This window comes from Hordeum vulgare, chromosome 3H (genome assembly GCF_904849725.1).
Source record: "Hordeum vulgare subsp. vulgare chromosome 3H, MorexV3_pseudomolecules_assembly, whole genome shotgun sequence".
Taxonomy (NCBI): domain Eukaryota; kingdom Viridiplantae; phylum Streptophyta; class Magnoliopsida; order Poales; family Poaceae; genus Hordeum; species Hordeum vulgare.
The window spans coordinates 488,442,285-488,514,373 of NC_058520.1; the positions used below are offsets into that span (position 1 = coordinate 488,442,285).

The 72,089-nt window shown below is 44.1% G+C and overlaps 2 protein-coding genes across 2 annotated transcripts; one reads left to right on the forward strand and one right to left on the reverse strand.

Moving 5' to 3' along the window:
* The first annotated feature begins 37,004 nt into the window (after positions 1 to 37,004).
* On the forward strand, positions 37,005 to 38,466 carry LOC123440257 (ethylene-responsive transcription factor ABR1-like). The gene has a single exon (XM_045116833.1). The coding sequence runs from the start codon at positions 37,348 to 37,350 to the stop codon at positions 38,149 to 38,151; it is 804 nt and encodes a 267-aa protein (XP_044972768.1). The 5' UTR covers positions 37,005 to 37,347; the 3' UTR covers positions 38,152 to 38,466.
* A 1,528-nt stretch (positions 38,467 to 39,994) lies between these two features.
* LOC123444425 (probable lipid-A-disaccharide synthase, mitochondrial) lies at positions 39,995 to 45,570 on the reverse strand. Its single transcript, XM_045121128.1, has 8 exons — positions 45,247 to 45,570; positions 44,522 to 44,621; positions 44,336 to 44,441; positions 43,979 to 44,229; positions 43,310 to 43,388; positions 41,875 to 42,113; positions 40,840 to 41,066; positions 39,995 to 40,645 (listed from the first exon to the last, which is right to left on the reverse strand). Exons 1-8 carry the CDS (start codon positions 45,471 to 45,473, stop codon positions 40,429 to 40,431), a joined length of 1,446 nt encoding a protein of 481 aa, XP_044977063.1. The 5' UTR covers positions 45,474 to 45,570; the 3' UTR covers positions 39,995 to 40,428.
* Positions 45,571 to 72,089: the final 26,519 nt, after the last annotated feature.

Below are 72,089 nucleotides of genomic sequence, written 5' to 3' on the forward strand. Positions count from 1 at the left end.
AATTTCTTCCATGCTACTCATGCTATAGGCGGTTCCCAAACAGAAAAGTAAAGTTTTAACTCCCCCACCACCAATCAATCACACTCCACGGCTAGCCGAATCCTCGGGTACCGTCCATACTAACATCAACCCGGGGGAGTCTTGTTTTACAGTTATGTTTTCAATTCAAGCGTGGAACTGGGCATTCCAATTACCGGCCCCTTTCTTGTGAATGACAGTCAATAAACACATGTCGAGGATAACACTCCTAGCATGGAAGATACCAATAGCCCCCTGTCACCACATGAGCGGTTCGGACATGCATAACAGATTATTTCTTGAAGGTTTAGAGAATGGCACATGGAAATTTACAAGGAACGGCAGGTAGATACCGCAAATAGGTAGGTATGGTGGACTCTCATGGAAAAACTTTTGGGTTTATGGAAGTGGATGCACAAGCAGTATTCCTCTTAGTAAAAGTGAAGGCTAGCAAAAGACTGGGAAGCGACCAACTAGAGAGCGCCAACAGTCATCAAGATGCAATGGGTTTGACTAACATTGAATGCAAGCATGAACAGGATATAGATCACCATGAACACGAACATCATAGAGGCTATGTTGATTTTGTTTCAACTACATGCATGAACATGCGCCAAGTCAAGCCACTTGAAACATTCAAAGGAGAATACCATCCTATCATACTACATCATAGTCATCTCAAAATCTATGTTGGCATTCAAGACAAACCATTATAAGCTCTCAACAAAATAAGCATGGCATCAGAAACTATGATCTCTAAGTTGTCATTGCAAACATGGTTCTCTCACAACAAAGCTAAATCTGGGTCGACAAGCTAGTCATATTTACAAAAACAAAATAGATAGAGTTCATACCAGCTTTTCAGTCTCAGTCACTTCATCATATATCATCATTGTTGCCTTTCAGTTGCACGATCGAACGATGTGAACAATAATAAGCGCATTGGACTAAGCTAAATCTGCAGGCAAACACAAAGGAGAAGACAAAGTAATATGGCTCTTTGAAAGCTAAACAGGTAAGCATGCAAGAACCAATAAACATTGTAACCAATATCTTCTACCTTGACACAAAGAAAAAGAAAGCTATTTACACGTAAAAACTCCCAACAAGCAAAAGAAGAAAGAAAATTCTTTTTGGGTTTTCTCAAAAGGACCTAAAACAAGAAAACAAGAAAACGAAAATAAACTAGCATGGATAATACAGTGGCAAAGTGTAAACACCAGCTAACAAAGTGAAAGCATAAGCATGAATGTAAAGTCGGTGAGAACACGTACTCCCCCAAGCTTCGATCCACCTACCTACGTCAATCACAACCCCACCATGTTCCCGATCAAAGAACTATCTTCGAAGGGGACAGTCACGGTTACGCACACAGTTGGCAAATATTATTAGCTTATGTTTAAGTTATCTAATACCGGATGTTAACGAAATATTCCAAGTTGCCACATAACCGCGGGCACGGCTTTCCGAAAGATTAAACCCTGCAGGGGTGCTCCAACTAGTCCATCACAAACGTACATGGGCCGCAAAGTAATCCTCTATCACGAATCTCGTGATCTCGTCGGATTCCTTAGAGGAAAACCTCAACTCTGGGGAGAACCAAAGCTTCACCGGGATTCCTATACGCAAGATATATCGCTAAGGTAAGACAAGACTAGCAGGACCTCCCGTCGTGTCGACGACATTGATAAGAGCCGCGTATCTCAGTCTCAGGACACGACGGATGGAACTAGCTACGAGTACCAAACCTCAAGTTTCCTTGTGGTGGCCCCGTAGGCAGACCAGTTTGGACCAACACTCATGAGGAGCACTGGCCTGGGTTGTTGATTAAAGATCCTCGGGGTGATCATTCCCTATGCAGATTATTATTAAGTGATTAGCAAATTAACACCAATGTTGGGTCCTGTCGGACAAGTGTTAACACTACGCGATTTATCGAGGGGGTCCCCATAACAACCCCGAACGTGTTAGGAGCGATCAATATGGAATCAAACACCGGTAGCCGGTAACTATGGCGGCAATAACGGAACAAAACACCCGGCAAAAGGCTAGGCCTTCCGCTATTTACCAAGTATATAGGTGCATTAATTAAATAACAGAATTAAGATAATGATACCAAGCTCATGTTATGACATGAGGCAAAGCACCTGCATCTAGCAACGCTAACATTAGTAGCTGAGCAAAGCCTACTTAGCCATTCAAGTTTGCTAGGAAGGGATAAGTGTCTGGGTTTCATGGAAATATCAGGAGGCAATTATTTCAGTGGTAGGCAGCGAGCATATGATGGAAGAAACGTAATCTAGCATAACAAGTCTAGAGATGGAATCAAGGTCATATCATCTTGCCTGTGGTATCCTCAGCTTGGAACGGTTCTTGATCGTCCTGCACGTACTCTCCCGAATCCACGAACTCGTTCTCCGATACCAGTGCTACCCAACATAAGAACAACATCCAACGAACAACAGCACCTCAAGATGCAACAAGCACATGATGCATGAGATGAATATGAGCATGCATCACTATTCTGCTCACTACCACACGCATGAGGAGTAAATACATGTTCCTGGACAGAACTTCATCCTAAGCTATTTTTACATGCATGAGAATGACATGATCAGATGCTTCTCGAGAAAACGATGCAAAACCATAGAAATAACATTACAATCGGAGCTACGGATCAACGGGAATCAATGAAACAAGATATGAAGCCCTACGTGTCAAATTCATCACACCACACTCAAATGGCACAACTCTGGTATTTCCAGGTTGCCAAGACATAAAAAAACCAACATGAATGGGGTGGAGCAAGGAAGAACACCACATCATCAACTAAGCACTCACAAACATCAAAATGACAAAACTACACAATCTGCCATAAACTGCATCATAACACTTTGTGAGCTACATGCAAAGCACCTACAGCCACCCAAATATGACAACTAATATATTTGCTTGTAGCTATCCAAGATTACTACAAGCACAAGCAATAATCACACACAAAGGAATTAAACACAGAAAGTTACAAGGCTGCAAACTTGCCCAAAAATATCAGATTTCAGGGACTTAGTGAAAATTCCAGATTCTCACTTTCTGTCTTTGCTCTGAAGCATTTTGACAGCAGCCAAAACAATATCTACAGGACTCCAAATGGAAGGTAATTTTACAGGGAGCTAGAGAAACATATCAGGTTCAACTTTCAATTTGAAAGCTAAGGCTAGATCACAATACATTGACCTGCAGAAGCTCATCTACAGGAGAAGAAAATATAAACAGATTCTCAGACTTAGTGAAAATCTCAGATTTTCACTAATCTGGAATTTCAGCCACATGTCTACTTTGAGTGGGCACAACTTGCACACATGGATTCCTAAACATGAAATGAAACCAACATGAGGTAGAGGGGGTCACCCTCTACTAGCACAACCAAGAAGCAAACCTTTGTCCTCAACAAATCACATGGAACCAAGCTCTAAACACGGAACAAAACTAAAATATGTCATCTCCAGAAAATGTTCCAATGGAAAAAAATGATTACACCAATGGTTTCCTGGGATCTTTGTACCCCAAAAGCATATTATATACCTATGCACTTGTGTTAGAGCATATATCTCCATATGTGGTTTTGGTAATTGATGACAATTCGTATGGACTAATGGTTCCCTTAAGTTACATTTATAGGATTTGTCCATAGGCACTTCTTGAAGTCCATCTGTTGGGTTCAAGGAGTTTATATGATGACCAAGATGGTATTCAAGGTATTATCCAAAGAATGGTCATAGAGACACATGGTTGATCAAGATCTCAGACAAAGAGTAAATCAAGATGATCAACACACAAAGCGTACAAGATGTACCGAGAGGGATCAAGTGATCCCATGGTATGGTAAGAATTGTCCATTACGTGTTTGTGTACTAACCCATGGTCTTCGTGAGAGTTCTATGTGGGGGTTAGGTGTGTTTCCATGGGCTTGCGTCAAAGGGAAGATCTCATACAACCCATGAAGTATGCCGTCAAGTTGTGATCGTCATCAAGATTGCGATGTGCAAGTTCAAGTGGATCAGCACGAAAATATCATGCTTGAAGCTTGCCGTCCATTGTGGTGGCAATGGACTTGTGAAGATATGCTGAAGAGTGGCTCACCCATAGTGAGTATCGGGGAGCAATCAACTAGTCTTCATCAAGCCAACGCAATCAAGAAAGGTGGTCCATCTTGAGGAAGCCAAGATCATCATCATCTAGCTCAAGAGGACGAGGTGCAAGGTATAGGTTTGCCCTTGATAGGTTTTCTGTTTAGGATAGATTGTTGTACTATCAAGGGGGGCTCTCAAGTGAGTAGCTTGATCGTATCGTTCGTTGAGAGCTCAAACCATTTGAATCCTTGCATCATCTTCTTGGTTCTTGTTTGGTGTTTCTCTTTGTGAGTTTTAGAGCTTATGGTCATCTTCGTGACAAGCTCGAGTTCATCGAAAACGGAGTCCATATGCATCTACTATGATGTTTTTGATGTTGGAGTTTTTGCCGGTTCTTCATTCATAGAGGACTCACATCTGTATATCATTGGCATTTTCATATCTGTATATCATTGGCATTTTCATATCTGCATGGTCACATATGTATATCACTGTTTGGATAGCTCTTGTCGTCCTGAATCCAACAAGCTTGGGTTTGCTCGATTCGGAGCTCGTATGCGAAAGTTATGGCTGTTTCAGTGGCGAGCGGTAGTACCGCTGGACCTAGCGGTAGTACCGCTAGAGTTGGTGGTAGTACCGTTGGCCCTAGCGGTAGTACCGCTAGAGCTGGCGGTAGTACTGATGTCCTAGCAGTAGTACCGCCCCTGGCCAGCGGTAGTACCGCTCCAAGTTTTTAGTACCGTCATCTTTGCGGTTGTACTGCGTCGGACATTTTTGCGAAGACTTTCTTGGCGGTGGTTGGCCCGGTAGTATCTTTGCGCTACCATGGGCTAAGCGGTAGTACCGCTGGAGGGTCTGCGGTAGTACCGTTGCAGCCAGCGGTAGTACCGCCGGAGGGTCAGCGGTAGTAACGCTGCGGCCAACGGTAGTACCGCTGGAGCCAGCGGTAGTACCGCTGGGCTCGGGCTGTAAGTGGGGGTAACGGTCTGATTCCTTCCCCCACTATATAAAGGGGGTCTTCTTTCCCCTTGGTCTTATTCATCCGTTGAGCTCTTGTTCTACCTCCATTGTTGACATTCTTAGAGCTTGCTTACTCTCAATCCCTCCAATGGCTCTTGCTTGTTCTTGAGGGAAAAGAGAGAGGAGATCTAGATCCACATCTCCACCAATCACTTTCTCCTCTATGTGAGGGGAACCCCTTGGATCTAGATCTTGGAGTTCTTTGTGAGCTCCTTGTTCTTCCTCTCATATTTCTCCATAGCTTTCGTTGTTGTGGAGGGATTTGAGTGCGAGGGACTTGACCACTTCGTGTGTTCTTGCCATTGCATTGGTTGCATCGGTTTGAGTTCTCCACGGTGATACGTGGAAGTGAAGTTTGAGAAGCTTATTACCTTTGGTACTTAGTACCCTAGATATTGTTCTTCGTGGATGCTTTGGCATCCTAGAAGCTTGGTGGTGTCTGGGAGCTCAATCATTGTGGTGTGAAGCTCCGGGCAAGCGTCGGGGTCTCCAATTAGGTTGTGGAGATTGCCCCGAGCAATTTGTACGGGTACCGGTAACCGCCCCCAAGGGTTGCCACGTGTACGGGTTCGTTGACCGCCCCCAAGGGTTGCCATTTGTACGGGTTCGGTGACCGCCCTCAAGGGTCCCTTAGTGGAATCACGGCATCTTGCATTGTGCGAGGGCGTGAGGAGATTACGGTGGCCTTAGTGGCATCTTGGGGAGCATTGTGCCTCCACACCGCTCCAACGGAGATTAGCATCCGTAAGGGTGTGAACTTCGGGATACATCATCGTCTCCGTGTGCCTCGGTTATCTCTTACCCGAACCCTTCACTTATGCACTTTACTTTGTGATAGCCATATTGTCTCTTGTCATATATCTTGCTATCACTTAGTTGTTTATCTTGCTTAGCATAAGTTGTTGGTGCACATAGGTGAGCCTAGTTGTTTGAGGTTTTGTGCTTGACATATTAAATGTTAGTTTTATTCCGCATTTGTTCAAGCCTAAACCTTAATTATTTTAAAGCGCCTATTCACCCCCCACCCCTAGGCGACATCCACGTCCTTTCAACTTGCTTGGAACAAAGGAGCTCAAACTAGGAAGGAAATTCCTATATAGTGAATAGTGCATCATCACATGTGCTATTCACTATATCAAATCTACATAAGCATGCACACATGATCACAATAGCATTGGGGGTACATGAGAGGTAGTCCTCATGTCTATGTGCCTTGGCACATCACCACCCCATCACAAACAACAAGCACACATAACAATACCTACACTATCAAGGGAGTATGCACACACTCACATATGGGCATGTGATGGTGCACACTCACACATGCACCACAAGCTCCACTTGGATGAGTGTCATCACACACACACCATCTACACATGCCCTCTTATCCACTAGAACACATACATCACAACCTACACATGCTACACTACCATAGGACAACTATACATGGTAATTCTACCATGCACTACTAGTGCAACCATGCACACACCAATATAACTATCTAAGCACACATTACACAAAGGTAGGTGGAGAGGGGGAATCCCATCCACACACCTACACACTCCACCCTCACATCAAAAACTAATACACAAGCTAGAATTCACACAATTAGAGTGGGTTCACACCTACACACTCACATGGGCATCAACACCCCAACTAACACAAACAACAAAACCCTGATTAAGACACACCAGATAAACCTGGTGAATAAATCTGCACACAACATATGCAGCACTACCTAGAGAAGAAGTACACAGCAAGAAAAAAAATAAGCAAGGAAGGAAAAAAAAATAGAGGACTGGGGGGGTCGAACCCAAGCCTCCCTGGCTAGATACAACACCTGCTTACCACTCTGCTAAGCTATTCTAGTCGACAGAAGAGGGAAAACAGAGCAGGTTAAGTCTGCCTGCTGATGCTACTACTATCAACCAAAGGAAAATATTGCAAAAGGGGGTGCGCCAAATGGGACTCGAACCCTGCACCGCATGGGAACAAACAGAGACAACAACCACTGCGCTACGAATCATCTACTGACAGAACAGGGGACTGAATCTAGGAATACCAACATAACACATGCCTTTGCTCTGCCCTGCGCCGGCGACAGAGAGCTCGCCAGAACTGCGAGGCTAAAGCTACTGCGCTATGAATAAAAATGCTAAGGCTTCGAGGAGGGGAACCTCTCTGCTACTGAGACTAGCAAGCACAACACGCCTACAAGAGATCTCTCTGCACCACGCACACCTCTGTTGCCCTCTGCTACGAACAGGGACGGCAAGATCGCCTCATGTGCTCTACCCGACGGGAAAAGGGGGAAGGAGAGGCCTGCTCACCTTGGGAAGGAAGGGAAGGAGTTGATCCGAAGGAGAGGGAGCCAGATCGGAGGGGAAGAAGCGGGTTGGAGACGCCCTGACGGTGATCCACAGCTTCCTGCTGCAGAACCGAGGAAGAGCTTGGAGTTCACCGGAGCCGCGGCGTGGACGAGCTCCTGGCCGTCGTTGAGGTCGCTCCTCGACCTCAGCGATGGCGGGAATGGAGCGCGGGGAGCATCCCCTCGCTCCTGGACATGGCGGATGGCGCGGGTCATCGACGAGTGTGGGGGTAGACGCCGGCGGGCTGATCTCTGCTCTCTGCTACCCTATCTACAAGGTCTTACCTTGGGGAAGAAACAAAGAGGAGGGAGATGGGGATGGAGCGGCGGAGAGAGGGAAACCCTAGGAGAGGGAGAGGGCACGGACGCCGAGATAAATAAGGGGTTGGCCTCGACGTTAGTGCCTCACGACAGCAGCGCGTTCTCTCTGGCCAGGCGGACGGAAAGGTGCGGAGGAGGGGGGTAGACGCCGTCTGCGGGAGGAGAAGGGAGGTCGCGCGTGCTGGGCTCCTATGCGCGAAGGAATGGGAGTGATGGGTCGGCCTTGCGGGAGGGAGCCCACAAGGTGGCGCCACTTAAAAGAAAAGAATACTCTCGTGCCTTTTCTATTTATAGGAAAAGCCTCAGGAGATATTAATACACAGGAAATCCCACTCGAGATAAAAATACAACAAAAATACCACTCACCAAGGAAAAATACAACCTATTTGAATAAAATAACAGAGATGTATTTGGGGCAACTAAATATTTACAAAACAGAATTATCATTGGCTGTTTTGTAACTAGTTGCACCTTTTAAACTTGTTTTAAAAAATAGCAAACATGCCCCTCCATATCCAACACAAAAACTGCTAACTCATAGGCATTTTTAAAACAGGAAAGGAAGAAGAGTATCTTGAGCTTGGAATAAAAGAGAGATGAAAGGTTTTAAATCCTAAGCAACCCAACATAGATGAACCTACTTGCACAAGTCATACTCCACACAAGATCATATCTCACATCACCACATAATATCACATGAAATCACTGTTGGGGAACGTCGCATGGGAAACAAAAAATTTCCTACGCGCACGAAGACCTATCATGGTGATGTCCATCTACGAGAGGGGATGTGTGATCTACGTACCCTTGTAGACCGTACAGCAGAAGCGTTAGTGAACGCGGTTGATGTAGTGGAACATCCTCACGTCCCTCGATCCGCCCCGCGAACCGTCCCGCGATCAGTCCCACGATCTAGTGCCGAACGGACGGCACCTCCGCATTCAGCACACGTACAGCTCGACAATGATCTCGGCCTTCTTGATCCAGCAAGAGAGACGGAGAGGTAGATGAGTTCTCCGGCAGCGTGACGGCGCTCCGGAGGTTGGTGGTGATCTTATCTCAGCAGGGCTCCGCCTGAGCTCCGCAGAAACGCGATCTAGAGGTAAAACCGTGGAGATATGTGGTCGGGCTGCCGTGGCAAAGTCGTCTCAAATCAGCCCTAAAACCTCCGTATATATAGGTGGGAGAGGGGGAGCCTTGCCTTGGGGCTCAAGGAGCCCCAAGGGGGTCGGCCGAGCCAAGGGGGGAAGGTCTCCCCCCCCAAACCGAGTCCTACTTGGTTTGGTGGGTGGAGTCCTCTTTCCTTTCCCACCTCCTCCTTTTTTTTCTTTTCTCTTTGATTTTCTTCCTATGGCGCATAGGGCCTTCTTGGGCTGTCCCACCAGCCCACTAAGGGCTGGTGTGCCACCCCCAAGGCCTATGGGCTTCCCCGGGGTGGGTTGCCCCCCCCCCCCCGGTGAACTCCCGGAACCCATTCATCATTCCCGGTGCATTCCCTGTAACTCCGAAAACCTTCCGGTAATCAAATGAGGTCCTACTCCAATCCTACTTGGAGTAGGATTCCACCTTCCCACTTGGAAACTCTTTCCACCTTGTGTTTTTTCCTTCTCAAACCTTATGGGCCTTAGTGGGAACTTATTCCAGCCCACTAGGGGCTGGTTTATCTCTTCCCATAGCCCATGAGACCCCTTGGGGCGTGACACCCCTCCCGATGGTCCCCGGCACCCCTCCCGGCACTCCCGGTACACTACCGATGAGCCCGAAACTTTTCCGGTAATGCACGAAAACCTTCCGGTAACCAAATGAGGTCATCCTGTATATCAATCTTCGTTTCCGGACCATTCCGGAAACCCTCGTGACGTCCGTGATCTCATCCGGGACTCCGAACAACATTCGGTAACCAACCATATAACTCAAATACGCATAAAACAACGTCGAACCTTAAGTGTGCAGACCCTGCGGGTTCGGGAACTATGTAGACATGACCCGAGAGACTCCTCGGTCAATATCCAATAGCGGGACCTGGATGCCCATATTGGATCCTACATATTCTACGAAGATCTTATCGTTTGAACCTCAGTGCCAAGGATTCATATAATCCCGTATGTCATTCCCTTTGTCCTTCGGTATGTTACTTGCCCGAGATTCGATCGTCAGTATCCGCATACCTATTTCAATCTCGTTTACCGGCAAGTCTCTTTACTCGTTCCGTAATACAAGATCCTGCAACTTACACTAAGTTACATTGCTTGCAAGGCTTGTGTGTGATGTTGTATTACCGAGTGGGCCCCGAGATACCTCTCCGTCACACGGAGTGACAAATCCCAGTCTTGATCCACACTAACTCAACGAACACCTTCGGAGATACCTGTAGAGCATCTTTATAGTCACCTAGTTACGTTGTGACGTTTGATACACACAAATTATTCCTCCGGTGTTAGTGAGTTATATGATCTCATGGTCATAGGAACAAATACTTGACACGCAGAAAAAACAGTAGCAACAAAATGACACGATCAACATGCTACGTCTATTAGTTTGGGTCTAGTCCATCACATGATTCTCCTAATGATGTGATCCCGTTATCAAGTAACAACACTTGCCTATGGCCAGGAAACCTTGGCCATCTTTGATCAACGAGCTAGTCAACTAGAGGCTTACTAGGGACAGTGTTTTGTCTATGTATCCACACAAGTATTGTGTTTCCAATCAATACAATTATAGCATGGATAATAAACGATTATCATGAACAAAGAAATATAATAATAACTAATTTATTATTTCCTCTAGGGCATATTTCCAACAATCACATGACTCAAAGCAACAACACCTGACACATGAAATGATATGATATGCATGCATGCAAAGGAAGAAGTGATAAGGAGACAACACATGAAATCATAATACAAATAACTCTCATAGCATTGACAAGGTGGACCCACATAGGAAGGTTCCAAATAGGGAAGGTTACACATTTGGGGCATTACAGCCGTTGCCGGGGAGGTGATTGCTTGAAGGTATATCTTTAGATCTTGTAATCAAATCTATTAGTTTCTTGTTTTTCACTAGTTTAGTTTTATAATAGAAAGCAGCAAAAAAATGGAATTGAGGTTGCCTCATATGCTTCATCTTTTCAATATCTTTCGTGAAAATGACGGAAGGGAAATTGTGCTCAAGTGTTAGAAGAAGAAGTTATTTAAATGTTTGGCACTAAATCTTTGAGTGATGAGCATGATAGCAATATTGTTAGTATGTATTCTGTGAATATTCATGATGCTAATGATATGAAAAGCCACAAGCTTGGGGATTCTATGCTTAATAAATATGATATTTTTAGTCCCCCATGTTTTGATGAGCAAAACTATTAGGATGATAGCATGCCTCCTATGTATGATGATTATTGCGATGCCATGTATGCTATAAAGAGTGATAGTAACCATGAAACTTGGTATCATGATTTTAATATTCAAAGTGGTTATGTCAATCAAGTACCTCGTGATAGTTATTTTGTTGAGTTTACTCCCACTATTAGTCATGAGATGAAATTTTCTTGTGTGGAGAGTAGTAAAATTTCTATGCTTGTGGATCATGAAAAGTATGCTTTATGTGATGGTTATATTGTGAAATTCCTTCATGATGCTCCTGAAAATTATTATGAGGGAGGAACATATGCTTGTAGGAATTGCAATAATAACAAGCTTCCTCTCTATATGTTCAAAGTTTTGAAGTTATGCTTGTTTTGCCTTCCTATGCTAGTTGATTCTTGCTCCCATAAATTGTTTGTTCACAAAATCCCTATGCACAGGAAGTGGGTTAGACTTAAATGTGCTTGTCATGAGATTCATGATGCTCTTTTGCATGTTATAATTTTTATTCCTATGTGGGCATCATTGAAATCATCATGCCTAGCTAAAAGGCTTTAAAGAAAAGCGCTTGTTGGGAGACAACCCAACACTTTTACTTTCTATATTTTGGTTTTAACATTATTAAGCTATTGTAGTAATCATTATTTATGCCTTTTATTTCAATAAAGTGGCAAGTAAAGCCTTTGGATAGTGTGGATGATAGTTGACTTGATTATGTGAAAAACGGAAACATTTGCTCTCAGTCTAGGAATTTTGTAAATTCACTGGAATGTGATTTTGATTTGAATTATGTGTTAGTTATAATCTTGTTTTTCAATAAAAATTTCCAAGAATTGCATTAGGATGCTTGTATTGCATGCTTTTATTGGTGCTGTGTAAAAACAGAAGTTGGTGTTGTAGTGTTTGAATTTTATATTTTACTAGAACGTGAAAAGTTTGTGAAATTTGTACACAAGGTTGTAATATAAGTTTTAGAGCATGTCCTAAGTTTTCATAATTTTGTGAGTTACAAAAGTACACTATTTTCATAAATTTCTACAAATTGTTCTGTTTGGACAGATTGTTGTCATAGTTTTGTTATCTACTTATCCTATAGTTTCCATAGCCTATATTAATATATATAAATTGTGGAAATGATAGTAAACAGTAGATGATGTTTGCAATTATTATGCAACTTGTCTTGGCAGTACAAAAAGAGTTTATTTATTATTATGTGCACTAACCTATCTTATGAGTTCTTTTCAAGTTATGTGTGGATAAAGTTTTTGAGAATAGGTGAAACCGGGATACGAGAGGATTGAAAAGATACAAAACCTCAAGCTTGGGGATGACCAAGGCACCCCAAGTAAATATTTGAATAACTCTCAAGCATCTAAGCTTGGGTATGCTACGCATCCCACCTCTCTTCATCAACTATCGGTTAGCCTATGTTGAGCCTAAATTTTTATTCATTCACATGATGCGTCCTATTCTTGGAGTGCTATTTTTCTTTTGTTTGTTGTTTAAATAAAATAATCACGTATGAAAATATTTTTTGAGGGATAAAGATTCCTCACATAGCTCCTTAATTGTTTGACTACTCATTGATCTTCACGTATATCTTTTGTGAGTAGCTTGTCATTTCATCTAATGCTTCACTTATACCTTTTTGAGGGATGAAATCTTTATTCTCTTGGGCTTCCTTTAAATTGGATTGAGCATGTTGAAAGGGAAATAGCAATATATGAGACTAGTCCCAAAGTAATAGGTAACCAAGAGGGATATAATAAAAACTTTCATGAAGATCATGGGACAAATTAAACTTTATTCTTAGTAATAGTTTTGAAACATGATGATAGTAATATGTGAGTCATGATAGTGAGTAATTATGATTTAAGTAGGAATATTGGTGTTAAGGTTTGTGATTCCATATGCATGCACGAAAGTCAATAGTTATGCAATGAACTTACATCCTACTGTGGTGCATTATTCGGTGTTAGTTATTACTCAATGCTCACTTATGTGAATTTTCGTTTCTCGGTTTGATTGCTTCCCAATCTATTTGCTAGCCTTCATTTGTACTAAGTATAAATACTACTTGTGCATCCAAAATCCTTAAACCAAGTTTTTCCTCATGAGTCCACCAACCTACCTATATGCGGTATTCCCATGTCGTTCCAAGCAAATTTGTATGTGCCATCTCTAAATTTTCAAAATAATTTTTCTCTTATGTGTGCCCGTGCCGCTCATGAAACGGTGGGGAGTATCCAATATTTTTACATGCTAGGTTGGTTATTCTCACGATATGTGTTGATTCACTATCATTCACGAGAAAGTGGCTGGTATTCGGCATGTCGAGTTCCATGCTCAAAAATCAAATCAAATATAATGAAACAAAACTCCCGCAGGAATGTTTTGGTATGGACGGTACCTATGGATTCGGATCACCGTGGAGTGTGATTGATTGGTGGAGGGGGAGTAAAAAAATTACCATTCTGTTTGGGAACCGCCTATAATATATCTAGCATGGAAAGTATTGTGAGCTACTTTGTCGTTTTCGTTGACAGGAAAAGCATGTTACTCAAAATAATGTTTCTCTATCAATTTAAACCTTGAGCTCTGGCACCTCTACAAATCCCTACTTCCCTCTGCGAAGGGCCTATATATTTACTTTATGCAATTTTTAATTTTTTCTTTGAGTCTCCATCTTCTCTTATAAGCACCAACTAGGGAACACTACGATCGTACTTGAGCATTGGGCATAACTAATATTGGAGCGTCTTTCATGAATGGATCAATGATTGAGCATGATGGGCTAGGGATAACTTTCTTTAGTGTCGATATTTTGAAATACATGGTTGCTTGTTGACATGCTTGAGTATTGAAGTCATTATGTTAAAACTAGACTATTGCTTTGAATCACTTACAAGTCCAAATGTCCATGATATACAAAGAAGAAAAGAATTTGATGAACATGTTATGCAGCATTCCACATCAAAAATTATGTTTTTATCATTTACCTACTCGAGTACGAGCAGGAATTAAGGTTGGGGATGCTGATACGTCTCCAACGTATCTATAATTTTTGCTTGTTCCATGTTGTTATATTATAATTCCTCGATGTTTTACAATCATTTTATTACAATTTTATATTATTTTTTGGGACTAACCTATTAATGGTTGCAAAAATATATAAGTTCTTGTTTCACACTTTGATTTGTAGGAATTAATTAGAAATTGTCGAAAAAACGCAAAAGGAGCCTTGTTGGAGAAGGTTCTAGAGGAGCCTGAGATCCATCGGAGGGCCATAGAGCATAACAGAGGCACATATAAGGAGAGAAAAACCCGAATTTTGGTAGAGCCACAAGGAGCCACGAATTTTTCTCTCCCTTGGCAGCCGCCAAGAAGGGGAGAGGCTCCTCCACTGCAGCAACAAGACCAAGGAACAAGGAGGGGCAAGGGGCTGCCGCCCGTAGCCACCGCCACCGCCTGTCGCTCGTGTCGTGGCCGCCATCGCCTCCATCTCTTCGGGGTTGCACCTCTCCATCAACAAATCTCTCTTCCTCACCATGATAATGTGTGAGTAATCCTCCTCGGGGCTGAGGGTATGTACTAGTAGCTATGTGTTCAATCTCTCTCTATCTCGTGTTCTTGAGATGGCACGATCTTGATGTATCACGAGCTTTATTAATATAGATGAATCATATGGAGTTTTCCCCTCTCTATATTATTGTGATGAATTGAGTTTTACCTTTGAATTTTTCTTATCGGGTTGAGTCTTTAAGGATTTGAGAACACTTCATGTATGTCTTGCGATGGGATATCTGTGGTGACAATGGGATGTTCTATTGATCCACTTGATGTATGTTTTGTTGATCCACTTGCGGGTTATGTGACCTTGGGAACCTATGCATAGGGGTTGGTACATGTTTTCGTCTTGAATTTCTAGTAGAAACTTTGGGTCACTCTTTGAAGTTCTTTGTGTTGGATTGAACGTGATGAATCTGAAATTATATGATGCATATCATATAATCATGCCCATGGGTACTTGTCGTGACATTGGAGTACCTAGGTGACATTAGGGTTTTGGTTGATGTGTATCTTAAGGTGTTATTTTAGTACGAACTCTAGGGTTGTTCGTGACACTTACAGGGATAGCTCATAAGATTGATTAGAAAAGATAACTTTGAGGTGGTTTCGTACCCTACAGTAATTTCTTCGTTTGTTCTCTGCTATTTGTGACTTTGGAGTGAACTCTTTGTCGCACGTGAGGGATTGACATATGATTCAACTATGTTAGTATTGTTGAGAGAACTGGCACTAGTGAAAGTATGGACCCTAGGCCTTATTTCCAAGCATTTATACAATGTTTTGCTCGTTGTTTACTATTTGTTACCTTGCTGTTTTTATATTTTCAGATTAGAAAAACCTATATCTACCATCCATATTATACTTGTATCACCATCTCTTTGTCAAACTAGTGCACCTATACAATTTACCATTGTATTGGGTGTGTTGGGGACACAAGAGACTCTTTGTTATTTGATTGCAGGGTTGCTTAAGAGAGACCATCTTCATCCTACACCTCCCATGGATTGAGAAACCTTAGGTCATCCACTTGAGGGAAACTTGCTATTGTCCTACAAAACAATGCGCTTGGAGGCCCAACACGAGTCTACAAGAAGAAGGTTGTGTAGTAGACATGAGTGGCTGAAATGATTTTTCATCGACTCCTCTAGGATTTTCTGAATATTTGGATATTTATAGAGCTCAGATGCGGTGGAGGAGGTGCCCGAGGACCTCACTAACACCAGGCCGCACCACGGGCTTCTGGCGGGCCCTGATGTCTAGTGGGCCCCCCTAGACCTCGTCCACTGCTCATTCTTGGCTCCAAAGTTTCCTTGTGGTCAAAAAAACTCCGTAAAGTTTTGTGACAATTGGACATCATGTGATATGGATTTGGTGCGAAGGAAAAAAAAGCAAAAAAACAACAACTAGCTCTAGGCACTATGTCAATATGTTAGTCCCAAAAAATGATATAAAGTTGCTATAAAATGATCATAAAACATCCAAGAATGATAATATAACATCAAGGAACAATAAAAAATTATAGATACATTGGAGACGTATCAACATTCAAAATCTTAATTCCTGCTCGTCCTCAAGTGGGTAAATGATAAAAACAAATTTTTGATGTGGAATGCCGCCTCACATGTTCATCATATTCATTTTCTTTCAGCATGGACATATGGACTTACACATGATGCAAAGAAATAGTCTATAATTTGACATAAAAATCTCAATACTCAAGCATATCAACAAGCAACAAAGTCTTTATAAATATCAACGCTAAAGAACGTTATCACTAGCCCATCATGATCTATAATTGATCTATTCATGCAACACACTCAAATATTAACTACATCCAATGCTCAAGTATGATAATGGTGTTTCTTAGTTGGTTCTTTATAAGAGAAGATGGAGACTCAAATTCAAAATTAAAATTTCATCAAGTAAATAGATAGGCCCTTCGCATAGGGAAGCAGGGATTTGTAGAAGTCTGAGAGCTCAAATTGAAAAACTTAGAGATAAAAAGTTTTTAGTGTGGCATGCTTTTCGTGTTAATGAGAACGACTAAGAGTTTCCAATATCCTCCAAGCTAAACAAATTATAGGCAGTTCCCAAATTGAGAATAAAGTTTATTCCTTTTTCCACTATTCTTTCACATTCCACGGCTAGCTATATCCACGGGTTCCGTCCATACCAACACTTCTTAAGGAATTTATTATTTGATAACATAAAATATATATTTTTCTTTTTGGTACTGGGCATCCCTATTACCGCCATACTCTTGTGCAATGATAAGAGAATAAACACTCATCTTAAGAATAACCTATTTAACATGGAAGATATCGGCCACCTCTCACCACTTCATGAGCGGTACGGGCACACAAAACAGAAATTTATTTTGAATATTAGAGTTGGCACTTGCAAATTTACTTGGAACAACGTTGAAATACCACATATAGGTAGGTATGGTGGACTCATTTGGCACAACTTTCAGTTTAGGATTTGGATGCACAAGCAGTATTCCCGCTTAGTACAAGTGAAGACTAGCAATAGATTGAGAAGTGCCCAACCAAGGAACAAAAATCATCATAAGTGAAAATGAAACATAACTAACACTGAATAATGCAAGACAAGTAGGATGTAATTTCATAGCATAATTATTGACTTCATGTGCATGCATAGGTAATCACATACCTTAACACTAATATTCTTACTAGAGCATAATTACTCATCAACATAACTCACATATTACTATCTTCATATCGCAAAACTATTGCAAAGAATCAAGCTTAATATCCAATGATCTTCATGAAAAAATTTATTATATCTTTCCTTGACATTCATAACTTTGGGAATAATTTTTTATTTAAAGCAAATTTCCAATGCAAATAACAAGCTCTAAAACAAATACAAGTGAGGAATGAGAGCACAAGTTTCTTTAAAATTTTCAACTCTCAATATTATATAAGTGAAGCAAGAGAGAACTTCTTCAAAATTTAAGCAACCCTCAAAATAATCTAAGTGAACCATGAGAGCAAATTTCTTCAAAATAACAACCCCACCGTGTGATGGGGAACGTCACATGGGAAACAAAAAATTTCGTACGCACACGCAAGACCTATCATGGTGATGATCATATACAAGAGGGGAGATAGGATCTACGTACCCTTGTAGATCTCTAAGCGGGAAGCGTTAAGAAACGTGGTTGATGTAGTCGGACGTCTTTGCGATCCGAATAGCAAGCGTCCCACAAACTCTGTCCCAATCTAGTACCAAACGGACGGCACCTCCGCGTTCAGCACACGTATAGCTCGATGACGATCTCCGCCTTCTTGATCCAGTAAGAGAGACGAAGAGGAAGCTGAATTCTACGGCAGCACGACGGCGTGCCGGTGATGGTGGTGGAGCTACTCTGGCAGGGCTTCACCGTGCCGTACCGAACTACCTACGGGGTGTCATGAAGTGGTGGAGGGAGATAGGGATGCACTATGGTTGGGTGCCAAAAGCCTCTCTCACCTCCACTATATATAGGTGTGAGGGAGGGGTGGCGCCCTAGGGAAAAACTCTAGGGTTGGCCGGCGCGCCAAGCAAGGAGGAGGAGTCCTCCTCCAATCCGATTGGGAGGAGGAGTCCCTTCCTGTTTTGGTTTGCCCTGCCTCTTCTATTCCTTTCTCCTCCTTCGGTCGAACCAGACCCACTTGGGTTGGCCACCAGCCCACTAAGGATTGGTGCACCACCCTTGGGCCTCTTTGTTCTTCTCCCAGGTGGGTGGCCCCTCCCGGTAGAACTCCATAACCCATTTGTCCCTCCCGGTACTTTACCGGTAATGACCGAAAGCCTTCCGGAAGCCAAATGGATACTTCATATATATCAATCTTCGTCTCCGGACCATTACGAAAACCTTCATGACATCCGGGACTCTGAACAACATTCGGTTACCAACATCAATAATTCAACTATACCGAAACGTCATTGAACCTTAAGTGTGCAGACCCTGCGGGTTCGAGAACTATGTAGACATGACTGAGAAACTCTCCGTTCAATATCCAATAGCAATACCTGGATGCCCATATTGGATCCTACATATTCTACAAAGATCTTATCGGTTGAACCTCTATGTCAAGGACTCAGTTAATCCCGTAAATCATTCCCTTTGTCCTTCGGTATGTTACTTGCCCGAGATTCGATTGTCGATATCTCCATACCTATTTCAATCTCGTTACTGGCAAGTCTCTTTACTCGTTCCATGATACAAGATCCCATGGCTAACTCTTCAGTAACATTGCTTGCAAGGCTTGTTTGTGATGTTGTATTACCGAGTGGGCCCCGAGATACCTCTCCGTCATAAGGAGTGACAAATCCCAGTCTCGATCCATGCTAACTCAACGGACACCTTCGGAGATACCTGTAGGGCACCTTTCTAGTCATCGAGTTATGTTGCAACGTTTGATACACACAAGGCATTCCTCCGGTGTTAGTGAGTTACATGATCTTATGGTGATAGGAACGTATACTTGACATGCAGAAAACAATAGCAACAAGATGACAGGATCACATGCTACAATTATAGTTTGGGTCTTGTCCATCACATCATTCTCCTAATGATGTGATCCCGTTATCAACTGACAACACTTGTCTATGGCTAGGAAACCTTAACCATCTTTGATCAACGAGCTAGTCAAAAAGAGGCTCACTAGGGACATTGTTTTGTCTATATATCCACACATGCACGTGTGTTTCCATTCAATACAATTATAGCATGGATAATAAACGATTATCTTGAAACAGGAAATATAATAATAACTATTTTATTATTGCCTCTAGGGCATATTTCCAACACCGTGCTAGAACATATATATAAGTGAAGTACTTGAGCAATTCCATGGCTCATTTTTTAAGTGAGGCATAGAGAGCTATTGTAACAAATCATTGCATAATTTCGCTCTCTCAAATGGGTGTGTCCAGAAAGAATTATTATGACAAACTAACCAGCAAATAAAGCAAAGACATAAATGATACAAGACGCTGCAAGCAAAACTCATGATATGTGATAAATAAAAATATAGCTCCAAGTAAAATTACCGATGGTTTTTAGAAGAAAGTGGGGATGCCTTCTGGGGCATCCCCAAGCTTAGCTACTTGCTACTCCTTATATATTACCTTGGGGTGCCATGGGGAGTACCCAAGCTTAGGCTTTTATCACTCGTTATTCCTTCATCCATCGTGATCTCACCCAAAACATGAAAACTTTAATCACATGAAATTCAACAAAATTTTCATGAGATCCGTTAGTATAAGAAAACCAAACTTTACTATAGGTATTGTTGAAAACCTATTCCAATTTTGTTTTTGCATTATACCTGTTGTATTCTAACTTTACCATGGCTTATGCCCCCTGATATAAACCATAGAATCATTAAAATAAGCACATAATGCAAAGGAAACAGAATCTATTAAAAATAGGACAGTATGTAAAGATTCGAAATTTACGTATACGTGTGTAACACCCAAAATCCTAAAAAGTTAGAAAACATAGGAAATTTGTATATTGATCTTTTGTAAAAAAAATCAGACAATTGTGACATTTCTGTGATCTTTAGGATTTTTCCTACTCGACGTAAAAGTTTCTGTTTTTCAACACGATTAAAGCAACTAACACCCCACATGATCCCAAAGGCTTTACTTGGCACAAACACTAAATAAAACACAAAATACACAATTATAACAATAGACTAATTGTGCAAACACTCAAGAACAGAAAGCAAAAGTGAAAAATAAATTGTATTCATTGGGTTGCCTCCCAATAAGCTCTTTCTTTATAGCCATTAAGGTAAGATTGAGATTTTATTGATGATCACATGAAAGATAGGAGTTGAAATACAAAGAGAGCATCATGTAGCATAAGAAAAACACATTTAAGTCTAACATACTTCCTATGCATAGGAATATCATAAGCAAACAAATTATCAAGACAAGAAATATCTAACATATGCGTGGACGAAGAAAGAAACAATAGCAATCTCAACATGAAGAGAGATAATTTACTAACATGAATATTTATATAACCATATTTCCCTCTCTTGTAATAATTACATGTAGTACCATATTCAAATTCAACAATATATTTATCACACAAAATATTCTCTTCATGATCCACATGCATAAAAGTCTTATAATCTTCCAAGGCAGTGGGATTAACATTAACCAAAGTCATGACCTCTCCAAACCCACTTTTGTCAAAAAATTCATGAGATATATAATTCTGCAAAATAGTGGGATCATTAATACCTAAAGTTGACACTCTTGCAATCCCACTTCTAATACTATTGCAAATATTATTATCAATATCATATTAGTCATGAGGATTAAATAAATTTTCAAGATCATAAGAAGCATCACCCTAATCATGATCATTACAATGGGTAGTGGACATGACAAACTTGCCATCCCCAAGCTTGTAGTTTTTCAAATTATTGGCACAACTGACATTAATAGAGTTCATAATAACATCATTTCAATCATGCTTTTCATTGAAGGAGATATCATGAATCACTTTATGAATTTCTTCTTTCAACACTTCATCACAATATTCAGATTCACGGTTTTCAAGCAAAACTTCACAAAAATAATCAAGAGCACTCAACTCACTAGCAATTGGTTCAACATAATTAGATATTATGAAAATATTACCAAGTGGATGAGGATCCATATGTATTTACTTTTCCTATTTATTTTTCTGTTTTCGAGTGTTGACATGAAGGCAATAGAAGCAAGCAAGCAAGAAAAAGGAAAATGGCAAGAAGGCAAATAAAAGGCAAATTTTTGTGAAGTGGGGGAGAGGAAAATGAGAGGCAAATGGAAAATAATGTAATTGCAAGGAGATGAGATTTGTGTGTAGGAACCTGATAGATCTTGACTTGATCTTCCCCGACAACGCCGCCAGAAATCTTGCTTAGTCTCGCTGATGCGTTGGTTTCCCTCCAAGCTTGAAGGGTGATGTAGCACAGCGACTGAAAGTATTTCCCTCAGTTAAGAAACCAAGGTATAAATCTAGTAGGAAGATCCACAAGACTATGTAAGTAGCACCTGTACAAAAATAGCAAATCTTCGCAACCCAACGCGTGGAGGGGTTGCCAATTCCTCGTCGGTAAAGTAAGGATAAATTGATAGATGCAAATAAGAGTGATATGAAATAGAATACAACAATGTATTTTTGTGATTTTTGATAATATAGATCTGAAAATAAAAGAGAAAATAAAGTAGAAACGCAAATAGCAAAGTAGAGATTGCAAAGAGATGATGTGAAGTAGACACGGGGGGCGTAGGTTTCACTAGTGGCTTCTCTCGAGAAATAGCAAATGGTGGGTAGACAAATTACTATTGGGCAATTGATAGAAGAGAAAATAATTATGAATATATTCAAGAAAATAATCATGTATATAGGCATCACGTCCAAGATAAGTAGACCGACTTTTGCGTGCATCTACTTATACTACTCCACACATCGACCGCTATCCAACATGCATCTAGTGTATTGAGTTCATGGAGAAACGGAGTAATGTTTTAAGCACGATGACATGATGTAGACAATATATATTCATGTAGGAATAGACACCATCGTTTTATACTTCATAGCAATGATACATGCGTGTCATGTCTCTTTCTGTCACTGAGATTGACCACCGCAAGATCGAACCCGCCACAAAGCACCTCTTCCCATTGCAAGAGAAAAGGTCAAGTTGGTCAAAAAAAACAAATATCAGAGAAGAAATGCGAGGCTATAATAATCAAGCATGAATATGTTTTCATAGATCTGATCATAAACTCACAATTCATCGGTTCCCAACAAACACATCGCAAAAGAAAGAGTTACATCATATGGATATCCAAGAGACCATTGTATTGAGAAACAAAACGAGGGAGAAAGCCATCTAGCTATTGCCTACGGACCCGTAGGTCTGATTTGAACTACTCACGCATGATCGGAGGAGCACCAATGAGGATGGTGAACCCCTCCAGGATCGTGTTCCTCTCCGGAACGGGCTCTAGATTTGATTTCGTGGCTCTGGAACTTGTGATGGCTGAAACGATTTTCCGTTGACTCCCCTAGGGTTTTCTGAATATTTGGGTATTTATAGAGATCACAGGCGGTGGAGGAGGTGCCCGAGGGCCTCACTAGACACCAGGCTGCGCAAGGGGCTTTTGGCACACCCTGATGTCTAGTGGACCCCCTAGGCCCCGTCTGCTGCTCATTCTTGGCTCCCAAGTTTCCTTATGGTCCAAAAAAATCTCCGTAAAGTTTCGTGACAATTGGACCTCATCTGATATGAATTTTCTACGGAGGAAAAAAGAGCAAAAAAACAGCAACTGACTCTAGGCACTATGTCAATAGGTCAGTCCCAAAAATGATATAAAGTTGCTATAAAATGATCATAAAACATCCAAGAATGATAATGTAATAACATGGAACAATAAAAAATTATAGATACGTTGGAGACGTATCACCATCCCTTGTCGGCCTTGGCCATGAGGCAAGTTGCATGGAATGTGCTCTCTTTCTAGAAATCAACCGTGTAAAGGTTTCCATCCAACTCCCCCACAAAGGAAACTTCAAGAGTATCTCTCTGAAAGACTTTCACATCCATTAGTCCAAAAACTGTATCATAGCCAAGAGAAGCCAATTGACAAACAGAAAGTAAGTGATATTTAAGGGATTGGACAAGCATGACATTTGCAAGTGACATGTCATTTGTGATAGCTACCTTTCCCAAACCAAGTACTTGTCCTTTAAGCCCACCACCAAATACAATGGTCATAAATGGTCAAATTTCTTCCATGAAGTCCATGAGCAATGTGCCATCTCCAGTCATATGATTGGTGCATACGCTATCAATCACCCATTTGACTCCACCAGAGAAGCCAACCTACACACATTTCAAGTCTTGGTTAGAGGCACCCATTTTACAATGGGACCTCTCATGTTAGTAACAAGAGTCTTAGGGACCCAAATTGCATAGAAATGAAAAGCATTTCGAGGCTCAACAAATTGAGCATAGACATCTCCATCTTTTGCCTTACAAAGCACATACGATGGAGGCATACATTCTTTTGGCTTGTTGGGAGAATGTTGGCCCCTTGTGGCATTCCCGCTCACAACCTTCCCAACATTTCCCAATCTGTTTTCCTTGTGCCCTTCTCGCACAAATATCTCCTCGAGGGGAGTTTCAGACTTATGTGTCATCATTCTATTCTAGATTATGCTTGGATCAAATACAAGCCCTTCCTTGGCCACTACCTCCTTGTGTTGACTCAACACTTCATTGAGGTTATTTTGTCCTTGGGCACATGACATGAGCCCTGTTTTAGTTTGAGCTTTAGCAACTGAGTCCCCTCAAGTACACTAGCTAGGTGTGACAGCCCGATGCCCACGTTCCAGAAGATTCCCCCTTCTTTCCGTTTTCGTCGTGTGTCTATTTTTCTTTTGACACATCATCATCGCATCATGCGCATCATCAGCATTGCATCGGCATCCCGTTGCCGCCAATTTTTCAAAAAAAATTGCACCCGTTGTTAGTTGCCGGTTCTCGTAGTTGTTCGTTCTAAGCCCGTTCACACACGCACGCGCCCGCGGCATTGTCGTAACCTGTTTTCAAAAGTGTGCGTTAAACTTTCTCTGATCGGGGTGAAACTTGGTATGCGGTCATAATTAGTGATAGCTAGGCCGCCTGTCGAATTTCGTCGCGATCGGAGTCCGTCTGGTACCCGAATGGTCGACCGTAGCGGCACCGTCTCCGGTTATTCGTCGGACGTTCGTCGGTGTTTTAAAACTCGTTGCCGCGCCGCCCGTTTTCCCTCTCATCTCCGCCTAGCCCCTGTGCACAGTGCATCGACCCTACGCGCAGCCTAGTCCAAAAACCTCCCGGAACCCGAACCCGGCGGTCGTGACCGTTGGATCCGGATCAACCCCGTTTTACCGCAAACAGTCATCGGTTTGTCCATTGCACTCCCGAACCTATTTATCCCAACCGTCCGATCGAATCGGAGGGTCCGGATCAGCCCTATCCAAACCCAGCTAACTATTCAAGCAGGCAAACCCTAGAACCTAGGACCTCTGTCCCATCCAATCCTCCTCGCGCCGCCACCCACCTCCTTTGTTTCCGTGCCCGACCAACCCCCGCGACCTCCTTTGTTTTCCCCCCTAGCATGAGCAGGCGATCTCCTCTGCCTGAGCCGGCGACCAACAGCAGCAGCTCCCACTGCACCCTGCTACCCCGGCCTCCAACGCAGCAACGAGGCCAGCCGTGACCGCGCCTTCTTCTTCCCCTCCATCTCTCGTCACCCTCTCTCATCTCTCTCTGTCTTGTTTCCTTCTGTTGCAGGAGCTCCCGCCTGAGCAGCCATGGATGTGCTCGAGCCTCCTCTGCCCGGATCGAGCTCCCGACGCCGGGAACGGGTCCGCCCTGGCCGGATCCATCCATTCTGGCGCAGATCCTGCCGGATTTGGCCTTCTCCACGCCTCCCACGTCCAGCCCGAGTTCATCCCTGCCATGGCCGTGTCTCTGGTACGGGGGAGTTCGAGCGCCTCGCTCCACCACCGGCCGGATGTGGTGCCCCGAGGAACGGATCCGCCCATCCCTACCGCGAGGAGCCGTGCCGTATCCGGCTGGAGAAAGCTCCCGGCGCCATGGCTGCCTCCTCTGTTCCCCGTTGTAAGCAGTTCCCAAACAATGTGAGATTCAGTTTTCTTATCTCAGATCCGTTCTGCTATGTTAACTTGTTATAGCGTAGCCACTGTTCTCTGCCACAATATGACTAGTAGCCGAGTTGGCAAGCATAGCCAACCTTATTGCAAGGGATCCTGGGTTCGAGTCCGAGGCAACCTAATTTTTGCGTGTGGTATTTTAAATTTTTTTCCTACACGCTACACTTTGCACGCGGCCACACTTTGGCCACGATATAGGATCTAGCCTGGTGGTCAGCGTCATGCTATGAGATTCGGGCGACCAGGGGATCGAATCCCACGGAGCCCAATTTTATTTTTCCCCTTGCGTAAGTTCATGTTTTCCCTTAAATCATGCATACATGGTCACTTGGGCCTAATCTAATCCTGGGCTGCTGCACTTTGGTGCAATTCGGCCCATACGTTTTTTTTATTTAACCTGCGATTTTATTTAATTTCAAAAAATGCATTGATTTTCAAAAGAACGTAGTTTCTAAACCGTGCATCGGATCGGAATGATTTATATATGTAAAATGTGTAGAATTTTATGTAGATTAATATTTTTCAACTCTCATGCATAATTAGAACTGTTTAGTGTGCTGTTTACCTCGTTTTGCGTGTCGACATGTTGAAACGGTTTAGGTCGTAACTATTTGTTCGTAGCTCCGTTCGAGATGTGCCATATATGTAAATGGAGCAGAACGACGTGTACTTTCACGTGAACCACTTTGTTTTGACGTTTAACAATATTAAAATGTGATTAGGACAAATCTGGACAGAATTAGAATTTAACGCGTGGGGTCATTTCGGAGATGCTATGAGTTGTTTCCGACCTCATTTAAAATGCATAGTTGGGTAGATTAATTACGCTTCACCTCTTGCCATGTTTAACCACATTTAATATTGTCGTGTACCTGAACGGGAGTGAACTAAATAATTCAACGTGGAGTTTCGTCGATATGCAACTCGTTGCATATCAAGCTTCACTTAATGTGTAGTGTTGGATTGTTGTGATTGTCATGCCTTGCATTAGACCGTTCATGCATCATATGTGTCTTGCATCGTGTGGTGAATCCGTGTGTTGATTTGTGTTTCTGGTTTGCTTCGCCTCGATAGAGTTCCGCAAGCGAGTCGGATAGTGAGGACCCGTTCGACTACGTCGGTCCATCTGCTTCACGGAGGCATTCTTCTTCCAAGCGGGATCTCAGGCAAGATGACCATTTCCCCATATACCATTACTATCATTGCCATGCTAGTATTACCGTTTCTATCGAATATGTATCGTTGCCTACCACATGTCAAATATCAGCCTCTCAACAATGCCATGAAACCTTCAACCTGTTCAACCTAGCAAACCACTGATTGGCTATGTTACTGCTTGCTTAACCATGTTGTTAGCATTGCTAGTTGCAGGTGCATCGCTTCCATGTGAAAGCATGGGTTCCTTGTTATATCACCATATTAAATGCTATTTAATTTAATGCACATATACACTTGGTAAAAGGTGGAAGGCTCGGCCTTTCTAGCCTGGTGTTTTGTTCCACCTTTGCCCCCTTAGTTTCGGCTACCGGTGTTATGTTCCACAATTGAGCGCTCATAACACGATCGGGGTTGTTATGGGGACCCCCTTGATAATTAATTTTAGATTAAAGCTGGTCTGGCAAGGCCCAACACTGGTACTATTTGCCCAACATAATAATTCTGTTAAAAAGAAATGCATAGGGAGTTAGCGCTACCCGAGGAGTAATTCTACATAATACAGGGGGGCAGTGTTGTTGGTGCTGGTCCAAAACTAGAGTCGTTTGCGGGGCCAGCCCGGGGCAACTCGGGAGATTTCTATCAGGCCACCGTACGCTCTGCTTATCCGTCGTGTCCTGAGAACGAGATACGCGGCTCCTATCGGGATCGTCAACACGTCGGGCTGCCTTGCTGGATTAGTTTTACCTTTGACGAGATATCTTGTGCATCGGGATTCCGGTGATGCTTTGGGTAATCTCATAGTTGAGGTTTTCCACTATGGAATCTGATGAGATCGTGAGTGTCGTGATCGAGGATTTCTATGCGGCTTGTGGTAATTTGTGATGGACTAGTTGGAGCACCCCTGCAGGGTTAAATCTTTTCGGAAAGCCGTGCCCGCGGTTATGTGGCAACGTGGAAACTTTGTTTAACATTGGTTCTAGATAACTTGAAGTTAACTTAATTAAAATATGCCAACTGTGTGCGTAACCATGACTGTCTCTTTCGTGAGTTCCTTCTCCGATCGAGGATACGGTGGGGTTATGTTTGACGTAGGTAGGTGTTCAGGATCATTCTTTTGATCATCAGTAGACACGTCCGTTATGCGTAGATCTTCCCCCTCTTATTTCTTGTACTCGTAAGTTTAGCCACCAAATATATGCTTAGCCGTTGCTGCAACCTCACCACTTAACCATGCCTCACCCAGTAAGCTTTGCTAGTCTTGATACCTTTGGAAATGAGATTGCTGAGTCCCCTGTGGCTCACAGATTACTACAACACCAGTTGCAGGTACAGGTAAAGGTTACTTGACGCGAGCGCGTTGATTGTTCATTTGGAGTTGCTTCTTCTTCTTCTTCATCGATCTAGGATGGGTTTCAGGCCGGCAGCCTGGGATAGCAAGGATGGACGTCGTTCTTCTTTTGTCGTTTGTTTTCGTCCGTAGTCGGACCCTGCTCTTACTCTTGATGATTATGTAATGTACTCATGTGACTCTGATGTAGCTTGTGGCGAGTGTAAGCCAACTATGTATATATATCTCTTATTTTCAGTACATGTACTTGTAACGATATCCATTCTTGCGACACGACGAGATGCGCTTCTATCCCTGACGAGGCCTTCGTGCCAAATTGAGGATGGACGTGCTACGGAACGAGTAAAGAGACTTACCGGTAATGAGATTGAACAAGGTATTGGTATACCGACGATCGAATCTTGGGCAAGTTCTATACCGACAGACAAAGGGAATCGTATACGGGATTGATTGAATCCTTGACATCGTGGTTCATCCAATGAGATCATCATGGAGCGAGTGGGAGCCACCATGGGTATCCAGACCCCGCTGATCGTTATTGGCCAAAGAGGTGTCTCGGTCATGTCTGCCTGTCTCCCGAACCCGTAGGGTCTACACACTTAAGGTTCGATGATGCTAGGGTTATAGGGAATTGTTATACGAGGTTACCGAAAGTTGTTCGGAGTCTTGGATGAGATCCCGGACGTCACAAGGAGCTCCCAAATGGTCTGGAGGTAAAGATTGATATATAGGATGGATGGGTTTGGACGCCGAAAGTGTTTCGGGCGTCACCGGTAACGTACCGGGACCACCGGGACCATCGGAGGTGGCCCCGGGGGTCCACCGAAGGGGGGCAACGACCCCAAGAGTCTAGATGGTCCAAGTGCGGGAGGGACCCAGCCCCTAGGTGGGCTGGTGCACCTCCCACACTCAGCCCAATGCGCAAGTGGTGGGGAGAGGGGGCAACCCTAGGCGCGGGTGGGCATTAGGCCCACCAGGTGGTGCGCCACCCCCTCCCACCCTAGCCGCCGCCTCCCTTTTCCCATCTGGTGGCCGCCAGCCCCTAGGGAGGGAACCCTAGGGGTGGTGCAGCCCCGCCCCCTCCTCCTATAAATAGAGAGGGGTTTTGGCCCTTGGGAGACAGACTTCTCCCTCTCCCTCGGCACAGCCCTGCCCTTCTTCCTCCTCCTCTCTACCAGTGCTTGGTGAAGCCCTGCCGGGAGACCTCGTCTCTCCATCGACACCACGCCGTCGTGCTGCTGGAGTTCTTCCCCAACCTCTCCCTCCTCCTTGCTGGATCAAGGTGCGGGAGATGTCACCGGGCTGCACGTGTGTTGAACGCGGAGGTGTCGTAGTTCGACACTAGATCGGAATCGCTGCGAGTACGACTCCATCAACCGCGTTCTAGCAACGCTTCCGCTTAGCGATCTTCCAAGGTATGAAGATGCTCTTACCCCTCTCTCATTGCTGGTCTCTCCATAGGAAGATCTGAATATGCGTAGGAAATTTTTGAATTTATGCTACGTTACCGAACAGTGAGGCCCTTGAGGCTCCGTTGACCCTAACTCCAGCACTATAAAATCCTATTTTTGTAGAAAAAAATAGGAGAGGAAGTTTCATCGCATTTCACGTATGGATCCATTGCCACCTCGTGTTCTTCATCGGGGGGCCAGATCTAGAGTCCGTTTGGGGCTCCGGAGAGGGGAACCTTCGGTCTTCGTCATCACTAACCCTCCTTCATCGCCAATTCCATGATGCTCCCCACTAGGAGTGAGTAATTCCTTCGTAGGCTTGTTGGTCGGTGAGGAGGTGGACGAGATTCATCACGTAATCGAGTTAGTTTTGTTAGGATGTGATCCCTAATATCCACTATGTTCATAGATTGATGTTGATATGAATTTGACATGCTTAATGCTTGTCACTAGGGCCCGAGTGCCATGATTTCAGATCTGAACCGTTTATGTTTTCACCATTATATCTATGTTCTTGATCCAATCTTGCAAGTTATATGCACCTACTATGTCTTAGGATCCGCATACCCCAAAGTGACAATAATTGGGATTCCTTCCGATGATTACCATAGTAGAGGAGTTTATGTATTCACTATGTGTTAATGCTTTGTTCTAGTTCTCTATTAAAAGGAGGCCTTAATATCCCTTAGTTTGCTTATAGACCCCGCTGCCACGGGAGGGTAGGACAAAATATGTCATGCAAGTTCTTTTCCATAAGCACGTATGACTATTTACGAAATACATGCCTATAGTATATCGATGAATGGGAGCTAGTTCTGTGTCGCCCTATGTTATGACTGATACATGATGAATATTATCCAGCAATATCACTGATCCAGAGCCTACGAGTTTTCCACATATTGTTCTTGCTAAGTTACTACTGTTGCTACTACTGTTACAACTGCTACAAAATTGCTATTAATGTTATCGTTACTGTTGCTACTACTATCAAAACTATCATATTACTATGCTACTGTTCACTATGGTGCAGATACTAAATCTCAAAGCGTGGTTGAATTGACAACACATCTGCTAATACGTGCAAATATTCTTTGGCTCCCCTTGTGTCGAATCTATAAATTAGGGTTGAATACTCTACCCTCGAAAACTATTGTGATCCCATATACTTGTGGGTTATCAAGGCACACCAACGCCACGAAGGCTCACATATTCTCTCCTTGAGACAACACCACTGAAAGGACGTGGATGTCGCCTAGAGAGGGGGGTTGAATAGGCACTTTAAAATAATTACGTTTTAGGCTTGAACAAATGCGGAATAAAACTAACATTTAATTTGTCAAGCACAACCTGAAACAACTAGGCCCGTCTATGTGCACCAACAACTTATGCTAAGCAATATAAACAACTAAGTGATAGCAAGATATATAACAAGAAACAATATGACTATCACAAAGTAAAGTGCATAAGTAAAGGGTTCGGGTAAGAGATAACTGAGGCACGTGGAGACGATGATGTATCCCGAAGTTCACACCCTTAGAGATGCTAATCTCCGTTTGGAGCGGTGTCGAGGCACAATGCTCCCCGAGATGCCGTTAAGGCCATCGTAATCTCCTCCCGCCCTTGCACAATGCAAGATGCCATGATTTCACTAAGGGACCCTTGAGGGCGGTCACCGAACCCGTACAAACAAGGTTGGGGCAATCTCGACAACTTAATTGGAGGCTCCCAACAACACCATGAAGCTTAACCACAATGGCATATGGCTTCGAGGTGACCACAAATGCTCGGGGAAATCTCCACAACTTAATTGGAGACCCCGACGCTTGCCCGGAGCCTTACACCACAATGATTGAGCTCCGAGGCACCACCAAGCTTCTAGGGGTACCAAGTACCCAAGGGAAATAATCTTCTCAACTTATCACTTCCACGTATCACCATGGAGAACTCAAACCGATGCAACTAATGCAATGGAAAAAACACATGAAGTGGTCAAGTCCCTCACACTCAAATCCCTCCACAACAACAAAAGCTATGGAGAAATATGAGAGGAAGAACAAGGAGCTCACAAAGAACTCCAAGATCAAGATCCAAGGGGTTCCCCTCACATAGAGGAGAAGGTGATTGGTGGAGATGTGGATCTAGATCTCCTCTCTCTTTTCCCTCAAGAACTAGCAAGAATCATTGGAGAGATTGAGAGTTAGCAAGCTCTAAGAAGGTCAACAATGGGGAAGAACGCGAGCTCAACAGATGGATTTTGTCAAATGGGGAAGAAGACCCCCTTTATATAGTGGAGGAAAGAATCTGACCGTTACCCCCACTCACAGCCCGAGCAGAGCGGTACTACCGCTGCTAGGAGTTGTACTACCACATGGTAGGTTCACTAACCACGGTAGTAAAAAGTTACTACCATGCCTACCACTTCTGAGGCAAAAGGATGCGCAAAAAGTCTGACGGAGTGGTAGTAAAAAAACTACTACCACCCAGAGAGCGGAAGTAAAAAAACTACTACCGCTCCTACCGTTGGCCACTGAAACTGCCATAACTTTCGCATACGAGCTCCAAATTGACCAAACCCAAGCTTGTTGGATTCAGGGCGACAAGAGCTATCAAACAGCGAAATCTTAAGAAGATGCAGTTGTGAAAATGCCAATGATATAGAGATGTGAGACCTCTATGAATGAAGAACCGACAAAAACTACCAGCATCGAAAACATCATAGAAGATGCATATGGACTCTGTTTTCGATGAACTCGAGCTTGTCATGAAGATGACCATAAGCTCTAAAACTCACAAAGAGAAACATCAAACAAGAACCAAGAAATATGATGCAAGGATGCAAATGGTTTGAGATCTCAACAAACGATATGATTAAGCTACTCACTGAGAGCCCCCTTGACAGTACGCCAATCTATCCTAAAATAGAAAACCTATCAAGGGCAAACCTATACCTTGCACCTAGTCCTCTTGAGCTATATGATGATGATCTTGGCTTCCTCAAGATGGACCACCTTTCTTGATTGCGTTGGTTTGACGAAGACTAGTTGATTGCTCCCCCATACTCACTATGGGTGAGCCACTCTTCAGCACATCTTCACAAGTCCATTGCCACCACAATGGACGGCAAGCTTCAAGCATGATATCTTCGTGATGATCCACTTGAACTTGCATACCGCAATCTTGATGACGATCACCACTTGATGTCATCCCTTCACAGGTTGAATGAGATCTTCCTCTTGACGCAAATCCATGGAGACACACCTAACCCCACATAGAACTCTCACGAAGACCATGGGTTAGTACACAAAAGCGTTATGGACAATGTTTACCATACCATGGGATCACTTGATCCCTCTTGGTACATCTTGTACAACTTTGTGTGTTGATCATCTTGATTTACTCTTTGCTTAGTCTTGATCAACCTTGTGTCTTTATGAGCAATCTTTTTATAATACTTTGAATACCACCTTGGTCATCATATAAACTCCTTGAAACCAATAGATGGACTTCAAGAAGTGACTATGGACAAATCCTTCGAATATAACTTAAGGAAACCATTAGTCCATAGGGACTGTCATCAATTACCAAAACCACATATGGAGAAATATGCTCTAACAACCACGAAGGAGTTTCTCAACCACTAGTACTAGGCCTTGAGGTGGCCTCCAAACCCTCACAAACTTTCCGGGGGAAATCACAGTGGTTTGATTCCTCTCGAAAGAACTCCTACCGTGTAGGAGTCTCCAACCTCCAAGAGTAACAAGATCAAGGGAACCACTCAAGACTTTCTCAAATCACGAATTGCTTTGGTTGAGAGAAGGGGAGAGGGACGATCTATCTTTTGATTGGAACAACACTCAAGAATCCTCACAAACGCTCTTGGGATCTGAGATTTGGTGAGGAGGTGAGAGAGTGAGATAGAAAGATGTTCTTGGAATCTTTCTAGTGTGTTGGATGCTACTGCGTCAACAGACCTTCCCTGGCAACGGCGCTAGGAATCCTTATGCTATGGGCTACGCCTATAGGGACTTCCTTGGCAAATATGCAAAGGATTTCCCGCGGCCTTGGAGCCTTGCGTTGGTGTTCCCTTGAAGAGGAAAGGGTGATGTAGCACAGCGGCGGTAAGTATTTCCCTCAGTTTGAGAACCAAGGTATCGATCCAGTAGGAGGATCGCGTCAAGTCACAAGTACCTGCACAAACACAAAGAGCTTGCACCCAACGCTATGAAGGGGTTGTCAATCCCTTATAGATTGTTTGCAAAGTGAGAACTGAAAGCAAAAAGTAAACAAAGCAAAGTAAAAGTGAAAGTGGAGATGATAGTTGTGAATAGACCCGGGGGCCGTAGTATTCACTAGTGGCTTCTCTCATGAAAGCAAGTAGATGATGGGTGAACGAATTACTGTCGAGCAATTGATAGAACCGCGCAAAGTCATGACGTTATCTATGGCAATGATTATATCTATAGGCATCACGTCCAAAACAAGTAGACCGATACTTTCTGCATCTACTACTATTACTCCACACGTCGACCGCTATCCAGCATGCATCTAGTGTATTAAGTTCAAAAGAACAGAGTAACGCCTTAAGCAAGATGACATGATGTAGATGGAAAATATCAAATCTATGATGAAAGCCCATCTTGTTACCCTTGATGGCAACAACACGATGTGTGCCTTGCTGCCCCTTCTGTCACTGGGAAAGGTCACCGCACGGTATGAACCCAAAACCAAGCACTTCTCCCATTGCAAGAATCATAGATCTAGTTGGCCAAACAAAACCCAAGACTCATAGAGACTTACAAGGATATCAAATCATGCATATAAGAAATCAGCAAAGACTCAAATATAATTCATAGATAATCTGATCACAAACCCCACAATTCATCGGATCTCGACAAACACACCGCCAAAGAGGATTACATCGGATAGATCTCCATGAAGATCATGGAGAACTTTGTATTGAAGATCCAAGAGAGAGAAGAAGCCATCTAGCTACTAACTACGGACCCGTAGGTCTGAAGTGTACTACTCACGAGTCATTGGAGAGGCGATGATGTTGATGTAGAAGCCCAGCAGGGCACCGGGAAGGGTCTCCAGATGAGATCTCGCGGAAACGGAAGCTTGTGACGGCGGAAAAGTGTTTTCGTGGATGCCCTGATTTTTTCTACGATTTTAGGGAATTTATAGGCCAAAGAGCTAGGGCAGGGGAGCGCCAGGGAGGCCACAAGCCTGGTTGCCGCGGCCCCCCTGGCCGTGGCAACAAGGCTTGTGGGCTCCCAGTCGCCCCCCTGCCTTGGCCCTCAAGCCCCCCGATCTTCTTCTGTTCTGGAAAAATTTATTTCGGGGATTTTATTCCGTTTGGACTCCGTTCCAAAATCAGATCTGAAAAGAGTCAAAAACACAGAAAAAACAGGAACTGGCACTTGGCACTGAATTAATAAGTTAGTCCCAAAAAAGATATAAAAGGTATATAAAACATCCAAAGTTGACAAGATAACAGCGTGAAACCATCAAAAATTATAGATACGTTTGAGACGTATCATTGGACAACCCTCACTCGAGCTGGGAAGGGGTATATATAGTAGTAGTGGAAAATGACCGTTGGACGTCACTTATTCTGCGCACTTGCCGGACGTTCGACAAGCTCCGGTCGTCCGAATCAAAAGGAAGGGTCGGAAGATCGGACACTATAGAGAGCACGTCAGCGCAACAAAGGGAGATTTTAGCACAGTGTTCGGACGACCGAAGGGCGTCGGCTGTCCGGCGCACGGTCTTCCGGAAGGGCCGGACGTCAGGTCAGTTTGGTTATGTTGGGACGGCGTCGGAATTCCGGGCACATACGGACGTCCGAAGGTTGGTCGACCGGAAGGACCATAAATCCGAGGATTCAATGGTGGTGAGGAAGCTCCGGACTTCCGGGGGCATCAGACATCCGAGAGTTGTGAAGTGTCGGTTCGGAGGCCTCGGATGTCCGAGCCATCGGAGGCCCAAACAATTTAGTGTAGACAGGAACTCAACCATGGGATTTTTCTTAGATTTTTGAGCAAGTCTATCGCGAGAACCAGTGATACCCTCTTAATAGCTCGGGATCCCTATACTCAAGTGTAAACCAGAAAGAGATAGAGCTTTTTGTCTTGTTTCTCCGTACTTGAGTATCGTGAAAGCATCAATTATGATACACACAAATAATCTCATGGGAAGTATCCTGAAATGCACTTGACAGAGGTGATTAGTTCCCTATGTGTATGTTGTCAACAACATCAAAATATGATTAAGGACATGATTGCACTTTCACCTCTGCCCATCTCTTCTTCTCCACCAAATCCAACCCTAATCCTTCATTTTTGCCATCAAAAGGAGTAGATCGGACCATCCCAAAGTTGCTTGAGGTATTCTCCTTCCGTTACTCCAATTTTTTCAATCAAGATTGATTACTGTAGATGCATTTTTTGAAACATGGTGAACCCTAAAATTGGTTGTTTGTGATTTGTCCCCTTTCCCTTCTTCTTCTCCCTCTCTTATTCTTCATGGTGAAACGGTAGAAATATAGTGTGTTAAATCCTAAGATTATTTGTTGCTAAACCTATTATGTAGGATGTTTAAGCCGGATAAATACCCCGACCTTGATGATTATTACGAAAAGAAGCATCGTGTTGTGGTAGTGGAAAGAGGGGAGGTAATTATGTATCTACATTCTTTGATTTTCATATTGTGACAAATTGATAGAAGTAACAAAAAATGTGCGGGGGGTTTTAGGTTCCGTTAGTTCTTCGATTGAGGGGCCACAACCCGCATGAATCTCTCATATATGACCGTCGCTATGAGCCTTATTTTAGAAGAATGGATCTTCTTCAATTTGTGCTCAACTTTAAAGGCACACCACCCCGGCTGAACTCGATGGCCATTACTGCCCTTACGGACCGTTGGAGGCCGGAGACGCACTCTTTCCACCTTGCTCTTGGTGAGATGACCATCACTTTGGAGGATATAGCGATGATCTCCCGGCTACCGATCGAGGGCATGGCTCTTACCGGGAAGGTGAATTCTGAGGGGTGGCGACAACGGGTTGCAGGATTGGTTGGTGTTGAACCACCATCGTGGATTCATGAAACCAAGATGGATTCGAGGACATCCGGTGTGTTGTTCTCATGGTTACAAGAACATTTCTATGAGTGTCCACGGGATGCCAGTCCGGCTGTTGTGGAGAGGTACGCCACGGCTTACTTATGAAACCTTTTGACCCAAGTGGTGTTTCCGCATGGCACGGGGAATACGGTCTCATGGATGTTCTTGGACCCTCTTCGTAACTGGGTTGTTAAGTGGAGTTGGGGGGTCGGCGGCCTTAGCCTTCTTGTACCGGCAGGTAATGGTTACTATGATGCATACCGGATCAGCGTTTCGGGCATGTCACGTCACCGAGTAACGTGGGCTAGCCTGCTAGTGGGCCAGGACAGATTCACGATTTCGGACGGTGTTTTCATATTTCGTAGAAACGCAATCTACTTCGGCGTTTCTGTATTGAACGGGAACACCGTGGTCCATAACGTTGTCAAAAGGATCAGATTATAAAATTCTTCAGTTTCAAGTTCAGTTTGCGTGTATCTTCACTGACAAGATCAGAAGAGTGATTTCGACCGACCCTTGCTACACAAAAATAAAACACGCGCATTGTCAAAAAGAAGAGAGTGCAGTGCGCACCCCTTACTGATCGTGGACGGAGCAGGCAAAACAACCCAACAAGTCCAGAACCTCTGTCCGGCCTGTCCGTCCCTTCGAGAACAACACTTGTTCACGACCACGACTCTTCCCGCCGGGGCCCCGGGCTGCTCGTCCCTGGGCGTGGAGCTCCGACGACGATTTATGTCACGGGTCTCTGCTCATCACTTGAAAAATGAAAAATTCCACCACGGCTCCGTTGTTTTCCTTTGTCCTCCTCTGCCTTGCCTTCCTCCCCAAGAATCGTGGGCACAGAGTGCCCACGCGGTCTCCACCTCGTCAATGCTCCCCAAGAAAACCAGCCAGTGTCTTGCCGGGGAAGCCTTCTCCGGCCTAAATAGCAACATACTCTCTCCGGCTGTACGCAGCAAGCTAATAAACCCCACGCCCCACCCGCGCGCAGGCATGCCTCTCCCGCTCGGCGCCGACCACCTCGCCACGCCCGGCGCGGGCGCGGGCGCCGGCATGGACGCGTCCCTCTCGCTGGCCGGTGCCGCTACCCACGGCCACGGCCAGTACTACCTCCCCCTCAACGAGAACGACTCCCTCGACATGCTCCTCTTCGACGTCCTCCACGAGGCCTCCGCCCTGGCCGCCGCCCCGCCCTCCTCCACCCCTCCCCCGACGAAGACGGCGAGGGCCGTTGCCGCCGGTGGTACCGGCACGGCCGACGGCGGCGGGGCAGGCGCCGCCGGGAGGGCCGGGGAGGAGCGGCCGCACTACCGCGGGGTGAGGCGGCGGCCGTGGGGCAAGTACGCGGCGGAGATCCGGGACCCGGCGCGGCACGGCGCGCGCCTGTGGCTCGGCACCTTCGGCACGGCCGAGGAGGCGGCCGTCGCCTACGACCGCGCCGCGTTCCGCCTGCGCGGCGCCAAGGCGCTGCTCAACTTCCCGACGTCCGTCGCGGCGGACGGGGCGCGCCGCGGCGGCGCCGATGGGGCGAGGTGAACGCTGCGGCGGGGAGGTGAATCCGTGACGCGTGCGTTCCTTCGCTCGCCGATTGTTTCTTTCTCTTATATTATTATATTAGCGGTGCGTGGTCAGTTTCTTAGTTAGGCATCCGACATTGAATTCCATTCTGTAACCGTTCATGCGTGGTGGGTCAATTTGCGTTTGGTGGGTAATCGTCTCTAGCTTCGGGCAAAGGCACAAGATGCTATTTTGGTGATTTCTCTACGGTTATCAACCTGTCAATTGACAATTGTACAGCAGTAGTACTAGTATACAGCTTCATGAAGATAGTTGAGGGGACGAAGAAGATAAGTCATGCATTAACTCTGAGATTTTTTTTTTATTCAAGCTTAATATTTGCTGCTACGCGTCCACCGACGGATGTTTAGTAAACATCCGCCACCTCAACGACCGTTGGATGTATCGATGCAGTCGTCCGATCTACGTTCCCGCATTTAATAGTTCATGAAACAGAGGTCGAGTTGCAGAAACAATAGCCGCGTTGCGAAAATAATAGATGCGGGGACAGATCTCGCGGTGCCTCATCCTCCTCGCGCTGGCGGGGCTGCTGCTGGCGCTCCTCCGGCCGCTGCCGTCGACGTCCAGGCGGTCCTTACTGACGCTGCTCGCCGTGCCCAACGCCGACCTTCCGCAGTCGCCCTCGGCGTTCGCGGCCGCCATGGGTCCGACCTTGCCGACGTGCTCCTGGCCTCTGGGAAGCTGATCACCACGCTGTTCCAGATTCTGAAACAACTGCCCAGTTTCTGAAACAACGATCCAGTTTCAGGAAACGGTTCGCGATTAGACGTTGTTTCAATTTCTGAAACAACTACCCAGTTTCTGAAACAACGGTCCAGTTTCAGTAAACGGTTATTAGGTCGAGGCGAGATTTAACGGACGAGCGACCGACGGATGGATCGCGCGGATCAGCCGGTGGAAGGTAAGACTTTCCCTTAATATTTAGGGTACTATAAGAGTTTAGCTAAAGTTTCCATGGGAGCAATGGCCCTCTTGACTGTATGAAGGTTCGCTCCTACCTGAAAATTTGACAGAGTTTAAGAGCATTTTCAACAGATCCCGTATATAAGCTCGTAAACTCAGGCGCCAAAGAAGTGGTCTCACGGGGCTAGCGGCGGCCAGGGAAGAGTATGACTTTGCGTTCGCCCTCTCCAGCTCCGCGATGGATGAAGAAGGATGACTAGTTAGATTTTAGGCTTTAAATCTAGCATGTTCCAAGTTTGGTATGAACTATGTTTAAATTTCAGCGCTGTTAAAAATCAGTACGTTTGAATTATGCAGTACGCTTTACGGGATCCGTTCTGTCGTGCAGCCCACGATACCGTGAAACAGATTTACAGTATCCCGTAAATGAATTTTAGGTACCCGGTTAACGGATAGCAGATGCTCGGAAACTGTGTGAACCGGTAACGAAGAAGGCACATTCTGCTGACAAACGATTCATTCATCGAGAACGATTCCTGAAAGTTCCTTCACGGGTAGTTAGCAGTCGAAGATTAGTACTCTACATGACCTCCGTGAAGAGGACGATGAAAATGGACACACGCCCACTTGGCAGACAAAAATCGTCCATCAAATCAATGTTTTCCAAACCAAAACTTCGCACTCGAAAATACGTATATTTCCCATTGAGGATTCGCGGTCCCATTGCCCAGGGTGTTGTGTACATGAGCTCAGCCGTGGTCATCCATGATCAGTGGCTACGCTGGTCATCCATGCTTCCGTCACTGGCCCAGGATCCTCTATGGCCAGAGTTGCAACCCAGATTCTTATATTTGATCATCTGATGCAGTCTGTCAATCCAAACATCACAAAAACCGCCTTAAAAAGGTGCAGCAGCAGGAATCACACTAGCAAATGGCCAGATTCACAGGTACAAAAGCTAAAGAATACAGGAGAAATATCTGCAAGTTACTTGTTCCCCAGCTCACATGCCCCCGGTACCCTCCACAAAATTCCAAGCATGGAAAGCATGGAAGTGTTTTCTCTGCCAAACATCACTCGGGAATTCTCTATGGGCAAGGCCCACACACAATTGACCCACCAGACCACATGCGTTCGAATTTTCTACGACGATATTGTGATGCTGACACGACACGAACTCTACATCAGTCCACACCAAAAAACTTTACCTAACCATCTGCTTTGCTCCTCCAATGATCAATCATAAATTTCAGCCAACAGAGTCCCCTACCAATAGGGGCTGCCCTGGCGCTCTGGCAGATGAAACATTCACCCACCACTGTGAAAGCCCGCTCAATCCCGGTGCACGATCCGCCGATTTCTGTCCGTATAAAGCACTGTCAATGCTGCAATCGTGCTGGGAGAGTGGACGTCCGATGACAAGCTCGAGTCCCCCAACTCCTCTGCAAACAAATTGCCTCGTTGCTTGATCGGTTCGTAGAGAACCTGGAGCATTCGTTCAGCTGATTCAACTTGCAGCTGACGGACCTCATCGTTGAAGATAACCTCGCTGGACCGATCAAAATGAGAGACATATGATGAGGTCTAATCCATAGTCAGAAATGGAGGTGAAATATTGCCAAATAGATTAAGATGAATATATAGCACAATTAAGTTGATGATTAATCGAGAACATTTTGCATAACTAGAAGCTCCCTTTGTACTGACGAAAATATAAGGTGTAGATCAGAAGAAGAAAATTACCTTAGTTTTGCAGCTAGATTTTTATCTGTGCACGCCCGAAAAAGGATCTCAGGCACAATGGGAGAGTCCAAAAGGATGTTTGGTAGAGAAATAAAGTTTATCTTTTTTCTCAGGTGGATGAAGCACTCGGTAAGGAAATGAGCTTGGTAGGCCACCACACAGGGTAGCTTTGCTAGCATTAGTTCCATGACAGCTGTTCCTGAAGTACATAATGCTGCTTTACTAGCCTGCAAAAAGAAGTAATATCACTTTCTTAGGTCACTCATAGAATACTGAACGTACAATCATCAAATTGGCTGTAGGGCTGCAGCATTTAACAAGTAACTACATCAACAACAAAGCCCCATGATGATTATTAGCATAGCAGACTCTGTCTGCTATAAGTTTCACATACTAACAATTAATCAAGTCAAATAAATTTCACATTTAGCTCTATTGGTTAGTACACATTGGTACCAAAGGAATGGTTGGTTTGAGAAGTAACAGAGGAGCCTTAACATCACCAAACAAGGAATTAGTGTGTGGGCCTGTTGGTTCGAAAACAAAGACTGAACACTTAGAGAATCATATTTGTGTATAACTAATCTAACTGTTGATAAGCAACAATGTCTCTTAATATAATTACACAATCATTTCCTAGGAAAAAAAAAGACAAAAGCATGGGTGGAATATAATGTGTGGATCTGTGGGGCAATCCACTGGCTAAAGTAATCAACAGTGCTCCAAATATCTCTTCATAGAGATATTGATCTTATATAAGACGGGATGAAAATACTATTGGTAACTTAACCGATCATAGTCAGGGGCTATGGCCACAGCACGGCTGTAAAGGGACAGTAGTAACATGAATCCTTTTTTGGAACAAACAGCAATACATGATATTTGTGTTAGCAAGGTATGGTGCTTTGATATGTCTTCAGTCTTCAAATCCATCAAATGAGTGAAAAATATCAACATTCGAAAATGACAATATCCAAAGAGTGAATTTGGTGGCGGAGAATTAAAGCTATTAACACAAAAAAGAAGTGAGCTTACATTGAATGCACCATATCTTTTTTCTAGTGAACCCCCAGGTATCAGTATCACTGGAAACGGCACTGATCGAACTACATTTTCAACATAGGTCCTCACATCCCTATGTGGAGCAACTGGGATGACTAGTGACAAATCATTTAAAGTGTGGCTTAAATGTTGCACAGTCCGAAAGAAGATTGGAAGCATACGAGCTACTTCCTGCATCCTGCTTCCAGGCAGCATGGTTAAGATTGTGGCATCTATCAAAGGAGTATTTATCATTAGAAAACAGACATGCTTTTTATAACACAACAATCACATGCATATTAAGATTTAGCCCATTGAGAAACCTTGGTGCATTTATAGAGTGGTCCCTAAACTAGCATCATGCCGGAACACAAAATCCAGATATGATGTCTTGCTATGAATTGTTACTGATGCATATGATAAGGCAAGAAATGTTTTTACAAGCAAGTGTTTGTCCTCATTTCATTAAGAGGAGAAGCAAACAATTACAAGACTTGGGTAGCAAGTACTAGGATTAAAGATCAAACAACAAACGCACTCTAGGTTAGAATTTTTTAATGATCCAGAACGAAAACTTTGATGGCATTGCATTGCGTAAAATAAAAAAAAATGTGTATCATGTTAATAATATATGGATAGTATAGTAGACCATATAAGTGTCTGATTTGTCTCCTAGTTGGCTAGTTCTATATATTTCTTTTTCAGCTTTAGCTACATGTTCCTTGTCTCACCAGAGACCAGATTGCTATTTGCAGTTAAAATTAAGATAAATGAAATCACAAGAAAAAAACAGCTGCTAAAATATTTGGCCATCTGCTTTGCATCTCATGTAAAACAGATTTGACTATGTAATGATTCAGCTGGCAGTTGGTACTCAGATTGCATTTGTCAATGCTGCCGATTATGATAGTAGTTTCTGCAACCAGCTTTTGTCTAATTTACATTTCAGTAACCAACTTTTTCCTGTTTCTGTGGCTATCTTTCCCAGCAGATTATAAAATAAGTTAAGCACATCACAGTTCGGCAATCACAAACTGAGCCTTAAGGACTGATAATGTGCGAGCATGCCACATTTGAATGGAAGTTAATAAACTGCCAGAGAGATCTGTAGATCTGAAGTTGCACCACTAGCATACATCGACCGTCATGTTAGTTTTTGGAAAACAGTATTTAGTTTCCAAAACCTAGATGAAAGAGCATGACATCGCAGTAGTTATTAGCAACTAACTTTTATGAACTTACATGTTGTATATTTCCTTGATGATAATTCATAAAATGCATCGATTACAAAGTCACATATACAATTCACCGATCTGATAAATGCAAGAAGGAAAAACACAAAAAGAGGTATAATAAGTGGCATAACAATCCAGTATTTTTGTGCACAAGAAGAATTCAAGAAGGCACAAAGAATGACACATTTAATTACCTGGAGACAACCCATTCTCCAGCCTAAAAGCTTCACCACTTTGTTGACGCATGGACATGTCAGGAGATAATTCTGAGTCCTAGGAAATTTGATAGACATAGACAGCTATATTGTGAGTAAAGTTGGTGGTCCCAGATATCAAACAGATATACAAAATTCAAAAGTACTAGCCTTAGCAATTCATTTACATGATATCAGGAATTAAAGTCACTTCTAGAAGACAAGACAACATTCCATGTCAACATTATTCTTAGCATTGCACAATATCAGAAAAACACAAGGGAATGCCGCTCTCTCACAACCCTCTTGAACCTTTTAGGATCATGATATCGGATCCATTTCTTATACAATAATATAGTGCTAAGTATAATCTAGTTCCTATCACTTGCTTCTACCTAGCTTTGGATGAGATTTAGCTCCTTGGATTTCTATGGCCACACCCAGGTTTAGGCAGGAAATAGTGTAGGGATCTTTAGACGCACATTCCATGTCCTAATGGATATGAGCCACCTTTCTCAACAAAGGAGATATGCCTTATTAATCCATCAATGACAACGGCCAGTGAACTTCAATTTTTTTGACAAGATCTCGCCTTGACTTTAATTCTATGGTCAACAAAAGAGAAGGTCATTATGCAACAGATACTAATGAAGACACACAATTCCCTACCACATTTTTATGTTGAAGCGAAGTCCCTGCCACATTTAAGCCAGCAGCATCATCCAATAAGGGATGGCCCACATATGTTGCAGGCAACCCATTTAATCTGCAAATTTCGTCCTCAAAAGGAAGGATACATAACATATGATCCACAAAATTATGCAACTTTGGGAGCCTGCTTTCACCACCTTTCCAAGCCCAGAATGATGGTGCAACATAATGGACATGTATAGGGCTATCAACCTTTTGACTGTACCTACCTAGACAACAGAAAATCTTACCATGTTTGCTCATGAAAAATAAATGTAAACTTAGTTATTTGAATGAAATTATGGTATGGTAAAATAATTCTACTTAAAGCCTTACATTTTAATTGCTGCAATAGGCGAAACGAAAACCCCTTTGAATCAACAGTAACTACAGCATGAGGCCGAAATAATATAGCAGCCTCTAAAGTATCCTTGATCTTCCTCTGCAAAATAAAAATGAGTATAACCAACAATTAAGTGAACACAAATAGAAAGCAAAGCACAAGACACGCCAGAGATGCACCTTGACACTATATATGTGTGGCAGCAGTTCCCACAACCCCATTATGGCAATTTCTTCCATGGGAAAAAGTGATTGCAACCCTTCCTTGCACATTAATTCCCTGAATTGAGAAAAAACTGTTTAGTGAGTAAATAAATGAACAATTAAAGTTGCAACATGATGCAATCCAGCTTGAACTGGGTTTGGATCAAATCGTACATATGAAAAGAAAAATGATGCTACAACAATGCTGAAATGATTAATGCGTGCATATGAGTGCACACATGAAAATGAACTACAAATGGAGCCTAGTCCTATGTACAATACATAATCTGGAAGTGTAAACACTTTCGGGACAGGACAAGCAAGCAATCCAGAAATAAATCAGCCTCCAAGTTTCCTTCAAGTCCAAATACCTTGACTGTATGAAGCATTTCTTGCAGGAAAGCAACCATAACGGTTTAATGTGTAATGAAGATCTATGAGAGTACGATGCACCAATGAACATTCGTTGGAAAAAACAACATTGGCATCAAGAGACAAATATAAAGCTAAAAGTGCATAAACTTAGGTGATTTCAGAGCTATTTATCAAATGTTCAAACTGAGACGTTTCAGAAGGAAAACAAAAAGTTCAGACTGAGACGTTTCAGAAGGAAAAAAATGTTCAGACTGGGAAGAAACTGAAAATGCTTTAATAGCACAAATAACTGAACCAAAAATGTAGGGGCATGAGTTGAGCCAGACCCGCCTACGCCAGCGAAACGAACGGGAACAGGGGAGAGCTTCCTGAGGGACGCCATGAGGCGCGAAGCGAGCGAATCGCCGGAGACCTCACCGGCGACAACGAACACCCGAAGTTCGCCGTCCCGGACGGCTGCGTCGAACACCCTCCCGGAGGAATAAGCGCGTGAGCGCAGCCTGCCCAGTAGCCCTCGCTGGCGCCCTGCGGCGGGGATCCATCGTGACAGCATCAGCCACAGCGAGCAGAGCGGCGTCGGTGGGAGGGGATACAGGGACGGGGAGGGCAGCAAGGGTTAGAAAAACCTCCCCGGGACCGAGAGTAGTGACTTCGGAAAGAAAAAACAGGGTAGGAGCCTAGAACCTGTTTGGCAGTCATACATGGCCAAACGGCCGGCCCGGCACGGCCCGGCCCGCTAGAATCGTGCCTGGCACGGCATGATCCGCCGGGCACGATTAGTAAACGGGGCGTGCCGTGCCAGCCCACGTGCCCGGGTATCAGGCCCAAACACGACACGAGGGTTATACGAGTCGGCCCATCGGCACGCCAGGCCCGCTGGTATGTTAGGCTTTTAGTATTTTAGGCCGTTATTTTGATCGATTTCGGCCCGTTCGGCTATTATTTAGACCATTTTAACATATTGGGCTGTTTTGTGTTGATTTTGACCTATTAGCCTTTTTAATCTTATATATATATAAAAATAAACAAAAAATAAAAATGATAAACGGGTCATGTTGTGTCGGGCCGTATGTCCAGCCTTCACGCCCACGCACGGCACGAGGCGTGCTTCGTGCCGGGCCGAGGCACGATTAGCCCGTGCCGGGCCGGGCACGTGTCGTGCGAGCCACGCGGGCTGTCGAGCTGGCCCATTTACACGGCCCGTTTGGCCAGATCTATTTGGCAATGCTCTGTTTCATTAAAATCAATTCCACTTCATAAAATTTATTTAAAACAGTTTTATACATAAGTTACAACTCTTTCAAAGGTAAATAGTTGACTTTCATCTAGCTTCAACTTTAAAAGTACAAAAAATGATGAAATGATATATCTGATTGGAGAAGAGAGGAAAACGAAGGGGTATCCACTTACTCGTCGCATTGGTGTATAATTTTCTTGCAATTTCAGCTTCTATAATTTTATGAAGAATCTTCTAAAGAGCTTCAAAAAAATAAGGAGTTGTATCTCAGATTCTGGGTTTTCTTAAGCGGCATATCATGGAACTATCCCGTTTGGCTTATGTTTTCTAGAATAGAGTTAATTTTTTTGGAGCAGAGTAGTCCCAAACATATTATTATTTGTTTGGATTCTGTGATAGCTCGAGACCGACGTTCCAGAAGATTCCCCTTTTCTTTCCATTTTCGTCGTGTGTTTATTTTTATTTGTCGCATCATCATCGCATCATTCGCATCATCCGCATTGCATCGGCATCCCGTTGCCGCCATTTTTCAAACTTGCATCCGTTATTAGTTGTCGGTTCTCGTCGTTGCCCGTTCTGAGCCCGACCACACTCGCACGCGTCCGCGACATCGTTTAAATCCTGTTTTTAAAAGTGTATGTAAAACTTTCTCTGATTGGGTTGGAACTTGGCGTGCGGTCATATTTAGTTATAGGTAGGCCGCCTGTCAAATTTCGTCACAATCGGAGTCCGTCTGGTACCCGAACGGTCGACCGTAGCGGCACCGTATTTGGTCTATCGTCACACGTTTTATCGGTGTTTCAAAAATACGTTGCTGGATGCTGTTCTCCCTCTCATCATCGGCTAACCTACTCCACATGGCCACTTAGCCCGTCCCGCGTGCGAAACCGTGCGATTTCGATCACGCGGTTGGAACCGGGGCGAAAAACTGATAAACCTAGCCCCCCTGCCTATTTAAGCACCCCTAACCTGCCCCTAACGGAAACCCTAGCCCCTGCCTCAAAATCTGCGCCACCTACCCCCAGTAGCCTCTCTCTCCCCCTCCAGCCGTCGGGCCCGCGAAGCCCATCCGGGGCCCGCCCGAGCCCGGTTCGTCCGCGCCGCCGTCTGCCCGATCTCCCGTCCCGAGCACCGTCCCCATGCCCGAGCACTGCGCAGCAACAGCTCCTCGTCCAGCCACAAGCAGTCGTCGAGCCTCCCCCGCAGCTCCGCCTAGATCAGGCTGAACCCGCGCCCCTTTCCTTCTCCTTCCTCCTCTCCTCTCTTCTTCTCCCTCTAATCCCTCTCTCCCTCCCATTTTGCAGCAGCCATGGCCGGACATTCAGCGTGCATGGACTCGGAACGCGTTTACATCGCCGGGAATGGGGCCTCCGCTCCCGGATCCGTCCAGATCCGGCCAACCCCAGGCGAACCTCACCTCCACGTCACCGGAATAGGCAGCGCCGCCACCTGATGTGGCTCGCGGAAGGAGGAAGACGGTCTCCTCGTTGACCGAGCGCCAGCCAGCGCCGCAGCGCTAGCAGGCTGAGAGCGCCGCAGCGGCCCAGGCCAGGTCGACCTCCCCCAGGTCCGTCGGCCCACTCCGCCTCGGCCGACTGATACGTCTCCGTCGTATCTACTTTTCCAAACTCTTTTGCCCTTGTTTTGGACTCTAATTTGCATGATTTGAATGGAACTAACCCAGACTATCGCTGTTTTCAGCAGAATTGCCATGGTGTTGTTTTTTTGCGGAAATAAAAGTTCTCGGAATGACCTGGAAATTTACGGGGATTTTTTGTGGAATATATAAAAAATACTGGCGCAAGAATCAACCGAAGGGGTGGAGCTGAGAGCCCACAAGCCCACCAGGCGCCCCCCCCCCCCCGGCCGCGCCTGGCAGGCTTGTGGGGCCCACGTTGCTCCACCGCCTCCAATCTCATCTCTATTTAGTCCCTTTCGTCCGGAAAAAAATCAAGGAGAAGAGTTCATCGCGTTTTACGATACGGAGGCGCCGCCACCTCCTGTTCTTCCTCTAGAGGGCAGATCTGGAGTCCGTTCTGGGCTCCGGAGAGGGGAGATCATCGCCATCGTCATCACCAACCTTCCTTCATCGCCAATTCCATGATGCTCTTCACCGTTCGTGAGTAATCTCATCGTAGGCTTGCTGGACGGTGATGGGTTGGATGAGATCTATCATGTAATCGAGTTAGTTTTGACGGGGATTGATCCCTAGTATCCACTATGTTCTGAGATTGATGTTGCTACTACTTTGCCATGCTTAATGCTTGTCACTAGGGCCCGAGTGCCATGATTTCAGATCTGAACCTATTATGTTGTCGCCAATATATGTGTGTTCTTGATCCTATCTTGCAAGCTGTAGTCACCTACTATGTGTTATGACCCGGCAACCCCGGAGTGACAATAGCCGGAACCACTCCCGGAGATGACCATAGTATGAGGAGTTCATGTATTCACCAAGTGTTAATGCGTTGGTCCGGTTCTTTATTAAAAGGAGAACATTAATATCCCGTAGTTTCCATTAGGACCCCGCTCCACAGGAGGGATGGACAATAGATGTCATGCAAGTTCTTTTCCCTAAGCACGTATGACTACATACGGATTACATGCCAACATTACATTGATGAACTGGAGCTAGTTACTTATCTCTCCGTGTTATAACTGTTGCATGATGAATAACATCCGGCATAATCATCCATCACCTATCTAATGCCTACGAGTTTTTCCTACTGGTCCTACGCGTAGATTCATAATTTGTAACTTGCATGCATGTTTGAAGTGAGTTGACTTCCATATGCCTAGATTTGCGTGCTGTCCTATTATGTTAGTTGTCCCGTATAATTTTCGTGCGTGTCCGGATTGCTCAAATCCCGTATATAAAATGCTCATGTTTTTAGGGACCTTTTGCCATGTATTTTAGAGTAGTGATTTGTATTTTTGCACGTAGGATTCCGACGCTAGTTTGTTATACCGTGTTTAGGACATATTCCCGCATATACGTGTGTTGTTGTTTTTATTTTGCAACCCCTCATGTTATATATGTTTTCGGGGTAGAAAATCCATAGAATTTAACTGTGTATTTAGTTTTAGCTTTTGAGAAAGTTAGTTCGCGTGATATGTTGCCATGATGTCCTTTTGTTTATTTTTGTGGGATTTAATTCGTGCGTGAAATGAAGGAGTTGTCAACTAGAGATATGCCCTTGGATGTGTAGGCTAGCCTGTGGTAATTTTGGTTGCAATAGAAATCCATGTTTAGGTGTGGTTTGCTTGCTCTCAACTTGCTAGGAAATAGTGCTAATTTGGAGATGCTGAAATATTTCTAAGTCTGGAATCTGTTATATTTTGTTGCTGTCTTTGCATGAGTTTATCTGGTGATATGTAGCTCTTTTGAGGTTGGTGCAATGGAGTTAGTTGTAGACTTTAGGGTTCTCTAGAATGTTGTCAATTTTCATGCCATTTGGAGTCCCGTAGCTTATGGTTTTGTTGCTGTCAATATGCCTTTAGATCGAAAACTGCACTTTCATAAACTGTGGTTTTCACTAAGTCTGAAACTGTGTGTGAGATGCCTTTTTGTGACTTCTTTTCCTAGTGATCCATGCTTCCATGCTAGGTGATATTAGTTGTATGTTGTAGTGCATCTTTCCCTCTACCGCCTCATGCCCTGGTTGAGCATATTGGGTTTGTGTAGCTCGTAGTTGTGGGGTGTAGAAAATGTTATGTGGCTGATTTTGACAGATTGTAGTGATTTCTTGTTTAGCTCGTTGTTGTTGAACCGTTGCTCCATTTTGATCGTTTCCTATATGAAACTTGCTTAGAATCTCGTGTAGTTTCATATTATCTTGCTGGTTGTGTGTTTTGAAATGCTTGTGACTGTCGTTGCACACATTTTGCATTCATGTCATCATATATTGCAGTGTTCATATCTTTTGATCCGTAGCTCCGTTGGAGATGTTCCCTATGTGTAAATTGGTTGTAACGACGCGTAGAATCACGTGAACCTATTTATTTTTCTGTTTAACAAGTATTTAAACATGTTAGTTCAGATCTGGACAGAATTGTAAATTAACATATGAGGTCGTTTCGGAGGTGCTATATGTCATTTCCGACCTCATTTAAAATGCCTAGACAGGTAGTTTAATTGCGCTTCACCGTTTGTCCTGTTTAACCACATTTAATATTGCCATGTACATAATCGGGATAGAACTAAATAACTCGTATGTGGAGTTTTGTCAATATGCAACTCGTTGCATATTGAACTTCACTTAATGTGTAGTGTTTGATTGTTGTGAATTGCCATGCCGTGTCTTGCACATATTCAGCTGTTCATGCATCATATGAGTTGTGCGTTGTGTGGTGAATATCGTGTGTTGATTCTTGTTTCCGGTTTGCTCCGTCTCGATAGAGTTTCGCAGGCATGTCGGATTGTGAGGACCCGTTCGACTACATCGGTTCGCCTGCCTCACGAAGTCATTCTTCTTCCAAGCGGGATCTCAGGCAAGATGACCATTTCCCCAGATACCATTACTATCATTGCCTTGCTAGTGTTACCGTTTCTGTCGTTATGTCACGTTGCCTACCACCTGTTAAATATCAACCTCTCACCATTGGAATGAAAACCTTCAACCTGTTCTCAACCTAGCAAACCACTGATTGGCTATGTTACCGCTTGCTTAACCATGTGTTAGCGTTGCTAGTTGCAGGTGCAGTTGCTTCCATGTGAAAACATGGGTTCCTTGTTATATCATCATATTAAATGCTATTTAATTTAATGCACCTATATACTTGGTAAAAGGTGGAAGGCTCGGCCTTTCTAGCCTGGTGTTTTGTTCCACCTTTGCCCCCTTAGTTTCGGCTACGGGTGTTATGTTGCATAATTGAGCGTTTCTAACACGATCGGGGTTGTTATGGGGACCCCCTTGATGATTTGTTTTAGATTAAAGTTGGTCTGGCAAGGCCCAATATTGGTACTACATTTGCTCAACATAATAATTTTGTTAATATGGAAAGCATAGGGCGTCATGAACCCGAGGAGTAATTTTACATAATACAAGGAGGATGGTGCTGATCCAAAACAGAGCACTGTGCGGGGCCAACCCAGGGCAACTTGGGTGATTTCTATCAGGCCACTGTACGCGTCGCTCATCCGTCGTGTCCTAAGAACGAGATACGCGGCTCCTATCGGGATCGTCGACACGCCGGGCGGCCTTGCTGGATTAGTTTTACCTTTGACGAGATATCTTGTGCATCGGGATTCCGGTGATGCTTTGGCTACTCTCAAAGTTGAGGTTTTCCACTAAGGAGTCCGACGAGATCGCGAGTTTCGTGATCGAGGATTTCTATGCGGCTTGTGGTAATTTGTGATGGATTAGTTGGAGCACCCCTGCAGGGTTAAATCTTTCGGAAAGTCGTGCCCGCGGTTATGTGGCAACCTGGAAACTTTGTTTAACACTGGTTCTAGATAACTTGAAGATAACTTAATTAAAACATGCCAACTGAGTGCGTAATCGTGACTGTCTCTTTCGTGAGTTCCTTCTCCGATTGAGAACACGGTGGGGTTATGTCTGACGTAGGTAGGTGTTTAGGACCATTCATATGATCATCCGTAGTCATGTCTGTTTTGCGTAGATCATTCCCCTCTTTATTCTTATACTCGTAAGTTAGCCACCAAATAAATGCTTAGCCGCTTGCTGCAGCCTCACCACTTAACCTTACCTCACCCATTAAGCTTTGCTAGTCTTGATACCTTTGGAAATGAGATTCCTGAGTCCCCTGTGGCTCACAAATTACTATAACACCAGTTGCAGGTACATGTAAAGGTTACTTGACGCGAGCGCGTTGATTGTTCATTTGGAGTTGCTTCTTCTTCATCGATCTAGGATGGGTTCTAGGCCGGCTGTCACGCCCAAGATGCTGTTGGGGAACGTCGCATGGGAAACAAAAAAAATCCTACGCGCACGAAGACCTATCATGGTGATGTCCATCTACGAGAGGAGATTCAGATCTACGTACCCTTGTAGATCGCACAGCAGAAGCGTTAATAAACGCGGTTGATGTAGTGGAACGTCCTCATGTCCCTCGATCCGCCCCACGAACCGTCCCACGAACCGTCCCGAGATCCGTCCCACGATCCGCTCCGATCTAGTGCCGAACGGACGGCACCTCCGCGTTCAGCACACGTACAGCTCGACTATGATCTAGGCCTTCTTGATCTAGCAAGAGAGACGTAGAGGTAGATGAGTTCCCCGGCAGCATGATGATGCTCTGGAGGTTGGTGGTGATCTAATCTCAGCACGGCTCCGCCCGAGCTCCGCAGAAACGCGATCTAGAGGAAAAACCGTGGAGGTATGTGGTCGGGCTGCCGTGGCAAAGTTGTCTCAAATCAGCCCTAATACATATGTATATATAGGAGGGAGGGGAGGGGCCTTGCCTTGAGGCTCAAGGAGCCCCAAGGGGGTCGGACGAAGGGGGGGGAGGAGGAATCCTCCTCCAATCCTAGTCCAACTAGGATTGGAAGGTGGAGTCCTTCCCTTCCTTCCCACTTCCCCTTTTTGTTCTCTTTGATTTTCTTTTATCCTGCGCAGGGGCCTTCTTGGGCTTGCTCACCAGCCCACTAAGGGCTGGTGCGGCACCCCTAAGGCCTATGGGCTTCCCCGGGGTGGGCTGCCCCCCCGGTGAACATCCGGAACCCATTCGTCACTCCCGGTACATTCCCGGTAATGCCGAAAACTTTCCGGTAATCAAATGAGGTCATCCTATATATCAATCTTCGTCTCCGGACCCTACCGGAAACCCTCGTGACGTTTGTGATCTCATCCGGGACTCCGAACAACATTCGGTAACCAACCATATAACTCAAACACGCATAAAACAACGTCGAACCTTAAGTGTGCAGACCCTGCGGGTTCGAGAACTATGTAGACATGACCCGAGGGACTCCTCTGTCAATATCCAATAGCGGGACCTAGATGTCCATATTGGATCCTACATATTCTACGAAGATCTTATCGTTTGAACCTCGGTGCCAGGGATTCATATAATCCCGTATGTCATTCCCTTTGTCCTTCGGTATGTTACTTGCCCGAGATTTGATCGTCGGTATCCGCATACCTATTTCAATCTCGTTTACCGGCAAGTCTCTTTACTCATTCTGTAATACAAGATCCCGTGACATACACTAAGTCACATTGCTTGCAAGGCTTGTGTGTGATGTTGTATTACCGAGTGGGCCCCGAGATACCTCTCCGTCACACGGAGTGACAAATCCCAGTCTTGATCCATACTAACTCAACGGACACCTTCGGAGATACCTGTAGAGCATATTTATAGTCACCCAGTTACATTGTGACGTTTGATACACACAAGGTATTCCTCCGGTGCCGGTGAGTTATATGATCTCATGGTCATAGGAATAAATACTTGACACGCAGAAAAACAGTAGCAACAAAATGACACAATCAACATGCTACGTTCATTAGTTTGGGTCTAGTCCATCACATGATTCTCCTAATGATGTGATCCCGTTATCAAGTGACAATACTTGCCTATGGTCAGGAAACCTTGACCATCTTTGATCAACGAGCTAGTCAACTAGAGGCTTACTAGGGACAGTGTTTTGTCTATGTATCCACACAAGTATTGTGTTTCCAATCAATACAATTATAGCATGGATAATAAACGATTATCATGAACAAAGAAATATAATAATAACTAATTTATTATTGCCTCTAGGGTATATTTCCAACAGTCTCCCACTTGCACTAGAGTCAATAATCTAGTTCACATCACCATGTGATTCTAACGAATCTAACACCCATATAGTTCTGGGGTCTGATCACGTCTTGCTCGTGAGAGAGGTTTTAGTCAACGGTTCTGAAACTTTGAGATTCGTGCGTTCTTTACAAATCTTTATGTCATCTTATATATGCTGCTACTACGTGCTATTCGGAAATACTCCAAATATCTACTCTACTATACGAATCCGTTTCACTACTCATAGTTATTCAGATTAGTGTCAAAGCTTGCATCGACGTAACCCTTTACGACGAACTCTTTAACCACCTCCATAATCGAGAAAAAAAATCCTTAGTCCATTAGTTACCAAGGATAACTTTGACCGCTGATCAGTGATTCAATCCTGGATCACTCTGTGTACCTCTTAACAGACTTGCTGCAAGGCACACATCAGGTGCGGTACTCAGCATGACATACTTCAGATTCTATGGCCAAGGCATAGAAGACGACCTTCGTCTATTCTCTTTATTCTACCGCGGTCGGGTTTTGAGTCTTACTCAAATTCACATCTTACAACACAACCAAGAACTCCTTCTTTGCTGATCTATTTTGAACTCCTTCTAAAACTTGTCAAGGCATGCATTTTGTTGAAACTTCTATTAAGCGTTTTGATCTATCTCCATAGATCTTGATGCTCAACGTTCAAGTAGCTCAATCTAGGTATTCCTTTGAAAAACTCCTTTCAAACAACCTTTTATGCTTCACAGAAATTCTACATTACTTCTGATCAACAATATGTCAACCCCATATACTTATCAGAAATTCTATAGTGCTCCCACTCACTTCTTTGGAAATACAAGTTTCTCATAAACCTTGTACATACCCAAAATCTTTGATCATCTCATCAAAGTGTATATTCCAACTCCGAGATGCTTGCACCAGTCCATTGAAGGATCGCTGGAGCTTGCATACTTGTTAGTCTCTTTACGATCGACAAAACATTCTGGTTGTATCACATACATTTTTTCCTCAAGGAAAACGTCGAGGAAACAATGTTTTGACATCCCATGTGCAATATTTCATAAAAAATGCAGCAACTACTAGCATAATTCTAATCGAGTTTTAGCATCGCTACGAGTGAGAAAGTCTCATCATAGTCAACTATTTGATCTTGTCGGAAACATATTTGCGACAAGTCGAGCTTTTCTTAATAGTGACTTATTGTTGGAAATATGCCCTAGAGGCAATAATAAATTAGTTATTATTATATTTCTTAGTTCATGATAATCGTTTATTATCCATGCTATAATTGTATTGATTGGAAACACAATACTTGTGTGGATACATAGACAAAACACTGTCCCTAGTAAGCCTCTAGTTGACTAGCTCGTTGATCAAAGATGGTCAAGGTTTCCTGGCCATAGGCAAGTGTTGTCACTTGATAACGGGATCACATCATTAGGAGAATCATGTGATGGACTAGACCCAAACTAATAGACGTAGCATGTTGATCGTGTCATTTTGTTGCTACTGTTTTCTGCGTGTCAAGTATTTATTCCTATGACCATGAGATCATATAACTCACTGACACCGGAGGAATGCTTTGTGTGTATCAAACGTCGCAACGTAACTGGGTGACTATAAAGATGCTCTACAGGTATCTCCGAAGGTGTTAGTTGAGTTAGTATGGATCAAAACTGGGATTTGTCACTCCGTGTGACAGAGAGGTATCTCGGGGCCCACTCGGTAATACAACATCACACACAAGCCTTGCAAGCAATGTAACTTAGTGTAAGTTACGGGATCTTGTATTACGGAACGAGTAAAGAGACTTGCCGGTAAACGAGGTTGAAATAGGTATACGGATACTGACGATCGAATCTCGGGCAAGTAACATACCGAAGGACAAAGGGAATGACATACGGGATTATACAAATCCTTGGCACTGAGGTTCAAACGATAAAGATCTTCGTAGAATATGTAGGATCCAATATGGGCATCCAGGTCCCGCTGTTGGATATTGACCGAGGAGTCTCTCGGGTCTTGTCTACATAGTTCTCGAACCCGCAGGGTCTGCACACTTAAGGTTCGACGTTGTTTTATGCGTATTTGAGTTATATGGTTGGTTACCGAATGTTGTTCGGAGTCCCGGATGAGATCACGGACGTCACGAGGGTTTCCGGAATGGTCCGGAAACGAAGATTGATATATAGGATGACCTCATTTGATTACCGGAAGGTTTTCGGAGTTACCGGGAATGTACCGGGAATGACGAATGGGTTCCGGGAGTTCACCGGAGGGGGGCAACCCACTCCGGGGAAGCCCATAGGTATTTGTGGGGGTCACACCAGCCCTTAGTGGGCTGGTGGGACAGCCCACCAAATCCTATGCGCCAAGGAAGAAAAATCAAAGGAAGAGAAAAAAAAGGGGAAGAAGTGGGAAGGGGGAAGGACTCCCTCCCACCAAACCAAGTAGGACTCGGTTTGGGGGGGGGGAGAGTCCTCCCCCCTGGCTCGGCCGACCCCTTGGGGTTCCCTTGGACCCCAAGGCAAGGTCCCCCTCCCTCCTCCTATATATATGGGGCTTTTAGGGCAGATTTGAGACGACTTTCTCACGGCTGCCCGACCACATACCTCCATAGTTTTTCCTCTAGATCGCGTTTCTGCGGAGCTCGGGCGGAGCCCTGCTGAGACAAGATCATCACCAACCTCCGGAGCGCCGTCACGCTGCCGGAGAACTCTTCTACCTCTCCGTCTCTCTTGCTGGATCAAGAAGGCCGAGATCATCGTCGAGCTGTACGTGTGCTGAACGCGGAGGTGCCGTCCGTTCGGTACTAGATCGTGGGACTGATCGCAGGATTGTTCGCGGGGCGGATCGAGGGACGTGAGGACGTTCCACTACATCAACCGCGATCTCTAATCGCTTCTGCTGTACGATCTACAAGGGTACGTAGATCACTCATCCCCTCTCGTAGATGGACATCACCATGATAGGTCTTCGTGCGCGTAGGAAAAATTTTGTTTCCCATGCGACGTTCCCCAACAGTGGCATCATGAGCTAGGTTCATGCGTAGATGTCTTCTCGAGTAGAACACAAAAGTTTTTGTGGGCGGTGATGTGCGTTTTGCTGCCCTCCTTAGTCTTTTCTTGATTCCGCGGTATTGTTGGATTGAAGCGGCTTGGACCGACATTACTCGTACGCTTACGAGAGACTGGTTTCATCGTTACGAGTAACCCCCTTTGCTCAAAGATGACTGGCAAGTGACGGTTTCTCCAACTTTAGTTGAATCGGATTTGACCGAGGAGGTCCTTGGATGAGGTCAAATAGCAACTCATATATCTCCGTTGTGGTGTTTGCGTAAGTAAGATGCGATCCTACTAGATACCCTTGGTCACCACGTAAAACATGCAACAACAAAATTAGAGAACGTCTAACTTGTTTTTGCAGGGTATGATTGTGATGTGATATGGCCAACGATGTGATGTGATATATTGGATGTATGAGATGATCATGTTGTAATAGAAATATCGACTTGCACGTCGATGGTACGGCAACCGGCAGGAGCCATAGGGTTGTCTTTATACTAACATATGTGCTTGCAGATGCGTTTACTATTTTGCTAGGATGTAGCTTTAGTAGTAATAGCATAAGTAGCACGACAACCCCGATGGCAACACGTTGATGGATGATCATGGTGTGGCGCCGGTGACAAGAAGATCGTGCCGGTGCTTTGGTGATGGAGATCAAGAAGCACGTGATGATGGCCATATCATGTCACTTATGAATTGCATGTGATGTTAATCCTTTTATGCACCTTGTTTTGCTTAGAACAACGGTAGCATTATGAGGTGATCTCTCACTAAAATTTCAAGACGAAATTGTGTTCTCCCCGACTGTGCACCGTTGCGACAGTTCTTCGTTTCGAGACACCACGTGATGATCGGGTGTGATAGACTCAACGTTCACATACAACGGGTGCAAAACAGTTGCACACGCAGAACACTCGGGTTAAGCTTGACGAGCCTAGCATGTGCAGACATGGCCTCGGAACACATGAGACCGAAAGGTCGAGCATGAATCGTATAGTTGATATGATTAGCATAGGGATGCTTACCACTGAAACTATTCTCGACTCACGTGATGATCGGACTTGAGATAGTGGATTTGGATCATGTACCACTCAAATGACTAGAGAGATGTACTTTTTGAGTGGGAGTTCTTAAGTAATATGATTAATTGAACTAATTGTCATGAACATAGTCTAATGGTCTTTGCGAATTACGATGTAGCTTGCGCTATAGCTCTACTGTTTTTTTTATGTTCCTAGAGAAAATTTAGTTGAAAATTGATAGTAGCAAACTTTGCAGACTGAGTCTGTAAAACCGAGGATTGTCCTCGTTGCTGCGCAGAAGGCTTATGTCCTTAATGCACCACTCGGTGTGCTGCACCTCGAGCGTCGTCTATGGATGCCGTGAACATCCGACATACACGTTTCTGATGACTACACGATAGTTCAGTGCAAAGTACTTAATGGCTTAGAAGCAAGGCACCGAAAACGTTTTAAAACGTCACGGAACATAAGTGATGTTCTAAAGAGATGAAATTGTGATTTCATGCTTGTGCCCTTGTTAAGAGGTACGAGACCTCCAACAAGATTCTTTGACCACAAAGTAAAGGAGAAAATCTCAATCGTTGAGCGTGTGCTCAGATTATCTGAGTACGACAATCACTTGAATCGAGTGGGAGCTAATCTTCCAGATGAGATAGTGATGGTTCTCCAAAAATCACTGCCACCAAGCTTTGAGAGCTTCGTGATGAACTATAACATATCAAGGATAGATACAATGATCCTTGAGCGATTCGCGACGTTTGACACTGCGAAAGTAGAAATCAAGAAGGAGCATCAATAGTTGATGGTTTGAAAAACCACTAAGTTTCAAGAAAGGCGAGGGCTAGAAGGGATACTTCGTGAAACGGCAAAACAGTTGCTGCGCTAATGAAGAGACCCAAGATTAAACCCAAACCCGAGACTAAGTGCTTCTGTAATAAGGGGAACAGTCACTGAGGCGGAGCAACTCTAGATACTTGGGAGATAAGAAGGCTGGCAAAAGTCGAGAGAAGTATATTTGATATACATAATGTTGATGTGTACTTTACTAGTACTCCTAGTAGCACGAGGGTATTGGATACCGGTTCGGTTGCTAAGTGATTAGTAACGCGAAATGAAAGCTACGGCATAAGCGGAGACTAGCTAAAGGCGAGGTGACGACACGTGTTGGAAGTGTTTCCAAGGTTGATATGATCAAACGTCACACGCCCCCTCTACCATCGGGATTGGTGTTGAACCTAAATAATTGTTATTTGGTGCTTGCGTTAAGCATGAACATGATTGGATCGTGTTTATTGCAATACGATCATTCATTCAAAGAGAATAATGGTTACTCTATTTGCTTGAATAATCACCTTCAATGGTTTATTGAATCTCGATTGTAGTGTTACACATTGGTGCCAAAAGATACGAGTTAAATGATGATAGTACCACTTACTTGTAGCACTGCCGCTTGAGTCATGTTAGTATATAAATTGCATGAAGAGGCTCCATGCTGATGGATCTTTACTCACCTGATTTCGAATCACTAGTGACATGTAAATCATACCACATGAGCAAGGCCTTGTTTTCATTGAGATGAAACAAGATAGTAACTTGTTGGAAGTGATACATTTTGATGTATGCAGTCCAGCGAGTGCTGAGGCACGCAGTGGATATCATTATGTTCTTACTTCACTGACGACTTGAGTAGATACAGGAGTATTTACTTAATGAATCACAAGTCTGAAATATTGAAAAGTTCAATTCTGTTTCAGAGTGAAGTTCGTCGTAACAAGAGGATAAACTGTCTACGATATGATCATAGAAATGAATATCTGAGTTACGAGTTTTTGGTACACAGTTAAAATAATGTGGAAATTGTTTCACAGTTCATGCCACCTGGAACATCATGGTGTGATGATGTGTCAGAACGTCATAGCCATGCACTATTTAGTATGGTGCATGCTGTGATGTCTCTTATCGACTTACCACTATCGTTTATGGGTTATGCATTAGAGACAACCACATTCACTTTAAATAGGGCACCGCGTATTTCCGTTGAGATGACACAGTATAGACTGAGGTTTAGAGAAATCTAAACTGTCGTTTCTTGAAAGTTTGGGGCTTCGAAACTTATGTGGAAAGGTTTCAGTCTGATAAGCTCGAACCCAAAGCGGATAAATGCATCTTCATAGGATATCCAAAGCAGTTGGGTACATCTCCTATCTCAGATCCAAAAGCAAAGTGTTTGTTTCTAGAAACGGATCCTTTCTCGAGAAAAGGTTTCTCTCGAAAGAATTGAGTGGGAGGGTAGTAGAACTTGATGAGGTTATTAAACCATCACTTCAACCAGTGTGTAGCAGGGCATAGGAAGTTGTTCCTGTGGCGCCTACACTAATTGAAGTGGAAGCTGATGATGGTGATCATTGAGCTTCGAATCAAGTTACTACAAACCTCGTAGGTCGACGAGGTCGCGTACTGCTGCAGAGTAGTACGGTAACCCTGTCTTGGAGGTCATGTTGTTGAGCAACAGTGAACCTACGAGTTATGGAGAAAGCGATGGTGGGCCCAGATTCCGACAAATGGCTGGAAGCCATGAAATCCGAGAGAGGATCCATGTGTGAAAACAAAGTGTAGACTTTGGTAGAACTATTTGATGGTCATGGGACTATTGGGTAAAATGGATCTTTAAAAGAAGACAGATGATGATGGTGATAAGTCACTATTAAGAAAAGCTCGACTTGTCGCAAAGATGTTTTCGACAAGATCAAACAGTTGACTATGATGAGTCTTTCTCACTCGTAGCGATGCTAAAGGTCTGTTAGAATTGTGTTAGTAGTTGCTGCATTATTTATGAAATATTGCACGTAGGATGTCAAAACATTGTTTCCTCGACGGTTTCCTTGAGCAAACATTGTATGTGATACAACCAGAAGGTTTTGTCGATCCTAAAGATACTAGCAAGTATGCAAGCTCCAGTGATCCTTCAATGGACTGGTGCAAGCATCTCGGAGTTGGAACAAGCACTTTGATGAGATGATCAAAGATTTTGGGTGTGTACAAGGTTTATGAGAAACTTGTATTTCCAAAGAAGTGAGTGGGAGCACTATAGAATTTCTGATAGGTATATGTGGTTGACATATTGTGGATCAGAAGTAATGTAGAATTTCTGTAAAGCATACAAGGTTGTTTGAAAGAAGTTTTCAAAGGAGTACCTGGATTACGCTACTTGAACGTTGAGCATCAAAGATCTATGGAGATAGATCGAAAGCGCTTAAATAGAAGTTTCAACAAGATGCATGCCTTGACAAGTTTTTGAAAGAGTTCAAAATAGACCAGCAAAGAAGGAGTTCTTGGTTGCGTTGTGAGGTGTGAATTTGAGTAAGACTCAAAACCCGACCACGGCAGAATAAAGAGAATAGACGAAGGTCGTCTTCTATGCCTTAGCCGTAGAATCTAAAGTATGCCATGCTGTGTACCGCACCTGAAGTGTGCCTTGACTCAAAGTATGTTGAGAGGTATAGAGAGTGATCCATGATTGAATCACTAGCAGCGGCCGAAATTTATCCTTAGTAACTAATGGACTAAGGAATTTTTCTCGATTATGGAGGTGGTTAAAGGGTTTGTCGTAAAGGGTTACGTCAATGCAAGCTTTGACACTAATCCGGATAACTATGAGTAGTGAAACGGATTCGTATAGTAGAGTAGATATTTGGAGCATTTCCGAATAGCACGTAGTAGCAGCATCTATAAGATGACATAAAGATTTGTAGAGAACGCACGAATCTGAGAGTTTCAGAACCGTTGACTAAAACCTCTCTCACGAGCAAGACGTGATCAGACACCATAACTATATGGGTGTTGGATTCGTTGGAATCACATGGTGATGTGAACTAGATTATTGACTCTAGTGCAAGTGGGAGACTGTTGGAAATATGCCCTAGAGGCAATAATAAATTAGTTATTATTATATTTCTTAGTTCATGATAATCGTTTATTATCCATGCTATAATTGTATTGATTGGAAACACAATACTTGTGTGGATACATAGACAAAACACTGTCCCTAGTAAGCCTCTAGTTGACTAGCTCGTTGATCAAAGATGGTCAAGGTTTCCTGGCCATAGGCAAGTGTTGTCACTTGATAACGGGATCACTGTTGGGGAACGTCGCATGGGAAACAAAAATTTTCCTACGCGCACGAAGACCTATCATGGTGATGTCCATCTACGAGAGGGGATGAGTGATCTACGTACCCTTGTAGATCGTACAGCAGAAGCGTTAGAGAACGCGGTTGATGTAGTGGAACGTCCTCACGTCCCTCGATCCGCCCCGCGAACAATCCCGCGATCAGTCCCACGATCTAGTACCGAACGGACGGCACCTCCGCGTTCAGCACACGTACAGCTCGACGATGATCTCGGCCTTCTTGATCCAGCAAGAGAGACGGAGAGGTAGAAGAGTTCTCCGGCAGCGTGACGGCGCTCCGGAGGTTGGTGATGATCTTGTCTCAGCAGGGCTCCGCCCGAGCTCCGCAGAAACACGATCTAGAGGAAAAACTATGGAGGTATGTGGTCGGGCAGCCGTGAGAAAGTCGTCTCAAATCAGCCCTAATACCTCAGTATATATAGGAGGGAGGGGGAGGGAAGAGGCAGCCTCAAACCCTCAAGGTTTGGCCGAAATTGGAGGTGGAGGAGTCCTACTCCAATCCTACTTGGAGTAGGATTCCACCTTCCCACTTGGAAACTCTTTCCACCTTGTGTTTTTTCCTTCTCAAACCTTATGGGCCTTAGTGGGAACTTATTCCAGCCCACTAGGGGCTGGTTTATCTCTTCCCATAGCCCATGAGACCCCTTGGGGCGTGACACCCCTCCCGATGGTCCCCGGCACCCCTCCCGGCACTCCCGGTACACTACCGATGAGCCCGAAACTTTTCCGGTGACCAAAACAGGACTTCCTATATATCAATCTTTACCTCCGGACCATTCCGGAGCTCCTCGTGACGTCCTGGATCTCATCCGGGACTCCGAACAACATTCGGTAACCAACCATATAACTCAAATACGCATAAAACAACGTCGAACCTTAAGTGTGCAGACCCTGCGGGTTCGAGAACTATGTAGACATGACCCGAGAGACTCCTCGGTCAATATCCAATAGCGGGACCTGGATGCCCATATTGGATCCTACATATTCTACGAAGATCTTATCGTTTGAACCTCAGTGCCAAGGATTCATATAATCCCGTATGTCATTCCCTTTGTCCTTCGGTATGTTACTTGCCCGAGATTCGATCGTCAGTATCTGCATACCTATTTCAATCTCGTTTACCGGCAAGTCTCTTTACTCGTTCCGTAATACAAGATCCCGCAACTTACACTAAGTTACATTGCTTGCAAGGCTTGTGTGTGATGTTGTATTACCGAGTGGGCCCCGAGATACCTCTCCGTCACACGGAGTGACAAATCCCAGTCTTGACACATACTAACTCAACTAACACCTTCGGAGATACCTGTAGAGCATCTTTATAGTCACCCAGTTACGTTGCGACGTTTGATACACACAAAGCATTCCTCCGGTGTCAATGAGTTATATGATCTCATGGTCATAGGAATAAATACTTGACACGCAGAAAACAGTAGCAACAAAATGACACGATCAACATGCTACGTCTATTAGTTTGGGTCTAGTCCATCACATGATTCTCCTAATGATGTGATCCCGTTATCAAGTGACAACACTTGCCTATGGCCAGGAAACCTTGACCATCTTTGAACAACGAGCTAGTCAACTAGAGGCTTACTAGGGACAGTGTTTTGTCTATGTATCCACACAAGTATTGTGTTTCCAATCAATACAATTATAGCATGGATAATAAACGATTATCATGAACTAAGAAATATAATAATAACTAATTTATTATTGCCTCTAGGGCATATTTCCAACAGTCTCCCACTTGCACTAGAGTCAATAATCCAGTTCACATCACCATGTGATTTCAACGAATCCAACACCCATATAGTTCTGGGGTCTGATCACGTCTTGCTCGTGAGAGAGGTTTTAGTCAATGGTTCTAAAACTTTCAGATCCGTGTGTTCTTTACAAATCTTTATGTCATCTTACAGATGCTGCTACTATGTGCTATTCGGAAATACTCAGAATATCTACTCTACTATACGAATCCGTTTCACTACTCATAGTTATTCGGATTAGTGTCAAAGCTTGCATCGACGTAACCCTTTACGACGAACTCTTTAACCACCTCCATAATCGAGAAAAATTCCTTAGTCCATTAGTTACTAAGGATAAATTTTGACCGCTGCTAGTAATTCAATCATGGATCACTCTCTGTACCTCTCAACATACTTTGAGTCAAGGCACACATCAGGTGCGGTACACAGCATGGCATACTTTAGATTCTACGGCTAAGGCATAGAAGACGACCTTCGTCTATTCTCTTTATTCTGCCGGGGTCGGGTTTTGAGTCTTACTCAAATTCACACCTCACAACACAACCAAGAACTCCTTCTTTGCTGATCTATTTTGAACTCCTTCAAAAACTTGTCAAGGCATGCATCTTGTTGAAACTTCCATTAAGCGCTTTTCGATCTATCTCCATAGATCTTTGATGCTCAACGTTCAAGTAGCGTAATCCAGGTACTCCTTTGAAAACTTCTTTCAAACAACCTTGTATGCTTTACAGAAATTCTACATTACTTCCAATCCACAATATGTCAACCACATATACTTATCAGAAATTCTATAGTGCTCCCACTCACTTCTTTGGAAATACAAGTTTCTCATAAACCTTGTACAAACCCAAAATCTTTGATCATCTCATCAAAGTATATATATTCCAACTCCGAGATGCTTGCACCAGTCCATTGAAGGATCGCTGGAGCTTGCATACTTGCTAGTATCTTTAGGATCGACAAAACCTCCTGGTTGTATCACATACAATGTTTGCTCAAGGAAACCGTCGAGGAAACAATGTTTTGACATCCTACATGCAATATTTCATAAATAATGCATCAACAACTAACATAATTCTAACAGACCTTTAGCATCGCTACGAGTGAGAAAGTCTCATCATAGTCAACTGTTTGATCTTGTCGAAAACATCTTTGCGACAAGTCGAGCTTTTCTTAATAGTGACTTATCATCATCATCGTCTGTTTTCCTTTAAAGATCCATCTTTACTCAATAGTCCTATGACCATCAAGTAATTCTTCCAAAGTCTACACTTTGTTTTCATCCATGGATCCTCTCTCGGATTTCATGGCTTCCAGCCATTTGTCGGAATCTGGGCCCACCATCGCTTTCTCCATAACTCGTAGGTTCACTGTTGCTCAACAACATGACCTCCAAGACAGGGTTACCGTACTACTCTGCAGCAGTACGCGACCTTGTCGACCTACGAGGTTTGTAGTAACTTGATTCGAAGCTCAATGATCACCATCATCAGCTTCCACTTCAATTGGTGTAGGCGCCACAGGAACAACTTCCTGCGCCCTGCTACACACTGGTTGAAGTGATGGTTCAATAACCTCATCAAGTTCTACTACCCTCCCACTCAATTCTTTCGAGAGAAACCTTTCCTCGAGAAAGGATCCGTTTCTAGAAACAAACACTTTGCTTTCGGATCTGAGATAGGAGATGTACCCAACTATTTTGGATATCCTATGAAGATGTATTTATCCGCTTTGGGTTCGAGCTTATCAGACTGAAACTTTTTCACATAAGTGTCGAAGCCCCAAACTTTCAAGAAACGACAGTTTAGATTTCTCTAAACCTCAGTCTACACTGTGTCATCTCAACGGAAATATGCGGTGCCCTATTTAAAGTGAGTGCGGTTGTCTCTAATGCATAACCCATAAACGATAGTGGTAATTCGATAAGAGACATCATAGTATGCACCATACCAAATAGTGCATGGCTATGACGTTCAGACACATCATCACACTATGATGTTCCAAGTGGCATGAACTGCAAAACAATTTCCACATTGTCTTAACTGCGTACCAAAACTTGTAACTCAGATATTCATTTCTATGATCATATCCTAGACAGTTTATCCTTTTGTTACGACGAACTTCACTCTGAAACAGAATTGAACTTTTCAACATTTCAGACTTGTGATTCATTAAGTAAATACTCCTGTATCTACTCAAATCGTCAGTGAAGTAAGAACATAATGATATCCACTGCGTGCCTCAGCACCCATTGGACTGCATATATCAAAATGTATCACTTCCAACAAGTTACTATCTTGTTTCATCTCAATGAAAACTAGGCCTTGCTCATGTGGTATGATTTGCATGTCACTAGTGATTCAAAATCAGGTGAGTACAAAGATCCATCAGCATGGAGCCTCTTCATGCAATTTATACTAACATGACTCAAGCGGCAGTGCCACAAGTAAGTGGTACTATCATCATTAACTCGTATCTTTTGGCACCAATATTATGAACATGTGTAACACTATGATCGAGATTCAATAAACCATTGAAGGTGAATATTCAAGAAAATAGAGTAACCATTATTCTCTTTAAATGAATGATCGTATTGCAATAAACACGATCCAATCATGTTCATGTTTAACGCAAGCACCAAATAACAATTATTTAGGTTTAACACCAATCCCGATGGTAGAGGGAGCGTGCGACGTTTGATCATATCAACCTTGGAAACACTTCCAACACGTATCGTCACCTCGTCTTTAGCTAGTCTCCGTTTATGCCGTAGCTTTCATTTCGTGTTACTAATCACTTAGCAACCGAACCGGTATCCAATACCCTCATGCTACTAGGAGTACTAGTAAAGTACACATCAACATCATGTATATCTAATATACTTCTCTTGACTTTTGCCAGCCTTCTTATCTACCAAGTATCTAGAGTTGCTCCGCCTCAGTGACTGTTCCCCTCATTACAGAAGCACTTAGTCTCGGGTTTGGGTTTAATCTTGGGTCTCTTCATTAGTGCAGCAACTGTTTTGCCGTTTCACGAAGTATCCCTTCTAGCCCTTGCCTTTCTTGAAACTTAGTAGTTTTACAAACCATCAACTATTGATGCTCCTTCTTGATTTCTACTTTCGCAGTGTCAAACATCGCGAATCGCTCAAGGATCATTGTATCTATCCTTGATATGTTATAGTTCATCACGAAGCTCTCACAGCTTGGTGGCAGTGACTTTGGAGAACTATCACTATCTCATCTGAAAGATTAACTCCCACTTGATTCAAGTGATTGTCGTACTCAGACAATTCGAGCACATGCTCAACAATTGAGCCTTTCTCCTTTACTTTGTGGACAAAGAGTCTTGTCGGAGGTCTCGTACCTCTTAACAAGGGCACAAGCATGAAATCACAATTTCATCTCTTTAGAACATCACTTATGTTCCATGACGTTTTACAACGTTTTCGGCGCCTTGCTTCTAAGCCATTAAGTATTTTGCACTGAACTACCGTGTAGTCATCAGAAACGTGTATGTCGGATGTTCATAGCATCCACAGACGACGCTCGAGGTGCAGCACAGTGGTGCATTAAGGACATAAGCCTTCTGCGTAGCAACGAGGACAATCCTCGGTTTTACAGACTTAGTCTGCAAAGTTTGCTACTATCAACTTTCAACTAAATTTTCTCTAGGAACATATAAAAACAGTAGAGCTATAGCGCAAGCTACATCGTAATTCGCAAAGACCATTAGACTATGTTCATGACAATTAGTTCAATTAATCATATTACTTAAGAACTCCCACTCAAAAAGTACATCTCTCTAGTCATTTGAGTGGTACATGATCCAAATCCACTATCTCAAGTCCGATCATCACGTGAGTCGAGAATAGTTTTAGTGGTAAGCATCTCTATGCTAATCATATCAACTATACAATTCATGCTCGACCTTTCGGTCTCATGTGTTCCGAGGCCATGTCTGCACATGCTAGGCTCGTCAAGCTTAACCCGAGTGTTCCGCGTGCGCAACTGTTTTGCACCCGTTGTATGTGAACGTTGAGTCTATCACACCCGATCATCACGTGGTGTCTCGAAACGACGAACTGTAGCAACGGTGCACAGTCGGGGAGAACACAATTTCGTCTTGAAATTTTAGTGAGAGATCACCTCATAATGCTACCGTCGTTCTAAGCAAAATAAGGTGCATAAAAGGATTAACATCACATGCAATTCATAAGTGACATGATATGGCCATCATCACGTGCTTCTTGATCTCCATCACCAAAGCACCGGCACGATCTTCTTGTCACCGGTGCCACACCATGATCATCCATCAACGTGTTGCCATCGGGGTTGTCGTGCTACTCATGCTATTACTACTAAAGCTACATCCTAGCAAAATAGTAAACGCATCTGCAAGCACAAACGTTAGTATAAAGACAACCCTATGGCTCCTGCCGGTTGCCGTACCATCGACGTGCAAGTCGATATTATCTATTACAACATGATCATCTCATACATCCAATATATCACATCACATCGTTGGCCATATCACATCACAAGCATACCCTGCAAAAACAAGTTAGACGTCCTCTAATTTTGTTGTTGCATGTTTTACGTGGTGACCAAGGGTATCTAGTAGGATCGCATCTTACTTACGCAAACACCACAACGGAGATATATGAGTTGCTATTTAACCTCATCCAAGGACCTCCTCGGTCAAATCCGATTCAACTAAAGTTGGAGAAACCGACACTTGCCAGTCATCTTTGAGCAACGGGGTTACTCGTAGCGATGAAACCAGTCTCTCGTAAGCGTACGAGTAATGTCGGTCCAAGCCGCTTCAATCCAACAATACCGTGGAATCAAGAAAATACTAAGGAGGGAAGCAAAACGCACATCACCGCCCACAAAAAATTTTGTGTTCTACTCGAGAAGACATCTACGCATGAACCTAGCTCTGATACCACTGTTGGGGAACGTCGCATGGGAAACAAAAATTTTCCTACGCGCACGAAGACCTATCATGGTGATGTCCATCTACGAGAGGGGATGAGTGATCTACGTACCCTTGTAGATCGTACAGCAGAAGCGTTAGAGAACGCGGTTGATGTAGTGGAACGTCCTCACGTCCCTCGATCCGCCCCGCGAACAATCCCGCGATCAGTCCCACGATCTAGTACCGAACGGACGGCACCTCCGCGTTCAGCACACGTACAGCTCGACGATGATCTCGGCCTTCTTGATCCAGCAAGAGAGACGGAGAGGTAGAAGAGTTCTCCGGCAGCGTGACGGCGCTCCGGAGGTTGGTGATGATCTTGTCTCAGCAGGGCTCCGCCCGAGCTCCGCAGAAACACGATCTAGAGGAAAAACTATGGAGGTATGTGGTCGGGCAGCCGTGAGAAAGTCGTCTCAAATCAGCCCTAATACCTCAGTATATATAGGAGGGAGGGGGAGGGAAGAGGCAGCCTCAAACCCTCAAGGTTTGGCCGAAATTGGAGGTGGAGGAGTCCTACTCCAATCCTACTTGGAGTAGGATTCCACCTTCCCACTTGGAAACTCTTTCCACCTTGTGTTTTTTCCTTCTCAAACCTTATGGGCCTTAGTGGGAACTTATTCCAGCCCACTAGGGGCTGGTTTATCTCTTCCCATAGCCCATGAGACCCCTTGGGGCGTGACACCCCTCCCGATGGTCCCCGGCACCCCTCCCGGCACTCCCGGTACACTACCGATGAGCCCGAAACTTTTCCGGTGACCAAAACAGGACTTCCTATATATCAATCTTTACCTCCGGACCATTCCGGAGCTCCTCGTGACGTCCTGGATCTCATCCGGGACTCCGAACAACATTCGGTAACCAACCATATAACTCAAATACGCATAAAACAACGTCGAACCTTAAGTGTGCAGACCCTGCGGGTTCGAGAACTATGTAGACATGACCCGAGAGACTCCTCGGTCAATATCCAATAGCGGGACCTGGATGCCCATATTGGATCCTACATATTCTACGAAGATCTTATCGTTTGAACCTCAGTGCCAAGGATTCATATAATCCCGTATGTCATTCCCTTTGTCCTTCGGTATGTTACTTGCCCGAGATTCGATCGTCAGTATCTGCATACCTATTTCAATCTCGTTTACCGGCAAGTCTCTTTACTCGTTCCGTAATACAAGATCCCGCAACTTACACTAAGTTACATTGCTTGCAAGGCTTGTGTGTGATGTTGTATTACCGAGTGGGCCCCGAGATACCTCTCCGTCACACGGAGTGACAAATCCCAGTCTTGACACATACTAACTCAACTAACACCTTCGGAGATACCTGTAGAGCATCTTTATAGTCACCCAGTTACGTTGCGACGTTTGATACACACAAAGCATTCCTCCGGTGTCAATGAGTTATATGATCTCATGGTCATAGGAATAAATACTTGACACGCAGAAAACAGTAGCAACAAAATGACACGATCAACATGCTACGTCTATTAGTTTGGGTCTAGTCCATCACATGATTCTCCTAATGATGTGATCCCGTTATCAAGTGACAACACTTGCCTATGGCCAGGAAACCTTGACCATCTTTGAACAACGAGCTAGTCAACTAGAGGCTTACTAGGGACAGTGTTTTGTCTATGTATCCACACAAGTATTGTGTTTCCAATCAATACAATTATAGCATGGATAATAAACGATTATCATGAACTAAGAAATATAATAATAACTAATTTATTATTGCCTCTAGGGCATATTTCCAACAATCACATCATTAGGAGAATCATGTGATGGACTAGACCCAAACTAATAGACGTAGCATGTTGATCGTGTCATTTTGTTGCTACTGTTTTCTGCGTGTCAAGTATTTATTCCTATGACCATGAGATCATATAACTCACTGACACCGGAGGAATGCTTTGTGTGTATCAAACGTCGCAACGTAACTGGGTGACTATAAAGATGCTCTACAGGTATCTCCGAAGGTGTTAGTTGAGTTAGTATGGATCAAAACTGGGATTTGTCACTCCGTGTGACAGAGAGGTATCTCGGGGCCCACTCGGTAATATAACATCACACACAAGCCTTGCAAGCAATGTAACTTAGTGTAAGTTACGGGATCTTGTATTACGGAACGAGTAAAGAGACTTGCCGGTAAACGAGGTTGAAATAGGTATACGGATACTGACGATCGAATCTCGGGCAAGTAACATACCGAAGGACAAAGGGAATGACATACGGGATTATACGAATCCTTGGCATTGAGGTTCAAACGATAAAGATCTTCGTAGAATATGTAGGATCCAATATGGGCATCCAGGTCCCGCTGTTGGATATTGACCGAGGAGTCTCTCGGGTCATGTCTACATAGTTCTCGAACCCGCAGGGTCTGCACACTTAAGGTTCGACGTTGTTTTATGCGTATTTGAGTTATATGGTTGGTTACCGAATGTTGTTCGGAGTCCCGGATGAGATCACGGACGTCACGAGGGTTTCCGGAATGGTCCGGAAACGAAGATTGATATATAGGATGACCTCATTTGATTACCGGAAGGTTTTCGGAGTTACCGGGAATGTACCGGGAATGACGAATGGGTTCCGGGAGTTCACCGGAGGGGGGCAACCCACTCCGGGGAAGCCCATAGGTATTTGTGGGGGTCACACCAGCCCTTAGTGGGCTGGTGGGACAGCCCACCAAATCCTATGCGCCAAGGAAGAAAAATCAAAGGAAGAGAAAAAAAAGGGGAAGAAGTGGGAAGGGGGAAGGACTCCCTCCCACCAAACCAAGTAGGACTCGGTTTGGGGGGGGAGAGTCCTCCCCCCTGGCTCGGCCGACCCCTTGGGGTTCCCTTGGACCCCAAGGCAAGGTCCCCCTCCCTCCTCCTATATATATGGGGCTTTTAGGGCAGATTTGAGACGACTTTCTCACGGCTGCCCGACCACATACCTCCATAGTTTTTCCTCTAGATCGCGTTTCTGCGGAGCTCGGGCGGAGCCCTGCTGAGACAAGATCATCACCAACCTCCGGAGCGCTGTCACGCTGCCGGAGAACTCTTCTACCTCTCCGTCTCTCTTGCTGGATCAAGAAGGCCGAGATCATCGTCGAGCTGTACGTGTGCTGAACGCGGAGGTGCCGTCCGTTCGGTACTAGATCGTGGGACTGATC

Coding starts and splice junctions, on each gene's coding strand:
- LOC123444425 (XM_045121128.1), bottom strand. CDS start 45,473: ATGCTGTCACGATGGATCCCCGCCGCAGGGCGCCAGCGAGGGCTACTG. Junction 44,622..45,246: donor CGTTTCGCTGGCGTAGGCGG/GTCTGGCTCAAC, acceptor TTCTCAATTCAG/GGAATTAATGTGCAAGGAAG. Junction 43,389..43,978: donor CGCTTCAACATAAAAATGTG/GTAGGGAATTGT, acceptor CAAATTTCCTAG/GACTCAGAATTATCTCCTGA.
- LOC123440257 (XM_045116833.1), top strand. CDS start 37,348: ATGTCACGGGTCTCTGCTCATCACTTGAAAAATGAAAAATTCCACCAC.